The 72,089-nt window shown below is 41.9% G+C and overlaps 2 protein-coding genes across 2 annotated transcripts; one reads left to right on the forward strand and one right to left on the reverse strand.

Annotated features, from left to right (window-relative positions):
* The first annotated feature begins 28,844 nt into the window (after positions 1 to 28,844).
* LOC124731431 (keratin, type I cytoskeletal 9-like) lies at positions 28,845 to 34,471 on the forward strand. Its single transcript, XM_047248516.1, has 2 exons — positions 28,845 to 28,856; positions 34,046 to 34,471. Exons 1-2 carry the CDS (start codon positions 28,845 to 28,847, stop codon positions 34,469 to 34,471), a joined length of 438 nt encoding a protein of 145 aa, XP_047104472.1.
* A 136-nt stretch (positions 34,472 to 34,607) lies between these two features.
* Positions 34,608 to 37,666, reverse strand: LOC124731595 (piggyBac transposable element-derived protein 4-like). Its single transcript, XM_047248517.1, has 2 exons — positions 36,485 to 37,666; positions 34,608 to 34,733 (listed from the first exon to the last, which is right to left on the reverse strand). Exons 1-2 carry the CDS (start codon positions 37,664 to 37,666, stop codon positions 34,608 to 34,610), a joined length of 1,308 nt encoding a protein of 435 aa, XP_047104473.1.
* Between the last annotated feature and the right edge of the window lie 34,423 nt (positions 37,667 to 72,089).

Raw genomic sequence — 72,089 nt, forward strand, 5'->3', positions numbered from 1 at the left:
GAGAGAGAGAGAGAGATGATAGGTATAGCACCAACGAGACAGAATTTCAGACGCTTGTGTATTTCGAACGTTACTGTTACTGTTGGGTTACTAGATTGTTAGAGAGAATACTTCTGGACATTGTGCAAAATTCAGATGTGCATGTACATGTGTGTGTGTGTGTGTGTGTGTGTGTGTGTGTGTGTGTGAGTGTGGTTTTCTGTGCCTGTGTGAAACTACTTATTTTAGGAAGTATTGTAGTACCGACAATACTTTTTCTTGACTTGGCACCACTTTTATGCAATTCAGATGAAGCTAACGTATATTTTCAAAATAATAATTAGTCTTTCATAACGAATATTGCAGATTCATACTGACTGCCTGTGTGGCCAGTGCACAAGACTCTCATTTATCGAGGCTAGGTGGTATAAGATGTTACCCAAGTTACCGAAAAATCAAGATAATCTCGAAATATTCTACTTAAAGCAAGATGTCTGATATGTGCTATAATATACAAATCTTTTGGCTCTAACAAGAAACATTTTTCTGGCACTTAAACACTGTATTTACTGTAGTCTATTGAAGTTTATTTACTGAAATAGTGTGTCTCTTCTACTTCAAACTTCTGAGATGTTGGAAAGCGGCACACTCTTGTAGACGGCTCACTACCATCAGCTTGGCTGCAGTTATTTTCTGGCAGACGTTCGACATAAACCATTAGTTTTTGCAGCTGAGCCGTTGCCTCCACATGAGGCATTATTTCTTCACTGCAGACACCACTTTCGTTGTCCACTGAACGTCACTGTCGTGCTCTGGAGTGCAAAGACGGCAATACAAATTTCATCGTTGGTCATCTTTCCGTAACTATCATCAGTGTCATTCTGCAACCAGGCATCTGCGTCACCATTGTCAACATGCAAACAACCAGGAATGTTTGACAATATTTCAAGGTATTCAGGAGTGTTGACAACTGTACGAACGTCAGCGATGGAATCGCAGCTAGCATGCCACACGTTCTTTTATTACTTCAGAATCGACAGTTCAGTAACTTGATCCCAAGAAGATACAAACATAAAAATCACACCTTTATTATTTACTAATTTCAGTACAGAAATCACGCCAACTTCTCTCTCTTCTTCAGTTAATTTATCCAGTAGCTGTCTTCTGTATGAGCACTTCATGTTCTTCAGTACACGTTGGTCAATCGGTTGTAGAAGAGTCGTTACGTTAGGAGGGAAGAAATTCGCTCTCATTTCATCACTGATCAGCTGTTACACTCCCAGAAGTAACGGTGCATTACCAATTAAAAAAATATGACCTTCGCCAAATACGTTCTCCATCTTGGTACAAAATCATCATGAAACCAGCTTTTAAAAGTGCCACTATTCAACCGTGCACTTTTAGTGATTCGTAGACAACTGGCAATGAGGACCATTTAACATGTTTCAAGGCACTTGAACATTCTGAATTTCATATCTACAGGAGGAGGAGTTTGTGCCTTCCGGGAGGACTACTACAAGCCATAATTGTAACTCGATCTTCACACCTCTTAAAACTCCTTGCCGATACAGCTAATTTGTAAGTTAGTGTTTTGCTTGTTAGCATGCGATAAGAAAATTCAGATTCATTTTTATTACGATCACTTGTGGGATTAAGTCTTGCGAGGCAATTACTTCTTGAAATTATTTTTTGAACTTACCTGAAGCCACTTTATCCTCCGAAATACTTTCACCCTTCACTGAAAGCTGGCGTATCACATGACGAGCTTTCCATCCTTCCAGTCATCTTTGGCTGGCTGTGAACTTAGGATCGCCGTCGGGTAACTTGGTGTTTCAGTTTGGTGCCTTTTCCTGGATGACTGGACCGGATATCGGAACACCATGCTCTCTTTGCTCACTGAACCAAAAGAATAACTCTAGTGCTTCACTTCTTGCTTTCTTTATTGTACAGCGATTCTGCAAACCGTCTTCAGTCATCATCTTGAAGCAGAAGGCTTCACTTTCTTCTCGGTTCATCTTCTTGTTTAACACAGTTCCCTACACGAAGCTATGTTTTTCAGCAGTTCTTCTTTATCTACTCTGCTTCGTGCTTCCAACATTTTGTCCATCAAAACAACCGCTTTGAAACGATTTCTATCACGCACATTCAAAACACGGGAGCAAAAGAACAGTACCGTTACAGCTTCGTAACTCCGTAAGGAACAGATCCACAGTGACTGCAATGACAACGACTGGAAGCCGGAGACTGGCTACATCCATGCTACTTGCGGAGCCAACGTAACAACTGCACATATTGACAGGGGGTGATGACGTCACTGGTAAGAGGGGCAAGGCTTGTAACCTCACTAGTATCACACTGTTGAACAGCGCATTTGTATGTTAATTGGCCACGATCTTGGATTGGTACACTAGTGGGGTCACCTGATTCAAGACCGCATTTAGTGGAAAGTGTGCCAGGTGCCCCACAGCTCTACTACTCAGCTCCTAGCACAGTTTCGTAATGCAATACTATTTTCAAAATGCGTAAAGGTACGATGGAACCATAACAAGTAAATTAAGTTTCATCCACATACGAGAATTCATAAAAAATATTATGATTTTACATGTTTTTCACATTCCACTACATTGAGTCAAACGGATTTGTATGAGACACTGTGAAGAGGAACTGTAACTTGTGTGATAATACATGCTTTGTTGTTTTGGCCACCTGTGTGTGACCAATAAAGTGCCAGACATCTTCAAAGAATGACAAGTTGGTTCAATGGTCATGAATATTCTCTGCACCGTAAGGATAAGGACCGCCATTTTTCGATATGTCAAGGGACCATGGAACGAAGAGTACCACTTAACGTTCTACAGTTTTTTTCGCACACGTAACATCGAATGATTTCCTTACGTTCCGTTATTGGATCAGACATTTGTGAGATTGGCGGTAGTTATAAGATAGCTAACTGGTATGAAATAAAAAAAGAAATGTCAGGAACCCATTGCATCTATTTGTGCACGTGGATTACCAGAGACATTTGCGGGATAACATTAAATATTCCATTTCAGATCGGAACTGACACATTTAAGTTGAAGAGACGTTTGTAGCAGGCGTTGACGCTCCTCTTGTGGTCCCAAATTTTGTATTAATGGGACCAGTGCAGCACTTACGCTGTTGTTTAAATAGCATACTGAGCAGATTACATGTATTTTTTCTAAATGTAAAATGGATGCTAACACAGTTACACAATGATTCCGCTGGTAAAATGATAAGAAAACAACAAAGGCTTCAGTAAATTTACAGCATGAAGTTGGTACATCATGGTACAAAGTAGTAAAAGGAATACACGTCAAATGTGTTACGAAATGTCTGCCGTGTGATTTCATTTCTATCTATAAATGGGGCGTTTATTAAGTCGTCTGTTTGAACGCGAAAACGAACTCTGACGTAGCGTTTAATTTTTATTGTTAATGCCTCATTATAAAAAGTAGAAGTGAGTATCTCTTTCGTTAAGGAATATCATCATACTTCTTTTCTTCTACTGTAATGCAACTGGTATACCATCGTCCACGCATAAGTTTTAATATAGTGAGAAACAGTTCCGAACTGAACGGGGGATTATCTGTATCTTTTTTTACTGGCAAGAACGCGAAACGTGAGTCCACTCCAGTGTTAATCTCAAGCCGTCTTCCTGTTTGATACTCACAAGCGAGGCACAGATATCTCCAAAAACCAGCGGACTGCTATAAAGCCTTGCAGATTTTTCGGAGAGTTTGTATTTCCATTATTTGATGTCTTGTAGTATTTAACATCAACATTTTTTCTTCAATCATTTGCAACTGTTTTGTCAAATTTCCTGGTCACATTGAAGATCACCTGAGCCAGTGAACGATCTCCACTAAGAGCTTCTTAACAACAGACCATACAGATGCCAAAGATGGAAATCCACCACTTTCTACAATAGCTTTTATAAATTAGTCAAGCAGCAGAATACAACTATAACATAGCAAAACGTAGGGCACTTGACTCTATAACGAGCCTACACACATCTGATTCTGGAACAGAGTGGACGTGGTAAGACTGTAAGTAATTGTAAAATACGATACACCTTTTTGACTTTATAATATTTTGTAACGCTGGTAAAGCATATTTTCTCAGTGTGAGTTTATTGGTTTATTCCGATGTTTGTAGATCGACATTTCTTATGTCATGTTATTTATCGTCTTTTATTCTGAAAACCTATGTCTTTGTATTTTAGAGTTTCTATTGAAAACATTGATTAACATATGTAGCTAATTCTACTTCTGCTTATCAGTCATCAAAAGAGAATTTTGATCTTAACAACACATAAAACTTTAAAAACCCATTATAATCTATTCTTTCCAAACCAAACAGATTACCAAATCCAACAAAAAGGCCACCCTTATTCGATGTAAGCTATCCAACATATATGTCACCTGCGAACAAATTTTCTATGAGTTATCGATGTAAAACTTTTGAATCTTTGGTTTATGTTACTCTTTTCTGTAGACAGTTGGTAGTGACCGGTTAAGGAGAGGAATCGAAATATAACTAGTTTCTGTTGCACCCGTGAGGACTATATTGTCGATATATCAAGTAATGTGGAAACATCTCTTCTGTAGGTATTTAAAAATGAAGAATACATTCTCTATTGATTTCAACTGGTGTTCAGTGTATACCTGAATACATAATTTTGATAGCACAACTGATCTGTATTACTGGTGATTGTGCTGGGTGAAGGAATTAGCCACAATACTGAGGGCAACAGGATGAATAACTTGTTGCTGCTAAGCACAATCAAAAGACAGACACCCTGTCGGCGAGGTCATACCCCGTTTATTTTCAGGTAGCGAGCAGCAAATACAACTACTACAGCCAGAATCAAAACATGAATTTTATTTTCAAAGAGGGACTTTTCAAAATAGTGTTAAACGAAATAGTTCTTGTACCTTGCCATGCAATTTATCTTAATCAGTTGTATGTCTGGTGTCCACCGACAGGACTGTGACTGTTCTTTTATTACGCCAGTTATTCAACAAAATTTCAATAACAGGCAGCACAGGGTAGCATTAGAACGCGAACGTTGACTTTGCTGTTGCCACAGTAAGGCTAACAAGGAGTGCTGCAATTCGCTTGCGTCATCTGTGCTTAGCAGGTAACAGCGTGTTTGGGAGTAGGGCGGCAGGCTGACCTAGAGGACATGACTAGCAAAAAAACCATAATCGAATAGACTTTGTACTTCAATTACTGCACGACCTGGGATAAAAGGAAATTTTTTTCGAAATTTGTGGTAAGGTCTTATGGAACCAAACTGCTGAGGTAATCGTTCCCTCAGCTTACACACTGCTTACTCTAACTTAAAATAACTTACGCTAAGGACGACACACACACCCATGCCTGAGGGAGGACTCGAACCTCGGACGAGGGGGAGCCGCACGGACCGTGCAAGACGCCCTAGACCGCGCAGCTACCCCGCATGGCGAAAGGGAACTGACAGACGGCTGACAGAGCATTATCAGCCAGATGTGACCAAGCGGTTAAATGTTATGTTAGAGTCCGCTAATAATTTGTAGCCACAAGTGTGGCATCGACAAAATTGCAAGTACGGACAAGGGCTACGGTGAGCGCCGGGAGGCAGTATTTTCTGTTATGCGCTTGAAGAAAATGATGCTACCAAATACGGCCTGTCCTGCTAACTCTACAAGTGATCATTTGCAACCAGCACGCCAATATACACCGAAGCGACAAAGAAACTGGTAGAGGCATCCGTATTCAGATGGTTCAAATGGCTCTGAGCACAATGGGACTTAACTTCTGAGGTCATCAGTCCCCTAGAACTTAGAACTACTTAAAGCTAACTAACCTAAGGACATCACACACATCCATGCCCGAGGCAGGATTCGAACCTGCGACCGTAGCGGTCTTGCCGTTTTGTTTCCGGTTCGGAGTGTTGACACCATATTTCATCGCCAGTGGCGATGTTCGACAAAAAATTGTCACGATCAGCCGCGTAATGTGCAAGCAATTCCTCACAGATGATCATTCGTTCTTCTTACGTTCTCCTGTTACAAAGCAAGGAACTCAGCGGGCACACAACTTTCCAATACCCCAATTGGTAGACGGGTGTGTCAGCACTATTAACAGAGACGTTCAGTTGTGTAGCGAGGTGCTATGCTTTTGTTGACTGACAGCTCTCCGTAGACATTCTGCAAGCGCCTATGAATATCTGCGGTGCTCTGGTTTCCCGCCAAAAGAACTCAAAGACAGCTCTCTGTCCCATTACAAATTCCATTTTTTTTTAACCGGAACTGGTGGGGGAAAGAAAGAGTTGTATTACTTATTGAGCGCCCCGCAAACATGACGTAAATATGAAAAGGTAAGGAAACGTGTGTCTCATCTACAAAATTGCATTTAAATGTTGTCTGTCTGTGAGAAGATCGTGTTACGTGTAGTGTTAGAAGGAGAAACGTTTAGCAGCACGTCTGGGAAGTAGACAACGACCGCATCGTGGACTATCCAAATTGCGGCTTCTCGTTACGTAATATTGCTGGTAACTTTGATCAGGTCCCCACTACTGTCATGCGATGGGACGAGGGTGCGACGCTCAAAGCCTCGCAGCGTCACAGTGGCGTAGTGCTAAAAGCGCCTTAGAGGACAGACATACTGTTCGCTCACGTCACGTCACGTACCTCAGTACAGGAGGTGGGCTCGTTTACCGTGAGACAAGTATTCAAAAAGGCAGTGCGGCAACGTCTGGACGACCACGGGCTATCATCAGCACGGCGGCCGTTCTTGCGACTTCCGTTGACAAGGCAGCAGAATGGCGCACCGACAGCGGTACGCCAAACACTAATACTGGACACAGCAGTAGCACCACGACGTTTTTCCAGACGAGTCCCTGTTCAGTGTACTGCATCATGATGCTCGTACTCGTATGAGGAGCCTTCGAGGAGAACGAACGTCGACAGATTGTATTTTTCACCTCATGTGGGCTCTGCACCGGGTATGACTGTATGGAATCCATTGAGTGTACACTGCGGTCGCGTCAGGTTCACATAATCTGTAATTTGGATAGCAACTGTTGCATTTCTGATGTGTTAAGGTTCGTGGCTGAGTCCTGATTTTTAGATCTCCGTGACGCTACCCTTCCTCAAGATACCACAGGAATGCATGTTCACAGTGGTGTCCTGACCTGTTTTTGATACAGTGGATATTGGACTGTTGTTCTGGACAAGACGTTCTCCAGATCTCTCACCCACTGAAAGCATCTGATCGTGGGTTGCGGAATACTGGCAGACCTCTTCTCGCCAGCCACTACACTTGATGATCTCTGGCACAAAGATGAAGCAGCAAAGAATGGCATTGGCACTGGACCATCAGACAGGTTAGAGCTGTTGTTGGTGCCAGAGGTGGCAACTCTGTGCGTTATATCTCGCATCCTGCAAAACCACGGATTACGTGCAAATTTAATCATGTATTATTTATGTGACATCGGTGTGCAAAACTTAAGGACGAAAGTAAACTTCGCACGATGTTTCACTAGCAACTAACATTTCTCGATGAAACTTAGACGATACAGTGCATAGGATAAAGTGCTGTAGCATAGTAAAGAAATGGCGCAGTTAGTACAGAAATGACACTTTTCCTCAAAGACGATAATTTCGCTATAACTACTGCGATTTATCATGGTCTCCTGGAAATTACAAAAGGTGCGACGTGGTTCTTAATAGGGTGTGCGATCACCAAGGACAGCAGTGCGTGCCGTGCAACGTGCTCTCATGCTGGCCACGAGGTTCTTATGGTAGGGTGATCCATTCTTCCACTAGCGATATTGACAACTGCTACCTCTGCAATGCTCGGCGGCCCTGTCCGTCATTACACGAGGCCTCTCTGATACTGATTCAGCTGTGCTCAGTAAAGTTTCGTGGGTGGCATCGAGATTACTGTCGAACAATAGGGTAGGGGGAGGGGGGGACAGAACGGCGGAAACAGGAGGATTGGAAAAGCATAAGTACCCTTCACTACTTCCGATTACGTTCCAATTTCTTCGAACGGTTTTGAATGTGCCTTAGTGGTTCCAACCAGTACACGAGAGCAAAAATTCCGGTCGTGCTGCACTCAAAACAGATGTGCTCACGTTCAAACGGGCTGCAGCCCCACAGTATCCTTAGTGAAGGGTCTGGAACGTCCGAGGGTGTCAGCAGTGTCAAAGGTTGTCAAGAACATCTTCCTGCCGGTCATCGCACTGCGAACTGCTATTTTCGATCTCGAAATGTGCGGGAATCAGCGCCCCAGGGAAAGGGATGATTTCACTGACGCCCTTTATGCCACCCCCTGCGGGCTTTTCGTGTCGATTGGGAGCGGCGGTTTGTCTTAAATATTTCCCTCGGCCACCCGTAAGAAAACCGCATGCTTTCATGGCTGGGTGTCGCGGTTCTCGCCTCAGTCGCAGAGACGTCAAATAAAAAGGGTTAAAATGTGGTTTAGAGGAGCAGTGACGACCTTCTCATCGTGCGACACGTCCGCGGTGGCGTTGGTCAGAATTTTTGTGAAATTTGATGCCAATGTCACATCATTAAGCCGTCTCACATGAACATCTGAGCTCTGACCTTTTTTTCGCATCTGTCGACACCTTTCTGTTTGAAATGTCGTCCAGCCGCCGTCCGTTGTGGCCGAGCGGTTCTAGGCGCTACAGTCTGGAACCGCGCGACCGCTACGACCACAGGTTCGAATCCTGCCTCTGGCATGGATATGTGTAATGTCCTTAGGTTGGTTAGGATTAAATAGTTCTAAGTTCTAGGGGACTGATGACCTCAGATGTTAAGTCCCATAGTGCTCAGAGCCATTTTTTTTGTCGTCCAGCCTTAGCGTGAGGTCGCAGAGCGGCACGCTCTTGCGCCATTACAGAGGAAGGTTGTAGGCACCTTAAACCAAATTTCAAACGTATGCATCGCAAGACGAGGCAATTACGGTGTTTCGAAAAAGTAATCTTTCAGTTCTTTTGAATCGGTACAGTAGTTTCCGCTCTATAAGCAGCAGGTTTCGCTGGAAATACAGAGGCGGCTCTGCCGCCAATTTTATTGCACGACGCGGCCGGCCGCGGGTGCAACAGAACCCATGTGGACGGGTGGAAAGAAATGTGTCAGTCTTCATAATACGTATTTATATGTGGCGTGTATTATGCATTTCTTGTACGTGAATGTGAATCTGCACATGAACTTTCCTAATCTTCCTCACACCTTTCTGTAAAGCGTGGCCAATTCTTAGTTGGGATGTAGTTCTGTAGAATAGTAGTGCCAACCTCACTCCTGGATAGAGGATCAGAGAGACACCACAGGCAGGTAATAGTTAAAGACGTTCCAGTGACACAAGATTTGGGGTGGAGAGGTTGGTCACGGTCAAGTGTTTCGACCATCCCCTCCACCGAGGCCCAGCAAGACTTCCGGAGGCCCGCCATATTCGCGGGGGTGTTACAGAAGACGGGTAAGTCAGCAGACGTGCCCTCAGTGCGTCTGTCTCAATGTTCACGCAAGGAAGAGAGGTATTTGAATATTTGTACACATTCTTTTATTTCCAGCATCAGATTGTGTAAGGAAATGAATGCTCTCGTTTAATGTCGGAAATTTGACCCCCTGTGTTAATGTATCTGGTCCCCAGTTTGCCCGTTATCCTCCTCACATAGTGGTTGCCCCATGTAAAATATTGCGAGACTTTGGTGGTATACATTTGGCCAACGCAATTCCGTCTTGCCCGTAGATATGTGCGTGCAGATTATTATATAATATACCCGAGCTATAAATTGTAAAATTGTAATAGCTGTAAACTGGAACAATGGCTGCAATCGCTGTAAAGTCGAGTGATAATGTTTAAATTAAATAGGTAACCAATTGTCATCAATCTTTAACATACCTTAAAAATCAAAAAGAAGTTAAGTTAAATGAATTCATTTAAAATAAATTATATAGAATGCAGGGACCCACACATCAGCGTGTGAGCCCTCCAGCTCCTTGCCTTGTATCGTACAGAAAGGGCACGCTCTCTAGGTAGCGCTCTCAAGCTCCCCTCCCCAGTTATCCATTGCGCAATTTTCATTCATGGCTTGACGACATCAACTTTCATCTGGCGTCCCTAGGCAAGGAGGTTAGACGGGAATCTTTCACTTTTCAATAGAATAACTAGGTCAAAGTTGGAAACATGTCCAGTACATGAAAAAGAAGTAGATGTTGGACCGAATAGACTGGAGGTAACAACCTTTAATACGATCAAAAACGATTTAATAAAATTAAAAGAGACCTATTCTTAAAGCAAATACATTTGTTTCGATTGCATGAAAGATCTGTTAGGAGTGCAAAAATTTGCGTTTAGTGTAAGTGGAGATATTCAGATGAAATTGTTGACGTATTTTAATGTCGCGGCACAGACGTTAGCTCTCTCATTCCATTCGGTGAAGTCCCGACCGCTCAATCGCTACTGTGAACACACCGAAAGGACACTTATTATTTACTCTGGTATTAACACACTCCTTAGCAGTCTCGGACACGGCTGACGCAAACATGTTGGCAACAGAATGAGGTTTTTACGTCGTTAGGAGACAGACATGAGACGAATTTCTTTTTATTTTTTTTAGACGTGATTGCATTTCTAGCAACGGTCTCTCACAAAAAAATTTTCAGGAGTTGGACTGAGCGGCTGAAGTGTTTGAAAGAAAGCACGGTTTCTGCCATGTTAATGTTGAGGAATATGCGTAAAGATTTTTCATTGTCTTGAAATGTGCTTGAAAGTCACCAGTGGCATCATGATTTCGTAAAAGAGTGAGGAAACGCGACCATCGACGTCGGATGTGTCCATAACTGAGTTTCTGTACGTCAAAACTATAAGAGAGCCGAGAAGTGACGATTGTGCCAGATCCTCGAAAGAAACGACACTTACATCAATTAACATTTTGTTCAATTCTCTTCTTTCTAGTCGTGACTCAACGAAAATCAGAAAACTTCAGGTTGCTTGGTTTTACTGTCTGTTCATTTACAGCCTTACCCATCAAGCAATAGCAGTAGCAATGTAGTAGGCGTTGTTGAAGGCCGTATTTCATTTTTCCGTACTCTTTTCGGACTGTTTGTGCTGGAATGAGTGATGAAACAATCCCTTGCCCGCCGAAGGCGATTATACAAAAGTACTGTACCGAAAGGCCACTCCTTGAGCACTGTTGTAATCAAAGGCGAAATGAACATCAGTATATCTTCTCCAGTGGTATTAAACTCCTGTAATGAGTGCACAGTTGTAGGAGTCAGAAGTACTGTACAAGACTGTGCAGCACACCAAACATTAACCATGTACTCAGAAGAAGTGGTGGTCAAATTCCTATTACAAACTGCGATTATTCATTATCTTTCACATATCAGTCTGAAATCAGCAGTTTGTGTGCCTTGTACAGTGAGGTTTATATACGACAAGTTGCTTTTGTTTCTGAAATGAGAACTGTACATCAGTTTATGGCTATATTTCGTCTTCTCGTGTATTTCAGTGACTGTTTAACGAATTCCTGCATTAGACTGCGGTTACAGTGGAGCGGCGCGGCACGTTCAGAGCAGCGCGGCGAGCAGAGCAACGCAGCGCTGGCGAAACAAACCAGTACTGCTGAATGTGCTTGGGTGTAGTGGCGCTGCAAGCAGGACAGCGAGTAGGGCGGCACAGAGCGGCGCTGAGCGAATGGGTTGGGTGGTTTTGGGGAAGAGACCAAACTACGAGGTCATCGGTCTCATCGGATTAGGGAAGGACGGGGAAGAAAGTCGGCCGTGCCCTTTCAAAGGAACCATCCCGGCATTTTCCTGGAGCGGTTTAGGGAAATCACGGAAAACCTAAATCAGGATGGCCGGACGCGGGATTGAACCGTCGTCCTCCCGAATGCGAGTCCAGTGTGCTAACCACTGCGCCACCTCGCTCGGTGAGCGAATGAAATACGTTTGTTTTCTGAGCACAGCGACCAGAGCGTTCCAGTGACTCTGGCAGCGTTCGGGCAACCCCGGCAGAATTCGTCTGTTGCTGCGGGTACCAGAGTGAGTATTGTTGCTGGCGCTTATATGGGGTGATTACAATTAAACTTTCGAAACGCTGTAGAAATAACACCACTGGTCAGAATGGCGTCAAACTGCAACGGAATATTATCGGAGATGGGGGAAAACGTATGGCGGAAGGAAAAAAATAGTGTGAAAATTGATTAATAGATGGCACTGTATTATCAGAATACGTAACTGAAAAATACCTATCAGGCGCACGATCCATTGAAGTTGGTATAAACACGTCGGGTACACGGCTTTTCCACATTTCGCGTCGGCGACATTCGCCATGTCTGCCTCAATACAGGATAGCGCTCTGCTTGTAAAGCTGTACTACAAGATTGATGACTGTTGCATAGGTACAAGATGAAGGACCCCAGAACATCGTTGAGTTAATATTCATTTTAAAAAAATTGAAACACCGATCGATCATAAACATTGGCAAAGATATTAATTGTGAATGCGCAGTGGGAAGCAAACAACTGAAGGGTCTTTCATTCAATTATTTGTATATAAAAAACAACTCCTCCCGAAATGGCCATGAAAGCCCACCGGTACCGACCGGCCGCCGTGTCAACATCAGAGCACAGCCATCACTGTATGCGGATATGGAGGGGCATGTGGTCAGCACACCGCTCTCCCTGCCATATGTCAGTTTCCGAGACCGGAGCCGCTACTTCTCAATCAAGTAGCTCCTCAGTTTGCCTCACAAGGGCTGAGGGCACCCTGCTTGCCAACAGCCCTCGGCAGACCGGATGGTCACCCATCCAAGTGCTAGCCCAGCCCGATAGCGCTTAACTTAGGTGATTTGACGGGAACCAGTTTTACCACTGCGGCAAGGCCGTTGGCAATTATTTTTATATAATTTTTTTAGTCAATCTCAGTCAGATTCTCTCGTATGTAGAAGTTTTGTTACTCTGTACCGCTCGGAGTATGACAGGCTACGAGTCTCTTGTATTATATGTGTTTTCCGAATAAGAGAAGACTTAATAACAATGTTAAGCATTTTCATTAAAGTGAAAAAGAACCAAGTCAAGAAAAATGCCTTCATATTTTGCATCATCTTGGGAGTCACTGGTGTTCCCTGGAGTCGGCTGCCTGCATCAACAATTGAAATGGAGGAAAAGAAGTCCAGGGTCATATTTTCGTAAAATTAACAGAAGGGGAATCTTTCAGACGACGAGAAATATAATTAATGTACACTACCGGCCTTTAAAATTGCTACACCAGAAGAAATGCAGATGATAAACGGGTAATCATTGGACAAATATATTATACTAGAACTGACATGCAATTTGGGTGCATAGATCCTGAGAAATCAGTACCCAGAACAACCACCTCTGGCCGTAATAACGGCCTTGATACGCCTGGGCATTGAGTCAAACAGAGCTTGGATGGCGTGTACAGGTACAGCTGCCCATGCAGCTTCAACACGATACCACAGTTCATCAATAGTAGTGACTGGCATCTTGTGAGGAGCCAGTTGCTCGGCCGCCATTGACCAGACGTTTTCACTTGGTGAGAGATATGGGGAATGTGCTGGCCAGGGCAACAGTCGAACATTTTCTGTATCTAGAAAGGCCCAGGGATCGAATGAAGGGTAGAGCCACGGGTCGTAACACATCTGAAATGTAACATCCACTGTTCAAAGTGCCGTCAGTACGAACAAGAGGAGACGTGTAACCAATGGCACCCCATACCATCACGCCGGGTGATACGCAGAATGGAGATGACGAATACACGCTTCCAATTTGCGTTCACCGCGATGTCGCCAAACACGGATGCTACCATCATGATGCTGTAAACAGAACCTGGATTCATCCGCAAAAATGACGTTTTCCCATTCGTGCACCCAGGTTCGTCGTTGAGTACGCCATCGCAGGCGCTCCTGTCTGCGATGCAGCATCAAGGGTAACCGCAGCCATGGTCTCCGAGCTGATAGTCCATGCTGCTGCAAACGTCTTCTAACTGTTCGTGCAGATGGTTGTTGTCTTGCAAACATCCCCATCTGTTGACTCAGGGATCGAGACGTGGATGCACGATCCGTTACAGCCATGCGGATAAGATGCTTGTCATCTCGACTGCTAGTGATACGAGGTCGTTGGGATCCAGCACGGCGTTCCGTATTACGCTCCTGAACCCACCGATTTTATATTCTGCTAACAGTCATCGGATCTCGACCAACGCGATAGGCTACAATCCGACATTTATCAAAGTCGGAAACGTGATGGTATGCATTTCTCCTCCTTACACGAGGCATCACAACAACGTTTCACCAGGCAACGCCGGTCAACTGCTGTTTGTGTATGAGTAATCGGTTGAAAACTTTCCTCATGTCAACACGTTGTAGGTGTCGCCACCGGCGCCAACCTTGTGTGAATGCTCTGAAAAGCTAATCATTTGCATATCACAGCATCTTCTTCCTGTCGTGTGTAGCACGTCATCTTAGTAGTGTAGCAATTTTAATGGCCAGTAGTGTAGATTATATGATGGTAAGACAGAGATTTAGGAAACAGATTTAAAAGTGTAAGACATTTCGAGGGGCAGATGTGGACTCTGACCACAATTTATTGGTTATGAACTGTAGATTAAAACTGAAGAAACTGCAAACAGGTGGGTATTTAAGGATATGGGACCTGGATAAACTGAAAGAATCAGAGGTTATAGAGAGCTTCAGAGAATTAGAGAACGCTTGACAAGGACAGGGGAAAGAAGTACATTAGAAGAAGAATGGGTAGTTTTGAGACATGAAATAGTGAAGGCAGCAGAGGATCAAGTAGGTAAAAAGAAGAGGGCTACTAGAAATCCTGGCGTAACAGAAGTGACAATTTAATTGATGAAAGGAGAAAATATAAAAATGGAATAAATGAAGCAGGCGAAAAGGAATACAAATGTCTCAAAAATGAGATCGACAAGCAGTGCAAAATGGCTAAGCAGGGAAGGGTAGAGAAAAATGAAAAGAAGTTGAAGCATTTATCACAAGGGGAAAGATAGATACTGTCTACAGGAAAATTAAAATTAAAGAGACATTTGGAGAAAAAAGAACCATCTGTATGAATATCAGATGGAAAACCATCCTAAGCAAAGAGGGGAAAACAGAAATGTGGAAAGAGTATATGGGCGGGGCGGGGGGGGGGGGAATCTATGCAAGGGCGATGTACTTGAGGGCAGTGCTATGGAAATGGAAGAGGACGTAAATGAAGATGAAATGAGAGACACGATACTGCGTGAAGAAAGACCTAAGTCGAAACAAGACCCCGGGAGTAGACAACACTCCATTAGAACTACTGATAGCCTTGGGAGAGCGTCATGACAAAACTCTTCCATCTGATGAGAAAGAAATATGAGACAGACGAAGTACCCTCAGACTTCAGAGAGAGTATAATAATTCCAATCCCAAAGAAAGCAGGTGTTGACAGGTGTTAAAATTACCGAACTATCAGTTTAATAAATCACGGTTGAAAAATATTAACACGAATTCTTTACAGATGAATGGAAAAACTGGACTCGAGGAGGATCAGTTTAGATTTCGTAGAAATGTAGGAATACGCAAGGAAATACTGACCCTACGACTTATCTTAGAAGCTAGGTTACGGAAAGGCAAACCTACGTTTCTAGGTTTTGTGAATATAGAGAAAACAATGTTGACTGGAATACTCTCTTTCGGATTCTGAAAGTGGCAGGCGTAATATACAGGGAGCGAAAGGCTATTTACAATTTGTACAGAAACCAGATGGCAGTCATAAGAATCGAGGGGAATGAAAGCGAAGCAGTGATTGAGAACGTAGTGAGACAGGGGCTTAGCCTATCACCTATGTTATTCAATCTGTGTATTGAGTAAGCAGTAAAGGAAACGGCCGGTGTGGCCGTGCGGTTCTGGGCGCTTCAGTATGGAACCGCGTGAACGCTATGGTCGCACGTTCGAATCCTGCCTTGGGCATGGATGTGTGTGATGTCCTTAGGTTAGTTAGGTTTAAGTAGTTCTAAGTTCTAGGGGACTGATGACCACAGATGTTAAGTCCCATAGTGCTCAGAGCCAAAGGAAACAAAACAAAAATTTCGAGTAGAAATTAAACTCCATGAAGAAGAAATAAAAACTTTGAGGTTTGCTGACGACATTGTAATTCTGTCAGGGACAGCAAAGGACCTGGAAGAGCAGCTTAACGGAATGGACAGTGTCTTGAAAGGTGGATATAAGATGAACATCAACAATGGCAATACGAGGATAACGGGATGTAGTCCATTTAAATCAGATGATTCTGAGGGTATTAGATTAGGAAATGAGACACTTACAGCAGCAAATGAATTTTGTTATTTGGGGATCAAAATAAGTGATGATGGTCGGAGTAAAGAGGATATAAAATGTAGACAGGCTATGGCAAGGAAAGCGTTTCTGAAGAAGAGAAATTTGTTAACATCGAGAATAGATTTAAGTGGCAGTAAGTCTTTTCCGAAAGTATTTGTTTGAAGTGTAGCCACGAATGGAAATGAAATATGGACAATAAACAATTTAGGCAAGAAGAGAATATAAGCTTTCAAAATGTGGTGCTACAAAAGAATGTTGCAGATTAGGTGGGTAGATCACGTAACTAATGAGGAGGTACTGAATAGAATTGGAGAGAAGAGGAATTTGTGGCACAACTTGACAAGACGAAGGGATCGGATGGTAGGACACCATCTGAGGCATCAAAGGATCTCCAATTTAGTATTTAAGCGGGCAATACTTCCGCGAGAGCCGCCTGCGATTTCGAGTTAAGTGCAAAACACGGGTAATGGTGGCAGCACTGATGCGAGCAGTCGACGCTGCCTTTCCCTCACCGCTCCTCATCCCTCGAAACCCCAGTCCTGTGGCACGGCCGTTCCCCACAGCCACCGCGCCAGTCGTTAATTTATTGTGGACAAACAGTACAAGTACAGAAAGCATTTACTTAATCTCTTATTTCTTTCTTTGATTTAAAACGATAGGTGATAATAAAATTATAGTAGCATAGCTAACACAAAAAATAGAGTTCCATTACGCAAGAAAAAGTTTTCAAGAAGTCTCATTTGGATAACTTCATTTAAAGCTCTGCTACAATTTCGTTCTGTCTAATAAATTCCTTGTAATAGAACGCGCAGTTTCTACCATACATTTCTCAGCGACACTAGCGGATCCTTCTAGATCAATTGCAGTGTTGTGGAGAACATTTACATTTTACAATATTGGCAACAAATTGTAGTGAGGTTTGTCTTGGCTTCCAAACTATGCTACACTTAGCGCCCATTATTTCAAAAACACATTGAAATAATCGTCGTGATCGCGTCTATCGAAATATTCTTTCTCTGGATCTAAAGCACATCAACTGTAGGAGTTGCTAAAACGTCTCAGCTAGTGGGTATGCCTCACCTTCAATGAACACAAAAGGCGGCATACCTGACTTTTTGGTTGTGGAGAGTCTGGCGGTATACTAAGCTCCCCTTCTTGTATCAAGAGAAATACACTAGGGAGAATGAACTCAACAATTTTCTCTTTTCTTCCCATATTACCCAGTATCGATTATAATGACTTTCCTGTGAGCATCTCCAACTGTTTCTAGGATGATTGAATGGAAATGTTTCATTTCTAAGCATTGCACCAGAATTTTCTGAGCATCTTAGCCGCGCGGAGTAGCCGCGCGGTTTGGGGCGCCATGTCATGGACTGCTCGGCCGCTCCCTCCGGTGGTTCGAGTCCTCCCTCGGTCATGGGTGTGTGTGCTGTCCTTAGCGTAAGTTAGTTTAAGTTAGTTTAGGTAGTGTGTAAGTCTAGGGACAGATGACCTCAGCAGTTTGGTCCTTCAGGAATTCACACACATATGAGCATTTTAGACGAATGTGTTTTCTGTGAACATTACCAAATGCATTTGGAATGTTCTGTCTGTTGTAGAGATCAGCTACAATATTTAGAAAACCATGTTCAAAAGGCCCTCGTATGTTGGGGCTGGAGGCAACCCCACAACACTTTGGCCGCTGCCTCCACTGTTCTCGCGGGGTTAGGGACCTGCAATGATTCTCATTTCACCACTTAAAAATTACATTATAAATTCCCTTTACTTTACGTCTGTAGTCACAAATATTTTTGTCATCAGACTACCGGTTTCGGTCTATAATGACCGTCTTCAGATCTGTTCTACAAAAACATGTCCTAATAAACTGCAGCCATAGTGGCATAGTCAAATGTTAAAAGCTTTAGGACAGGCTTTTGTAGAACAGATCCGAGAATGGCCATTACAGACGGAAACCGGTAGTCTGTTGCCAAAAGCATTTGTGTCCACAGACGCAAAGCAAAGGAAATTTTTTCTGTATTCGGGTCATTATTCCATTGAAAAAAAAATCGGAATTTCTTGCATATACCGCTAAATACGGAGGTTATGCATGGTAACCCTGTGGCAACATACTCTCCTCTTTGCGAGCTATCACTTTCCAAAATTTAGTTTTAAAATCTCCAACCATTTATTTATGAGATACAAGGATGTTATGAATATTTCATCCTCTCTTTATTCTCTGGAAACGCGAGCGGAATGGGGTGTGCTATATATGACCCATTTTCTCGGCAATGGAAGGAGTTGTAGATCCCATCCCAAGTTTAAACAGTACTTCAATGTTAACTGCATTTGGTACGCAGCAACATATGACCTAAGGTGCACCAAACGCAAATTCGTAGCGCTCTCTATTTTTGATTGCAAACTATTCGGTTTCCTTGCAGTACCTTGCTTCATTTTGAAACATCACGATAGCTGTGACCATTAACGAAATGATTAGCAGTTCGCTATGAAGCTGACGAATAAAGCTGTGAGATGCACGAGAACGATATTTTTTATGGAGTAGTCTCTTTAAAATGGTTGCGCTATTGACTTCCACATACAGAAACGGGCCTGCTGGTTGCCGCGCCGCTTCCTGCCCCACTAGACCTGGACGCGAAGCAGCGCTGTTCCAGCTGCCAGACAGGTAGCTTAGTTCTCTGTTGCGCCGCTGGATGTAATCCAGGATTTAATTACAGTTGCTGTGTGATTAACATCTATAGTTCTCGCCTGGAAGCAAAACAGCTTACATCACTATTATGAGGCAGAAGGTAGAAATGGTTGTATTTTACGAGTTAATAAAACCTATTTGCCACAAATAATATAGTCCCCAGCTACAATTACGACTTAAAACTAGTTGTCTGCGCAATAAAAATAAAGACTTTTCAAAAGAAATGAGGCAAAAATACCTGTTTAAACTACAGCGAGGGTTTAGTTACTAATATGTGGCTTTTATTCCTGTATCTACAAGAAGAGTTGGATCTATTCTCGAGTAGAACTTTCGGAAAGCAAACTATTTGTCACTGAGCCTGGTGAATACAGCATTTCCAACTCTAATTAAGACGACAAATTGATTGTCACACACGGAGTCCCTATTCAGTTGTTCTAGGGATGAAAATTATGACGAGGATAGAAGTGCAAGCTCGTAGGCTGAAATCAAAACAGCGTCATGCTTTTATAGTAATAACAAGAAGTCGCCTCTTCTGACAACGTAAAGAGAGGGAAAAAATGAGGGAAGTAGACTGGCGTACATCTACAGGCATACTTTGCAAGTCATCATGCGATGAGTGGAGGAGGATATCCTGTACCATTACTAGTCATTCCTTTCCTGTTCCACTCGCAAGCAGAGCGAGGCAAAAACGACTATCTATATTCCTACGTATGAACCCCGATTTCTCATATCTTTGTGGTCCTTACGCGAAATGGACGTTGGCGGCATTAGAATCGTTCTGCAGTCAGCTTCAAATGCCTGTTCTCTAAATTTTATCAGCTGTGCTCGTCGAAAAGAACGCCGCCTCCCCTCCAGCGGTTCCTGTTTGAGTTCCTGAAGCATCTCCGTCATAACTGAGTGTTACTCGAACCCATCGCTAACAAATCTAGCAGCCCGCCTCTGAATTGCTTCGAAGTCTTACATTAATCCGACCTAATACAGATCCCAAACGCTCAAATAGTACTCAGGAATAGGTCGCATTTGCGCCTTATATGCGGTCTCCTTTTCAGATGAACCAAACTCTCACAAAATTCTCCCAACGAACCGAAGTCAACCATTCTCCTACCGTTCCACAGTTCTCATATGCTTTCATATAGCTTTACAGTGTTACGCCCAGATATTTAAATGATGTGACTGAGTCAAGGAGGACATAATTGAAACTCCCTGGCAGATTAAAACTGTGTGCCGGACCGCCCCTCGAACTTGGGACCTTTCCCTTCTGCGGGGAAGTGCTCTACCATCTTTTTTTCCCATTTTGTTCGGTGTTGTTCGTTGCGTTTGGTCTGGGCGGACGTCACAAGACATCCGTTCAAGATGATCGTTGATTCCTTTACTCAGTTATTTAATTACAGAGGGTGAGCAGCTCTCCGACCGAACACGCTGAGCTACCGTTGCCGGCACCTCCTGAGCAACCCAATCACGGCTCACACGACCTCTCCTCACAGCTCTACTTTCGCCGTACCTCGTTCCCCGCCTTTCAAACTTCTGGTGGAAGTAAAGCTGTGAGGACGGGTTGTTAGCCGTGGTTGTGTAGCTTAGATGGATAGACGGCATGGTAGATCAACGTGTTCGGTCAGAAGGTTAGCTACCCTCTGAAATAAAGAAAAGAAACTAAGTGAACGGATCAACTAAGAACCTGAAGGCGTGTCATCGGACGTCCACCCGAACGGATGCAACGAGCAATAAAAAGCCGGCACGGTAGCGCAACGTGTTCGGTCAGAGAGCTGGTTGGTCTCTGTAATAATAATAATAGACTGAGTGAGGGGATCAACAACGAACTTCAACGAATGTCATGCGACGTCCGTTACGAACAATAACGAACAAAATGCAAAGAAAAACCAAAAACAAAAAGATGGTAGAAGAATTACCTGCTAAAGGCAAAGGTCCCGAGTTCGAGTCTTGGTCCGGAACTTAGTTGTAATTTGCCAGGAAGTTTCATATCAGCGCACTCTCCGCTGCAGAGTGAAAATTTCATTCAGGACATTACTGATGCTGTATCGGAACATTACGGGTTTGTTTTCCCTATTCATTCGCATTAGCTTACATTTTTCTATGCTGGCCGCTGTGGCCGAGCGTTCTAGGCGCTTCAGTCCGGAACCGCGCTGCTGCTACGATCGCAGGTTCGAACCCTGTCTTGGGCATGGATGTGTGTGATGTCCTTAGGTTAGTTAGGTTTAAGTAGTTTTAAGTTTAGGGGACTGATGATCTCAGATTTTAAGTCCCATAGTGCTGCGAGCCATCTGAACGATTTTTCTACGTTTAGAGTTAGCTGCCAATCATCACACCAAGTAGAAATTTTGTCTGAGTCATCTTGTACCTCCTACAGTTCCTCAACTGCGACACCTCTCAGGACAGCACAGGATAATCAGCTAACAACTGTGGGTTGCTGCCAGTCCTGCGCGCCAAATCATTTGTGTATACAGAAAATACTACCGGTCCTATCACACTTTCCTGGGGCACTCCTGATGACACTGTATATCCAATAGTCGCTCTTTTCACCTTGCAGCTAGCGATGTGTCTGAAACGAGGTAAAATGAAGCCTCCGTTCATAAAAGTTAAACTTCCATTTAGTGTCTCTTACGCAGCTAATGGTATGGGTCAGCGGGAGAAATCATCATGTCTTGTCGACACTAACAAACACAGCATACGGTAGCATGTTTTGAGGATGAGCGTGGTATATAAAAGATGCAACCTGAACATTACATATATTACAGTAATGATAAGTGTTTGAAAACTGTAGGATGGATGGAACTGAACAGAGGGCCAAGGACATCATTCCGAGTGTTGGTACAATTTTGTAGCTCATGCTGGGACGGTGTCGTCACCTGTTCTCGCAGTTTCTCTCCGCCTGCAACATGGTAGACTGCATGCCTGTGTTACTTTGTGCGAGATGCTCTTAACGTTAAGTTAAAGATGTCTCTGACTGCCGAAGGAACTTCGTATAACGGTCCACCTGTTACCTAAATGGCTTGGAACTGAAGACAACAAACATTTCACGTTAGATAAGTAGGCTATTAGGAAAGGACAGATGTCAGCAGATGTTTGTAATGGCTTTAAGCGACTACGGTTATCAGCCAAATAATTAAGATATAGAGTAGCTGCACTGACGGATCTAACTGCTATCATAATGACTAACCTGTTGAAATATTTCCATCAGAGAAGTAATACCCGGTCAGTTTATCGACTAATTTCAGTCAAATGGGTACATATTCCAAGAATTTTAATGCTATTAAAGCTGTGTCATGCTTCAGTTACAGCACTCGAACTAATTGAGCAAATCTATGCCCGACGTGCTCAACATGTTTCATGCGAATTAAATCCATTGAATGTACGCGTAGATGGTTTTCCATGGTTTGCCTAAGTCGCGTAAGGCGATAGAACACAGCTGATTTCCATCTCCACCCTTTCCCAGTTGGAAGTTGTGCTCCGTCGCTAAAGACTCCATCATCGATATGCCGTTGAGCGCTGCTCTTCCATGATTGGAGCTCACTGAAGTGTGGTTCCAAATACGATGAGTGGTATCCTCAACTTGCTATGATTACGGCATTACATGAGCCACATTAGTACTAGAAACCAAATGAATACAACTATAGGTTTGTGTTTATATCGGTTACGAACCACAATATTTGACTTCACACTATTAATTTCGGTTTATTATGACGAAATTCAGACACAAGTACGAATAAGTTTTCGATCGTTATCGATGTGATCAGAAAATAATTCGAAATCAGGTCTGATGATGGTCATCAGGTCATTAATTTCGGTCATAACGTAGTGGTCCTTTCCCTTCAGTCCTCAGTTATCTGATTTCTTTGATGCGGTCCGCCACGAATCTTCTCCTGTGCCAATCTTTTCATATTTGCTGGATGTATTCCAATCTCTGTCTTTTCCTATAGTTTTTACCTTCAACAGCTTCTTCTGGTACCATAAGAGTTATTACCTGAAGTCTTAACAGATGTCCTATCACCCTGTCCTTCCTTTTGTCAGTGTTTTCCACATATTCCTTTCCTATCCGATTCTGCGCAGAATCTCCTCGTTCCTTACCTTATCAGGAAACCTAATCTTCAACATTCTTCTATAGCATCATATCTTAAATGCTTCCACTCTCTTCTGTTCCGTCTTCCCACACACCATGTTTCACCCCCATACAATTCTATGCTTCAAACGCACTTGGGGCCGGCCGGTGTGGCCGTGCGGTTCTAGGCGCTTCAGTCTGGAACCGTGTTACCGCTGCGGTCGCAGGTTCGAATCCTGCCTCGGGCATGGATGTGTGTGATGTGCTTAGGTTAGTTAGGTTTACTTAGTTCTAAGTTCTAGGCGACTGATGACCTCAGAAGTTAAGTCGCATAGTGCTCAGAGCCATTTGAACCCAACGAAACGCACTTTCTCAGATATGTCTTCCTCAAATTAAGGCCTGCGTATGGTACTAGTAGACTTCTTTTGGTCAGGAATGTCATTTTTGCGTGTGCTAATCTGCTTTTTATGTCCTCCTTGCTATTATTTTGCTGCATAGGCAGCAGAATTCCTTAACTTCATTTACTTTATGATCACGAATTCTGATGTTAAGTTTCTCGGTATTCTCATTTCTGCTACTTATTATTTTGTTCTTTCCTTGATTTACTCTCAATCCATGTCCTGTACTCATTACACTGCACATTCCATTCAGCAGATCCTGTAATTCTTTTTAACTTTCACTGAGAATAAAAACATCACCCAACGAATCTTTTCACTGGTATCCTTTCACCCTGAATTTTAATCCCAATCTTGAATATTTCTTTTATTTATGTCACTGACCATGCATAAAGCCGGGAGCTTCATGGTTTAAGCTTTGTACGCCAACGTGTCTTTCTAAAAATCAAGTAATTATATCTGTTGTACACTTCGCACTTGCCATTTCTGGACACTATATTGTTGATTCATATATGAGGACATCGAAAGCAAGCCGGCCGCTGTGGCCGAGCGGTTCTAGGTGTTTCAGTCTGTAACCGCGCAGATGATACGGTCGCAGGTTCGAATCCTGCCTCGGGCATGGATGTGTCTCATTTCCTTAGGTTTAAGTAGTTCTAAGTCAAGGGGACTGATGACCTCCGATATTAAGTCCCATAGTGCCTAGAGCCATTTGAACATCGAAAGCAAAGTGAGTTCATTGAAATCACTGAGTGAGCACATAAATAATCGTTCTTTTTAAGTGATCAGAATTAGATGTATAAGTTACTACAGTCTAACACCAAAGTATTCTGGAATACATAATGTGCTGGAAAACAACTCCCTCATTTAAGGGCGATCTACTCTTTTTCAGGATACAAGGTAAGCGCATATGACGGAAGACCATAGGTAGACGCTTAGCTGGTTAGAAGGTTTTCAGAAATACATAAACTTATTCGTCAATTTTCCCATTATCGAGCAACGAAAATACCTGTGAATGTCTTTAATGTATGTTTGTTGTATATCTGAACGATTGCGGAAGCAACACAAGTTTAAGGCTCAATTTGTCATTTTCCAATATAAAATTTTCGAAATTGAGTTGAAAGTCTGAAGGTAAAAAAGCAGAAAGTAAATTTAGTCAGTGTCAAGGTCCTTAAAGACAGATCTGTAGCTCAGTGGTTAAAATAATAAGAGAACCGACGTCGCCTTGTTACAGGAACTATTTCGGCCTTCGACACATGAAATTCGGGAAAACTACCGAATAACTTAACTCAGGATGGCGTGACAGCGATTTGAACCACGCTGCGCCCGAATACAAGACTAGTGAATTAACCATTGCACCGGTGCGGTCTGCATATACTCCTACAGAAAGATTTCCGCTGTTACATGGTAATTTTTGTAGTTATTGTGAAGATGGAGAGGCGCATTTTAATACCTCTTCTTTCTACTGCGAAGAAGGACAATAATTTTTAAGTCTAGCTATCGGTGTCTTAACCATATCCTTGTCTACTTGCCACTTTCGAGTTAATCGAAGACTCAAGGGAAAAAATGTTTATGATGTAAAACAACAAAATGTTTGCAAATTATTCCAACGTGAAAAGACGATAAATTGATCTCAATAAGAACCTCGGAGAAAGTAGAAAAAAATTCATATGATGACGTCTGAGGGCACCGTGACCACTTTTAATATGATGAATAAAGACAAATACCACATGGGTCAAATTTTTACATTGCTCGGATTATGGGTTTCGACTTATGTCAGAGATGACCTTCACATCCAAATCCAATTACTGAAAATCGCGGTTCGGCATCAGGTCGGAACTCCAACTGAAACTCAAACTGAAGTTTCACCGTGATGACGAACTGCGGGTCCCAGTAATTAGATTTGATCTGAAGATGATCTCTGCAGAGTCGGAAACAGTAATTCGAAGAAACATGAAAAAGTGGCTCAGATGGTGTTTGTCTTTCTTAAAACATCTATTTAAAATATGTGTATATACCCTCAACATCTTTTATTTTGACAACTCGTTACGTTAATAACCGGTTAAAGTCAGAATAGCATGAAATGTTGCATTAACTTCGCGCTAACAACACTCAAAATGCGAGTGTGGTCGTTCAGTAACGTTTGCAGGGTTTCTGTGTATAATGCTGTAACGGATGAGCATGAACCTTAGGAGGAAACGACAAAAATTACTTAGGAGATGGCAACCTATGTAACAATAGAAAACGATTCTAAGAAGTAGCTGTTATCGGTTTATCCGTTTTAAGCTAATCGCAGTTAAATAATTTTTTCATCATAAACGTTCCTTTTATTAATAAAACATCTTTTGTGGCCCCTGGTGTTTTATGCCTGTTGTTTACGTATTCTGAAGTCCATTGCCTTTTGTCTTGTTAGCAGCGGCTGATATCAAAAACTTTGCCGCGTATTCACTTATCGCATTGCAATGCGACAGAATTTTCAACCTCAATATCCACTCACAACGAAGAAAATTTATAGATAAAACTTACAATATTAGAAGCCAAGATCGCTTGCAGTTAAATATTTTATTTCACGACCGGTTTTGACAGTAATTAGCTGTCTTCCTCAGATTCCGAGATCTCGTTCAGGAATATCAGGATGGCAGCTAGTTATTGAAGAAACAGATCATGAAATAAACAATTTATCAGCAAGCGATCCTGCCTTCCAGTATTATATATTACAACATTAGATCGCCCCAACAACATGTGTAAATTATATTATAAATAAAAGTGAAATGCATCTGGTCAAAAGTACTCTTTAAGTGCGGCTAGCTTAAGCAGTACCAACTAATTTATGATAGTTATTGCGTATGATAGCCGTGCAAAAAACCAAACTAAGGTCCTAAGAACCAAAGAGTCTGAAGAATGAGAACCGAATAAAAGCATCCACTAAGCATATCACAGATGTGTTGAAAAATGTTTGGGCTTAAAAATGAACAATTGTTTGCGTAATAGGTGGACCTGAATTCTCATAATTTAAACTGCAAACTCGGGTGCTGTTAGAGTTTTAACACCAAACGCTGACGACTTCTGAAATATTTAACAAACTTACACTCGACGGTAATAATGAGGAATCTTAGCACTGTTCTTTGTAGTCGTACATAAATTACTAAGTATCCTTATGAAACAGGGCCACTTTCCCCTATCACTAGCAGAAAGTAATAATGAACCTGATCGCGATTCGATGACAGAAGTACGAACACGTGGATCCAAGTGCAGGGCGGCGATCAGCGCGGCTGAGTGGCTACTTGGGGGAACTACGGGCCCGGGGCAACCAACGATCACCAACAATGGCGGCGGGCGTGGTGGGGCAGACCGCGGAGTATATTAAAGCGGGCGCGGCGCTGGCCAGGCACAGGCGCCGCAATGCACATCGCCGTGGTCGCTCTGCTGCTGGTAGCAGCTGCTGCCTGCATCAATGCAGCCGCTCTGCAAGGTTAGTCAACTGCCGGCTGCACAAATTTTTGCATTCGCTTCGTATACCGCGCTTTACAAAAGTTCCTTTCTTAATCGACCATCGAAGTCTCCAAGTCAGGGGAGTGTTTCCATTTCGAGTTGTGTACGCTTCATTTCGGGCTTTGATATTGCTATAGAAATGGTTTGAACTTTCTTATGGACATATTTCGACATACAGACGGAATTACGTTTCGGCTTATTCCAGTTTCTGATACGTTATGTGGGTGATCCGTCATAATGCTTCCATGTGATTTCCTGAAGTACTGGCTACTACAACGACGAGAAATGGAGATGTTATTAATAAAATTTTGTGGTGTTGTTTTGACTGTGTAGCTCTCTCGCGCAGTAATTATTGTTAATGTTGAGACAGACGCATCCTGATCTTTACTGCAGTTTGCCTCGCTGCAAATATTCAGTTTCAATTTGTTGTACTCTGCCGTTGAAAGTGATAACAGTAATGGCTAGACTACTGGTGAGACTAGACACGAATTAATAACGAATTGTCTGATATGAAGAATTTAGCAACTGTGGATATTTTTAGTATTACTTAACAAGAGCCTTAGATTTACTTGGATTTCTGTCACATGCTGTCAGTTCTGAGAAACAAGACTTTCTCCTTAGGTATTAATTCATCTATTAACAAAAATATGTCACTTTATTGTGTTATTTCTGTAATTTCACTCAAAATACGATTCGCGACTGATTTCAGATTCCCTTGTTTGAACACTAGTAATCCGTTTTTGTGTTCACTCAATTCTCAGATTACATATCAACACCTCAGAAGTAATGTAATTGAATTTTGGGTTGCAGTACATGAACCGTGGAAAAAAATCGGTAAAATCGAAATTCTGTCAAAGCCTGAAGTATGTTAGAACGAGATATAATTAGGTGAGAAGCATGGTCAATTCACGCTGCTTATATTCATTTCAATATCTCAACTTTTCCGGCATTTCAGTAGCGAAATTCCAACTAGTAACAGGTACTACAGGTGTTCTGACCTGTTATTGGCAGAATATATTTTTTTTCAAAGTTCAAGAAGCATATCGATATTATTCCAATGAGAACTACCTGTACAGAAACAATAAGACATCCTACAAAATTACTGTTTTACGTCCCGTCAATAACGAGTTCAATACAGACGAAAATACGTTTGTAGTTTCACTCTTTAAAGCAAGTGTTTAATAAATTATGAAAAGTGAATTTTAGTTACTCCGTAGTCCCGAGAATTGCAAATTACAGGCATTAGACTCGCATTTATCATAGGCGGACAGTAGAGCAAAGGCTGGGGGCCGAACTGCACAATAACCCTGACATCCTCTTGTTTCTTCTTCACTGAACATGTAATCGCGCTTCTCTGTGTTCTATTTTTAGTTTCTATGTATCCTGACAGTCTTGATTCATGGATCGATAAGCGTCTGATGTGAGCACTTTGTCGTCTAAAGAAGTTGCAACCAGACGCGCAGAGTGGGCGTGGCGGCTCTCTGACAGCGAACGTGTGTTGCAGCTGCTGAGTCGCTGAGGGAGCGGCGCGAAGCGGACTCGGACGCACATCACGGCCACCACGGCCACTGGCACGGGCACGGCCACGGACACTGGCATGGACACGGACACGGCCACGGCCACGGACATGGCGGTCACGGAGGAGGCCACGGCGGTCATGAGGGTGGACATGGAGGAGGAGGTCACGGAGGGGGAGGGGGAGGAGAAGGAGGAGGTCACGGCGGTCATGAGGGTGGACATGGAGGAGGAGGTCACGGAGGGGGAGGGGGAGGAGAAGGAGGAGGTCACGGCGGTCATGAGGGTGGACATGGAGGAGGAGGTCACGGAGGGGGAGGAGGAGGAGCAGGAGGAGGAGGAGGAGGAGGTCAAGGAGGAGGACATGGCAAACCAGGTGAGTGTCTGCACAGCCCTAGCATAGCAGCAGCGAAGTTCACATTTGACACCCAGCCCAGAGGTAGCTGGTTTGAGTTCTTTAGTGCTTTTACCCAAAGAAGATACACGATAGCTGAAATGGACTCTGCTCAGTTTCTCCTTGCGTCTTGCACGACAAGTCGTTGCAGGTGTCTCTACAGTAACGTCTCAATGTAGACTCAGTTCTAAGAGATTATGATCTTCAGTCTGTACTCAGGGCAGCATTTTTCATTCTGCGGTTGGAAACTGGCATCAATGCTCTCAAGTGCTAGGAGTCTTCTCTAGCCAAATGTAGAAGCAAAACAGATGTTCTATCATCAGAATTTGATCGGCCAGGTAGTGTCACAAATAGCCATCGTGTGGTGTGTGGCAGAGGATACCATGTACAATTGGTAGTGATTTTCTTTCCTGTTACACTCAAAAATAGAGCGAGAGAAAAACGAGTTTCTATACATATGTTTCTGGATGGGGTGCGCCTTTAGCAAAACACAATTTTGTTTTTTATGCCAAACATGTTTCACTGCAGTTGCAGCATCATCAGTAGGCTTTTTTATGGCTGTTAAGCATAAAGAATGTTCTTTACTGTTTGTACACTTGTAAATATTAGTTTTTAAAATAGTAATCACAATTTTTTCGCCGGCCAGTGTGGCCGAACGGTTCTAGGAGCTTCAGTCTTGAACCACGCAACCGCTACTGTGGCAGGTTCGAATCCTGCCTCGGGCATGGATGTGTGTGATGTCCTTAGGTTAGTTAGGTTTAAGTAGTTCTAAGTTGTAGGGGACCGACGACCTCAGCTGTTAAGTCCCATGGTGCTCGGAGCCATTTGATCAATGTTTCCAAGAACACATAAAATTATGTATTCATACCTTTTTACCACATAGTGTGGTTTTCCTGAGGTATATGTGGTAAAATTATATGAGATCTTGAAAAATTTGTAATTACGATTTTAGAAATTAATATTAACATGTGTACAAACAGTAAAGAACATTCTTTATGTGTAACAGGCATAAAATAAACTCCCACTGATAACCCTGCAGCTGCAGGGAAACGGGTAGCATGTTTGGGATAGAAAACAAAATTTTGTTTTGCTAAAGGCGGACTCCATCCAAAAGCATATGTATTCTTAAAGCAAAGACGGACAAAGGAGCTTCAACCTCTAGATAAGTCTCTATACGCCTACATCCGAACCCTAATTTCTCTACTCTTTTCTTCGCGATCCCTGAGCTACATATGCATTTACAGCAGTAGAAACGTTCTGCAATCAGCTGCAAATACCCGTTCTCTAAATTTTCTCAGTAGTGTTTCGCCAGGAGAGCGTCATCATCCTTCCAGGGATTCTCATTAAAGTTTACGAAGCATCTCCGTAACTCTTGTGTGTTCATCGAACCTGTTGCTATCAATGATGAGTTCTTCTCGGTTTATCAGCCAAGTGGTGGCGTCGTCTTGTCACAACGTTTAAATGTGTTTCGCACCCATCATCTTCACCATCAGTGGAATAAGCCGAGAAAAACTGTAATCGCATATATTGCTAGCAAATCTACCAGCACGCCTCTAAATGACATTGATGTCTTCCTGTATTCCGCCCCTGTGGAGATCTCGGAAATTCGAACTGTAGCACTTAGGAACGTGTCACCTAAGTGCCCTGTATGCAGTCTGATTAACAGATGAGCTACACTCTCCTAAAATTCTATCAGTAAACGGATGTGGATCGCTCGCCTTCCCTATAACCGTCCTTACGTGTCCGTTGCAATTCATATCGGTTTGCAACATTACGTCTAGATAATTAATCGACGTGACTGCATCAAGCAGCACACCACTAATAATGTATTTGAAAATTACAGGGTTGTTTTTGATTCTCGTCTGCGCTAACTTACATTTTTATAAATTTAGCGCAAGCTGCCATTCGTCACTCCAAACTGAAATTCTGTTTAAGTCATCCCCTATCTTACTAGAGTCACTCAAGGACCATACCTTCCCGTATACTACAATGTCATCAGCAAACAGTCGGAGATGTAACTGAAGTTGAAGCTAGGTCAACTACCTCATCCAGGCATAGCATTTAAAAATTTATTGGAATATTAACATTGTTTACGAATGTACACAAACACATTTTGTTCAGTTATTATCACACCCCCTGGAGGCGCCGCACCGCCATGCTGTTCCCTGCTGTCTGTTGTGGAGTGACGCTCACAGCTACGTGCACACTCAGCAAGTCATTAACCTGTGCAGTGCAGTGGGTACATCGCATCAGTATTTGGCAATCCCTTTCCTTTTCCACGCACATACAGAAGTACGGAAATATGACAGACTAAATACATGCTGTAATCTCTAATTTAATTATTATGATTCTTCCGAGAGGTTTACCATTGAAGCATTAGAACAGTAGAGTGGTCCACCACGTATGTTGGTATTTAAATTTATGCAGCAGGGGAGAAAAACATTGCCTTTCTTCCAAAAGTTTCTTTAGCATCTATCTCACATTTTAGTAAGGGCTATATCAAACGGTTGCGCTCCAAGAAAGGCAACTGTGAATGGGTAAATGTCTCCTGTCAGAAATTCATTATAATTGATTAACTCATTGGCAGTGGTTGAGCACTTTAGTACTAACGTCTGTTTCGTTCCCACGGGAAATATTACGAGATCTGACGTAATTCAAATGGAAAAGTTGCTCCAAATTTTTGTACTTGCCGTATATATATATATATATATATATATATATATATATATATATATATATATATATATATATATCTCCACCTACAAGGTAACATCCGTTTGCATTCGTTCCTTCCACAGCTTAACATATTACTTCGTGTCCTTTCCAGTGAGGCTACGCAGGAGTCCGCTGATTTTGCCTTCCAGAGGGCGGAAGGAGCAAGTCTGTAGTAAAGTGTTCACCCACTGCCAGTGAGTTGAGTCATGTTGAAGTGGGCTGGCACAATAACTGGTGGTATCTCGAGGTCTAAGAATATCGCTCGCAGCTGCACAACGACTTATGTAATGTTAGTATTGCGAAAGGACAGGATTCTTTTTTATGTAGCTAGTGTACGTTGATAATCCGCTCTGTGCCAACAATATGTTGACCTGCGGAAAATATTACTTTAATGTTTGCCGTTTCTAAGTAAACAACCACCAGCGCGCTCACGCATGAGCTATAGACTTATCAGAAGACTGTACAGGGTGTTCCAGGAGGATTGGCCAGTATTCAGGGATATGATAGGAATGATCACGGGCTCTAAAATGCATAACGTAAGAGCTAAGAGCACTTATTCTCCTTCGATATTGTGAAATCTCTTCTACTGCAGTCTATTTGCATTCCATATTTTTGGAGGAGTTAGCATAAACCTAAACAACAACAAAATTTCTAGTAAACATGGGCTCTAAAATGCATTCTCTAAGAAATGTGAGGGCTTTTCAGTAGAAAAGATGTATTTCACCGTACTGAAACTGAACAAGTACTCACAGCTCATAAGATATGCACTTCAGAGCCCACGTTACCAGACATTTTTCGTCTTTTGGACCATACTACCACTCCGTCGTCAGGCCACGAGTGGCCTACCGGGTCCATCCGACCGCCGTGTCATCCTCGGTGGAGGATGCGGATAGGAGGGGTGTGGGGTCAGCACACCGCTCTCCCGGTCGTAAGATGGTATTCTTGACCGAAGTCGCTACCATTCGGTTGAGTAGCTCCTCAATTGGCATCACGAGGCTGAGTGTACTCCGAAGAATGGAAACAGTGCATGGCGGCCTGGATGGTCACCCATCCAAGTGCCGACCACACCCGACAGCGCTTAACGTCGGTGATCTCACGGGAACCGGTGTATCCACTGCAGCAAGGTCGTGGACCGTACTACCCCCTGTCAAAATATGTAAAGCAAGACATTGCAGTAGAAAAGATTTGCTTCGCAATATCGAAGATGAAGAGGTGCTCATAGCTCTTGAGGTATATATTTTAGAGCTCATGTTTACTTGACTTTTGCATCGGATGACCGCTCCTGTCACATCCCTGAATATTGACTATTCCTTGTGGGACACCCTGTTAGTCTTTGGAATAGTTCAGTTACTTACCTTGTGTGTAGATATTTTGGTAAATAAGGAGACCATCATGATCATCTCTCACAGTTTCTCTCACTGGTCTCCTTGGAACAGAAGCCTCTCCACTTACTTCCGTCTTCCTCTCCACTTACTTCCGTCTTCCCTCCATATTTCTGTCGCTGCTGCGGCTCAGTATTTTTCGCTTTGTTACATTTTCAACTTATCCGTTGACCATCTGCTGAATCACCTGTCCTTGTACATTCTTACCTTTATGATGGATTTATTTGTTCCATATCATTCTCCTTTACTTATCTCTTGTGCATTTCCTCTATTTTCATGCATTATGCTTCACTAGTGCTTGAAACTTTTGGCTGTTTTCAGTGACATGTTTACTATAGGTCTCTCCTCTTTTCTTGTCGGGACTAGCAGCTCACACTTCTTTGCATTATTAAGTCCAGGCCAAATTCTTGCACAGATTATTCCCAGACGTCTAACTGCTTTTGTTGTTCTGTGAAATACAATATGAAATTTGATGCAGGAGGCGGTGGCAGTGGCAGTATCAGCGGCAGTGGATCCTCCAGCAGCTCCCAGAGTGGGGCCGTTGGCGGCGGCGGCGGCAGCGGCAGTGCCAGTGGTAGCCAGTCTTCCAGTAGTTCTCAGAGTGGCGCTGTAGGAGGAGGGAAAGGCAGCGGAAGCATCAGTGGTAGCCAGTCTTCCAGCAGTTCCCAGAGTGGCGCTGTAGGAGGAGGGAAAGGCAGCGGGAGCGCTAGTGGTAGCCAGTCTTCCAGCAGTTCTCAGAGTGGCGCTGTAGGAGGAGGGAAAGGCAGCGGAAGCATCAGTGGTAGCCAATCTTCCAGCAGTTCCCAGAGTGGCGCTGTAGGAGGAGGGAAAGGCAGCGGGAGCGCTAGTGGTAGCCAGTCTTCCAGCAGTTCTCAGAGTGGCGCTGTAGGAGGAGGGAAAGGCAGCGGAAGCATCAGTGGTAGCGAGTCATCCAGCAGTTCCCAGAGTGGCGCAGTAGGAGGAGGGAAAGGCAGCGGGAGCATCAGTGGTAGCCAATCTTCCAGTAGCTCCCAGAGTGGTGCTGTAGGAGGGAGTGGGAGCGGAAGTGGTAGCCAATCTTCCAGTAGCTCCCAGAGCGGCGCCGTAGGAGGAGGGAAGGGCAGCGGAAGCTTCAGTGGTAGCCAATCTTCCAGCAGCTCCCAGAGCGGTGCCTTCGGAGGTGGCTACGGCGGTCTCAGTGGCAGTGGGAGCAAGTCTTCCAGCAGTTCACAGAGCGGCGCCTTTGGAGGTGGCTATGGCGGCCTCAGTGGCAGTGGGAGCAAGTCTTCCAGCAGCTCCCAGAGTGGGGCCTTCGGAGGTGGCTACGGTGGCATGAGTGGCAGCGGCAGCATGTCTTCGAGCAGCTCCCAGAGTGGTGCCTTTGGAGGAGGCTATGGCAGCCTTAGTGGCAGCAAGAGTTCGAGTCAGTCAGCGTCCGAGAGCGTCGGCTACGGCCACGGTGGCTCCGTGTCGGGCAGCAAGAGCTCCAGCGCAAGCGAAGCTGTCGGCTATGGACGCTGATCCTGACCCACGCTTTGTTCCCGGTTACCTCAGCACTTACGTTAATCCGGCTGATATCTTGGTGTAGTTTAAAGCCCGTGCTTGCACTCAGATGTCTTACTTGTCCTCCATTCACACTTACTGATACGTCGATCGGTTAAGTGGTGGTGAAGCTTGCAAAAGCTCTCTTTTCTATGTAATGTGGTTTGTGAACATTATTTTCTTGTATGTTTTCAAACATGTCCTTTCCAATCTCAGGTAAATGTACGAGCATGTGGCTGACCTAGAACTGATTTGAAACTATTTTTTGATAATTATAATGTTAATTTGCAATCTGCAAACCCGATTTTTGTTACTAGTATATTTTCGATATTCCACAGACAAATATATAAAGGAAGAATCGAATGTTGTTGAAAATAAAGTTATGTTGACGCAATTGCCATACTTGAGCTCTAACTTTTTATTATTTAGTTTTTTTAGACAAAGAACGTTTCACTATTTCTCCATCTGAAATTGTATGTCGCAAGTTGCTATAAGGTGAATGACGGATCATTTGTGTGTATCAGTACTCGTATAGCCCCTCCCCTTCCTGCTCCACTGTTTAATTAAATTATGCGAAGTATTTTTTTTTGTCTAGAATCGTCTGTCGTCGCATTTGAAGTGGTGGACTATCTATGATGTCAATGTCAAATGAAATTTGCTGAGAATTTCTGTGAGTTCTCACAGAGAGAAGCAAACCTGGATATGAATCTCAGTCTCTCGTTTGACTTCACCACAACCAAATGTATGTGGCTGTTCTAGCTGTGGTCGTGCGGTAGCGTTCTCGCTTCACACGCCCAGGTTCCCGGGTTCGATTCCGGGCGAGGTTAGGGATTTTCTCTGCCTCGTGATGACTGGGTGTTGTGTGATGTCCTTAGGTTAGTTAGGTATAAGTAGTTCTAAGTTCTAGGGGACTGATGACCATAGATGTTAAGTCCCATAGTGCTCAGAGCCATTTGAACCATTTTTTTGTTCTAGCTTAACCCCTAGGATGCATGGTGCCAAAAAATACACATGAATGCATATGCAGGGTCTCCAAGGCCCTGCCCTAATTTAAAATTTTCCTCTTTTCATATAATCATTCTTTGGAGTTAAATTTATTCCTATCAAATTTATTGTCATTTTGAAAGCTTCCTAAGATACAGTAACAGGATCTGGTGGGCCTGATTGACATTTTATTAATTTTTAAAAAAACGCTAAGAGTGAATTTTTATTAGTTACATCCATTTACATACAACATATACAAATAACTTTATTAATTCACTTATAAGTTGCAGTTTACATTTTATAATATTTATTACAACCATTTCTTCAATTAAAACATACTCATTATTCACAATATTACGTATATAGGCAATATTTTGACAAGAAGTTATTATTCATTGTTCACATAAAATTGCATTTTTCTTAGTTTTCATGTGACAAACAAGAAGCACAAAGAACGCCACTATGTTCCTTACAAATGTTGGTTTTACAATTAATGCATGTCATAGCAGTTTTACTGTGTTTATTATATGGACAATAATTGCATCTTCTTCTTTTTCCTGAAACAGATAGTTGGTTCGGCAATATGACATCTATTTGAACACCACATCTTTGCGTGGCATCAACGATTTTCTTTGGAAGATTAGGGATCTGAATACGAAGTTCCATTAGTGGACTTACCATTTCCTCTTCTAAATCTCTTAGGAAAAAACGCCTTTTATCACTTCTTCCGCTATGGTATATCAGATGTTGGGCGGAAAATAAAATTTCACTGTTTATTGCTGCGACGTCCATCATATTCATCCATAATGCAAATGGCCATCTTCTTGTTTGTCTCTTGCAAGTGTAATAACGAATTTTCTGGTCCATTTGATCTACTCCACCCTTCGTAGAGTTATAGAACTTTATTATATCTGGTTTCTTTTTTGCATGAGTTTCATCAATGTTTTTGTCATGATGCATTGTGCTAATGAGAACTACAGACTTTTTCTTTTTGGGAACATAACTCACCATTGTAATGTCACCTCTAAAGGCAAACAAAGAGGAATGAATCGCTCTTGAGGCAGGTGGTTTCATCTCATTAGGAAATTCTGGTTTATTTTGTTTGATTGTTCCCACCACTGTAATTTGCTTCTGAAGCATCTCTTCTGCCAGCTGCACACTAGTAAAGAAGTTGTCAACAGTAATATTTTTTGATGATCCTTCAATGTTTTTAACAAGATCTTTCACCACATTCAATCCAAGTTTTTTCTGAGTAGGTTCATGCGGCTTCCTTCCCGCGTAAACAATTCCGTCTGAAGCATATGCAGATGCAGCATCACATAACCAAAATATTTTTATGCCATACTTGGCTGGTTTAGAGGGCATATACTGGGTGAAGCTGCATCTACCACATAATGGGACTAGCTGTTCTTCAACTGTGAGCGAATCATTGGGAATCATTCTATTTTTACACTTGTCAAGAAATAGTTCCCATACATAGCGAACAGCTGCAGGTTTGTCGTCTGCAGATAGAGCTTCACGGGTACGCCTGTCATCAAATCTTATCATTCTCCTTATATCCTCGAATCTATTTACTGACACGGTGGCCTTATATGTAGGATTTGCCTTTTCATCCAAGAATAATTCTCTAATAGGGACATCCCAACTCTTCTCAACACCAGAAAGCTGTAAAAGACCAAGAAAACCCTCCATTTCAGCAAGCGAAACGTTTTTCCACGTTTTACCACGTAAAGCAGCCACTCTTCTGCTTTCAATATTTGTGCAGTTGATGATTTCCTCTAGTATTTCCTTGGAGATGAAATAGTCCCATTCGTCCTTAGGTTTACAGGTTTTCAAACCACGGGCTGGGCCAGGTGTCTTCTTTACGATATTATGGACAGGCGAACGAAAAGTTGCTGGGGGATCTAATTTCCAAGTCGTTCCATTCCGACTAATGTATGTGTGGTCTTCTATACCTTTTTCTGCTGGTTCTTCATTTCCAGACTCTGATGAAGTAATATTATCGGAAGAACTGTCATCTGCCTCAATATTCACATGTGCAGGTTCATTGGCTGACTCTTCACTACTTGAATCTTCAAAAATATTTCCTTCCTCGCAAGAATCATCTTCTTCAAACCACTGAGCCACAACACTTTCAAAATTAGCTGCACTTGCACGTACTGACTCTCTTGCTTTGCGTGTCGAGGCCATAGCGAAAGGCGCGTCTCTCGAACAGCACCTTGTGCAGCACTAAACGAGTCATACTCGTAACAATATGGGCCTTGCAGCAAAAAACAAACTACAGTAACAATGAGGCTGACAAGAGAAGCACAGGATAATAATACTATGCAATAATAAAACATTTGAAAGCAAAAAGATCAATAATACACCGACATCGCCAATATGTGAAAGTAGTGTGTATTATTTTTTAGTTATACTATTACTACTACAGCTACTGCTGCTGTTGGCACTCCTGTTGCTCGAAATACCACCACAGTTATTGTTGGATTAATAACTGCTCCCAAACAAATGTTGAAGACAATATAGGCTAAAGAACATTTATAAATGTGTGGAGGCTTTTGAAGCCCTGCTTATGCATGTGTAAACGTATTAAATTATACAAAAACTTAAAAAGGTATTTCATTCAGACTTGATAGGAGGAATGTCACAGTGTTAGTGAAAGAGTGCTGGAAAGCAGTTTGAAATCAAACAAAAAATTACAGAATTTTTTTTTAAAATAAAGACATACAAGGATCTCGGAGTCCCTGTATATGCATCCTAAGGTTAAACAGCTACGTAGGTATTTAACATTTGTGAGTGATAGCAGTGATTTCTCAGTGACTGTATAATACCCGACCTTCCTGCCCATCTATGAACATTAACACTGATAATGTTGACGACAAGCTGCTAGTAGTTGATAAATACAGCAATCTTGCGAACTCTCAGTGTACGTAGGTACCGTTTGCGAACTGTCGCACGCAGTTACCGTCTTATCTGTCGCTGGCAGAGGGTTGCAGACTTCACACTTTGACAGTATGATCGGAAGTTCGGAAACAATGAAATTGTTCAGAGAAAAGAGAAATACTGCTTTATGTCGCAAACAAGCTCAATGTGTGTCTGGTGATGAAGGCAGTACTGAGATGCTTGTTCAGGAGGAAACTGAATTATTATCTTGTATCGGCAACTGAATAACGGAACTTTGAAAGTAGCTATCTTCAGTTTGATTTTTCTTTATTTTCGAAGAAGGATTACAAAGGTGTAAGGAAGAGACACTCTTAGGAACATTGCCTCTCAAATAGCGGAATAAATCACCTATGGCAGTCGCATATTCAGTTTGTGTGACTGATCTTCACGAGATAGTTCAATGAATTTCGAACAAAGAAGAAATTTACTCAATATGGTAGACAAGTCGTGCCCATTGGTCGAAGAAGTGTCGTTACATGTCACAGCAGATGAAAGACGTGCATGTATTTAATGATTAACGTGGCAGGATGTAATGTCAGGAAGATCAAAAGAGTGGGACAAAATTTTTATTTAGTCCTTTTCTCAATTCTGGCTGCTAGCTACCATTCGCTAAAAGAGTCGTAAACGCAGATAAACGTATTCTGAACTCATCTACGCTTATTATCTATCAAACGCGTTGCAGAGAAAGACTGAAATCAATATTCACACTAAATTTTCGGAGTCGAAATTACGGACTTTACGACTGTGAGGACAGCACCGAATTACGTCGTTCACAATTGACACTTAGTTATGCGAACTTACAAATGTGGTATCAATGAAGTTCAGTGTGGTGTTCCACCATTAAAGACTGTAAAGTCAGAGTATTTCCAGAGCAAATGAAACAGAATGTATAAGTAAGTATGAGAAGATTATGACAGTGAATTTTAATTTAAATATAAAATGCGCTAACAGGAATGAAATTCATAGAGGATGAGCCCGAACTTTATAAACATACAGATTTTGATTAAGATTGTTTGCTGGATCCTGCCCAGGTATCCACTGTTCATTACACGGTAAGTAGTTCGACATATTATGGCTACTATCTTTGCGCCAATTGCACTGAGAATACCTGCACAGCAGTACAGACACATATGCGAGAAATACGTATGCACACAGTGCCTCTAGCCACTCGTTGCCTACATTAGACTTCCCTCGCTTGTGATTACGACAGTAGCGAAAACGTAAGCGACACGTTGAACTTTAAAGAGTGCGAATTCCAAAGTGAGATAAACAAGTCCTCCAAGAAGGCTGGATGGAATACTGGAGAAGAAGCAGTTGTGTCTGCAACGTCGGAAGAGCACCCGCCCATACGAGCATTTAACAGGCAGCTCTCTGCGGGCTGATCCACGTGTTTACTCCGCGCGAGTTCAGTTACGCAAGGCGTCGCTCCCGTCTGGTGGCTGACAGCAGCCGATCACAAACGTCTGGAGGCCACAGACTGCAGGAAACACCTCTCATCAGGTAAACCGCTTACGAAACGGAGGCTGCTGTCCAAGAAATGGCCTCCAGCAATCGATTTTCTCTGCTTTCCTGTGGACGGGCATCGATGATATTGAAATGTTGTGTACTATGAATATTTGCTGTCCAATATGAAGGGTATAGCCAGTGTAGCGCAGCTTTTTCATAATAATAATAATAATAATAATAATAATAATAATAATAATGATCGTCTAGAATTTCCTGATATCCACGAAAATACCGAAGCAGATCCACCACCTACAACTGAAGAAATTAAAAAAGCAATAAATACCCTAAAAAACAACAGACCCAGTGGAGAAGACTCAATTACAGCTGAACTTATTAAATGGTCTCAACCAAAAATTATAACTAACTTTCAGCTCATGTTTGAAGAAATATGGGAAACTGAAAAGATACCAGAAGACTGGAAAGTGGCTCTCATTCATCCCTTGCACAAGAAAGGTGATAAGCAAAATGTAAATAACTACAGAGGTATATATTTGTTGCCAATGGGTTATAAAATATTTTCAACAATACTGCTAAACAAGGTAGAATCAACATTTGATAGCCAATTGGGAGAGTATCAGAGTGGATTTAGAAAGGGCAGATCTTGCTCAGAACAGATTTTCAACCTCAAGTCCATAATTCGTCACAGACTTACAAACTACAAAGATATAGTTGTAACATTTATAGATTTTAAAGAGACATTTGACTCAGTTGATAGGGAAACACTAGATAAAGTGATCAGAAAATTTGGCATCGAATCTAAATTAGCAAACCTTATTCGTGAAACGCTCACAGACACCAAATCAAAAGTAAAGTTTCAGAGTGAAATATTGAAGGCATTCAACATAAAAACAGGTGTAAGGCAAGGTGATGGTCTGTCTCCACTCCTCTTTAACTGCGTAGTAGAGAAAATAGTAAGAGAATGGAAACAAGAACTACAAGAAGAGAAGCTATCACCAATCAGACTGGGAACTGAAGACAAAGGTATTTAAATTCACTGTTTAGCATTTGCGTATGATTTTGCCATTCTTTCTGAAAACCTAACAAATGCTGGAATACAAACCAATACCCAATAAAGCACGTTTAAGAATATCTGTAGAAAAAACCAAATTTATGACAAATATAAAAAATGCTCCAGAATCTCTAGCAACAGATATTGGCCAGATAAAGAGGGTAAATAAATTTAAATATTTAGGAGAAATTATCCAAGAAAATGGCTTAGAAAAATTCGCTATACTAGAAAGAGTACATAAGATGGAGAGAGCTTATGGAATAACTAGGAATGTCTACAACAAAAGGTTTCTGTCTAAAAATTTGAAGATACAGCACTACAACACAGTAGTAAAACCAGAATGTCTTTATGCAAGTGAATGTTTAGTAGTGAACTACAAGTTACACAAATTTGAAGTTATAGAAAGGAAAATCAGTCGAAAAATACTTGGACCAACAAGAATACAGAGGTACGGAAATTAAGAAGCAATGAAGAAGTTTATCGCAACATAGAAAACATAAATGAAACATACGTAAAAGGCGACTGTTATTTCCTGGACACTTATACAGAATGAATAGCAACAGGTTAACCAAACAGATTAGTAAATATCTTTGGGACAAGAAGTCAACAATAGCCTGGATTCAAGAAGTTAGGAAAGATTTGGAAAGAAACAACATAAGTGAAAAAGATGCAATAGAAAGAGAGAGTTTCAAGAGGGAAGTGTTAAAAATGGCAGAATTCCAAGGCAGGAGGGAGAAGAAGACAGGGTCAAAATGGTCCGAGGAGAGAAAAAGGATACATAGTAAAAAGATGAAAGAATACTGGAGGAAAAAGAAAGAACAACAAAGAAGGAAGCATTGAAATGGGTGCGTGGTCCTTAGATGACCCAAACGAAGAAAGAAGAAGAAGAATGACTGTCTAAAATCTAGGTTCTGGACAACATACACTGAGGTGACAGAAGTCATGGGATAGTGATATGTTAATAAAATTGCATTGGTGGGGCTCTCATTTGTACACATGCGATTTATGTGAAAAGGTTCCCGACTTCATTATGGCCGCAGGATGGGAATCGGCGTGCTTTGTGCTTGTCAACAAGGCACTCTACAAACTTCAGGTGGCTCTGCAATGGAGTTGGCTGTGTTTACATGGAACTTTCTGGGTCCACTGGTTCAACTGAACCGGTCATTGACTAGAAATGGTTATGTTCGGCTACTTGGAGACCATTAGCAGTCATTCATTAACTTCACGTCCCCAAAACAACGATGGCTTTCTTATAGACGACAGTGTGCCAGACCGCCAGGTCACAGTTGTTCGCCATTGATCTTAAGAATATTCTGGGCAATTGGAGTGAATGATTTGGCCACCTAGATCGCTCACCCAGATCGCCCGACATGGCTCCCGTCGATCTTTTTTGGGACATAATCGAGAGGCTAATTTGTGCACATCTTGTAGCGGCAACACTTCGCAGTTATGGACGACTATAGAAGCAGAATGGCTCAGTACCTCTGTAGGGACTTTCCAAGACTTGTTGAGTCCAAATCGCGTCGCGTTGCTGCACTGTGACGGGAAAAAGGAGATATGACCGATATCAGCAGGTATCCCATGACTTTTACAATCTGTGTAATGTTTGTAGGGCATTGTTCCGCTTCAGATCGGATACTAATCTAAAAGCACTGGATTTGATTTCATTTATTTATTTTATACTTCTAGTTCCGTAGGACCAAATTGAGGAGCAAATCTGCAAGGTCATGGAACGTGTCGGTATATGAAATTACAACATGAAAGTAATAACAGATAAAATAAGATGTTTATGAACCCAAAAAAGACAAGTTATAAGTTTAAGTAAACGCAATCAACAATATAACATAGGAATCAGCTTAATTTTTGAAGTAACTCCTCGACAGAATAGAAGGAGTGACCCATGAGAAAACTCTTCAGTTTCGATTTGAAAGCGCGTGGGTTACTGCTAAGATTTTTGAATTCTTGTGGTAGCTTCTTGAAAATGGATGCAGCAGTATACTGCACATCTTTCTAAACAAGTGTCAGGGAAGTTTAATAAATAAAACTGCTGTTTGGATTTCTGCCTAGTATTATCTGAGTGAAAGTTGCTGATTCTTAGGAATAAGCTGATATTGTCAACAAGAAACGACAGTCAGAATACCCAACTAGTGAACAGAGTTCGACAAGAGGTTTGCGAACTTACACGACTTGTTGCCCGAACTGCCCAATTATGAGCCAAAATATCCTTTGGGAATTGGAAGAGTTGCCCCAGAATATAATACTACACGATATAAGCTAATGAAAATAAGCAAAATAGACTAATTTTTGTGTCGAATGATCACTTACTTCAGATATCGCTCGAATAGTAAAAAAGGCAGCATTAAGTCTTTGAACAAGATCCTGAACATGGGTTTTCTATGACAGTTTACTGTCTAACTGAACACCTATAAACTTAAACTGTTCAGTTCCACTAATGACATGCCCATTCTGTGAAATTAAAACATCCAGTTTGGTTGAATTCTGTGTTAGAAACTAAAAACTGAGTCTTACACTGATTTAGCTTCAGTTTATTTTCTACAAGCCATGAACTAAATTGTCTGAAACGGAGCCAATGTTGCACACAACATCCTTTACTACCATGGTAGTGTCATCAGCAAATAGAAATATTTTAGAATTATTTTTAATACCGGAAGGCATATCATTTGTATAAATAATGAACAGGAGTGGTCCAACACTGATCCCTGGGGGACTCCCCTCCCCCTCCCCCCCCATTTGACCATGCACTACTCAGACCCCATATCACAGCCATTCTCAGTACTGTGAATAATGGCCTTTTACTGACTATTGTTAAAGTAAGAGGGGAATCAATTGTCAGCTGCTCCCTGTATTCCATAATGGTCCAACTTCTGAAGCAATATTTTGTGATCAACATTATCAAACGCCTTAGTTAAATAAAAAAAAATATGCCTAGCATTCGAAACCTTTTGTTTAATCCATCCAGTACCTCAGAGAAAACATAATATAGCAGTTTAAGTTGTTAAACCACTTCTAAAGCCGAAATCTACATTTGATAGCAATGTATGTGGTATAAAATGGTCAATTATCCTTACAAACATAGCCTTTTAATAACTTTAGCAGATGCTGATGGCACATTGGATTCAGCAAGGATAAAGTAATGATTACTCAGTTTACTGAATGGTTTGATGTTAAACATATCCTTCCAAGAGGCAACTACAAGATATGACTTCTTCCATTTCAATGGTGTTTGATGCATGATAGCGGGTTAGATGGTCGTGCCATGTTAAAACACATCTGCTGCCACTTTGTGAGCTGAAACTGGATTCACGCGTGAATATACAGGTTTCCCATTAAACTGCAGCCATATGTTTATGTTGACTGAACCCACGCTCAAGGTCTACCATCTTGTGAGCGTTACATTTGAATGGTCGCCTTGTATACATGTTAAGTGCATGAAGTCTTATATATAGAACAAATAATGATATCAACAAATAATGGTATCACCTTTCCTGTCTGTGTGTATGTAATAGTTCCGGTGAGGGCAGCTCATAGTTAAGGTGGAGTGGAGGCCCTGTGGCCTATGCCATCGAATAAATAAGGGAAAATGCGTCATGACTGTGAATATTTCAGATGGTCGTCCTTGGTTGAAATTTTGTTTGCAGGACGTATGGCTTTGTTGTCACAAAAACATCGGGAAGAATTTTGAAAAATACAGCTATCTGTGCCACTATATTATCTCCTTCCAAATTAGTCAATTAATTATATGTTCTATAGATTATTTGAACAGTTTTTCCAGTGGAAGTGATGTGGAACTAGTCAGTCTATAGGCTATACATATATGATCAATTCCCACAAGTTACTAATTGGCACACTGCCCTAAATTTAGCGTTAATGAACACATTCTTTTTCAGTCTTACCCACACTATACTTAAAACTTTTTTTTTTTTTTAGGCAGTCAGTTTGTAAGTAAACATTCTTGTATAAAATGAAAACAGTTGAACGGAAGAAATGATTTTCGGTTAGTTTTAAAACTTGTTTTACTACCTGTCAGACGTTTTATGCTATTGTGCAAACGACCATATTGAACTCCTTTCTTTAGTAACTGACACCTTTAATAGTGAGTAATAAAGCTCACTCTTTCTTTTAGTGTCATAGATATGGACACTGATATTCTTTTCAAATCGTGATACATTATTTATAAAGAATTTCGTTAGATTATAAGGAGATAGGCATTACATCGGATAATGGCGAGGCTCGCTACAGACTCATTATGACTACAAAGTATGCTAGATGAATTTGGGATATGGTCCATGTATTTTACTTGTCGTAAACTATACCAACTACACCGAAAATTACTCTGAATCGTTCGATACCAGTTGTCAAACCATTTTCCTAAGTGTCTTTCATGCCAAACTTTGCTCCTCATCCATGAACGAGCCTCCTTCTTACCTCCTGGAGTCCCTCCTTTGGGCTTCCCCTGTATGCTCCACTTCCCCTCCTCACAGCCTCCTTCCCTTCCATCTCCTCCCCTACACTATATCCCCACCTGTATGCTGCTCCTGCTCCACCTCCTTCTCCTGCACCTCCTTCTGCTCCCACTCCCACTCATGCTCCTGCCCTCACTCATACTGCGGCATCCCATCAGGTCGACTTTCCCCCACACCCCACTCGCCCTGTTACAACTGCCACTGCCTCCCTCCATCCGTGTCTTTGCCAATCAGATCACAGTCGCCAGTATGGAGCACCCACCATCACTTCCAAGTGCCCTGACCTCACACAAGGGGTCTGACTCCCATCACTTCGCACTCCAAACAGTCTTTCACCCCTTCTCCCAGGCCACCTCTGCCAAAAAACCCCAAACGCCTAAGTGCCAACCTCGTCTCCACTCCCTCCCCAAGAAACCACCATCCACAGCTCTTCCTTCCAAGCCCCCCCCCCCCCCCCCATGGACACCACCGCTCCTCTCACATTCCCAGCCCCTGCCCTGCATACATTCATCCTGTCCAATCCCAATCCCAAATTCCTCGATGTCTGGACCCTCACACTAGAAATATGCCAGTACGTTCCCCATAGCCCCACTGTCCAGCTTATCCCTGCAGCGAGTCCATGCTTATCAAGTCCCCCGCTCCCTCATTCCACACTGACCTATTCCAGAAACTTGCCCGAAATGTTGGCCCCATGTGTCTCTCACGTCTTTCCTTACCTCCTCTATTAATCAACCCCAAACCCCTTGTTATCCTCCAACCGTCACCACTGTGATCATAAAGCACAGGCCTAAGGTCATGGAGGCGGAGGTGTTGGCACAACTGAACGCCCACCCCACACTGGAAATCCACCCAGCCCAACGAATCTACATACTCCATCCCTACCTTCCCGATGCGCCTGTTTACCAGGTCTGTTTCCTCTACTGATCACCTCCACGCTCAGCGAACCCCGATTTTTAACTGTCACCACCCCATTCACCCCTTCTGTTCTCCTTGTCAGTTCTACTGCTGTCAATGAAGCCTTCTCTATAATGATCATGTCAACTAAAACTGCAAAATTACTCCACCTGCCCTCGCCCCCCCTCACTGAAAAACCTCCCACTTCCTAAAACAGAGTCGCAACGTCTTCTCTCTTCCTTCTTGCAACACCTGAAATGAATACAATTCCACCTAGTTCCACAAATGCAAGGCCAAACTCCTCCCACCAACTCCAAGCTTACCATCTCTATTTGCCCCACTGATTAGCCCATCCACCCAAACAGTTCACTGCACCCACCCAATATGAGCAAAGCCATCATCCATTTCCTCACTATTGTCCTTCAGAACATTCACCTCTTCCAACACCCTTTAGCAGATCTGCCTCTCCTCCTGCTCCATCTTCGATTTGAATACCTAAGCTACCTACTCCCACAATCAGGCCCTCTTCATCTTTTTCCACCTTGACACCCTTCCTAAGCCTCTCTCCTCCTCCCTGATGTGCCAACAATATCATCTCCTCTAGGAAAACATCTGCTCCTTCTGTGCCAACAAATACCTCTTCATACATACCCTGTCCCAGCACCAGGTCGACTCCTTCATTTTTAAATAAACCTTTTTACATCCTCACCATGTTGTCTGCACCTCTCCCTATCTCCTTCACTGCACCAACAATCCCATTCCCCCAGTGCCAGGTGGAGCCGCTACTGGTCACCTGAAGCATATCCCTGTCTGGCTGCAACCCCTACTCAGTGACCCAGCCGAACACCTCATCCTCAGCATCTTTTTTCCCTCCCTCATTGTCACATGTGCAACAATTTATGTCTGTCCAGCAGCTAATTTCCCCTACAAGTTCATCTTCCATGTTGACTTGTACCTTCTCCACCCATGTGATTGCTGCAGACAACATCCACAGCCGCGACCCTGCCACCCTTCAGCTGTGGCATCAATTCCTTGCGATCCTCGATGGTGACCTTGTTCCCTTCCCACAGCATACCTACTTTGAAAGTGACTCCACCCCTGATGTGTCCTCACTTCCCCCAACCTGCTTGGTCATATCACCATGTAAGTCCTTGACCCTATTGATAGTGAGCACCTTCCAGTCCTTCTCACCATCTCCTCAGCCCACCGCCCACTTCCTGTCCCCTGCCCTCCAAAAATTGTCCATGATTAATGCCAAGTCGACTTGGATGCCTACTGGGAATCTATTGCCGTCCAGGTCAAAAGTCACCTGCTTACCTTTCAACATCCAGTTGGTTACCCCCTTGCCTCACCTTCCTCTAGAAGACCATCACTTACGTTGTGAAGGCCTATGTTCAAACCAAAATTATCCAACCTCACCACTCTACTCTTCCTCCGTGGGCCATCTTTCTTCTCCACAAAACCTGCAGGCTGTACCACTCCTTCCTCTGCACCTGTGACTGAGATACACTCTTCCGCCACCAGCAATTATGACGATACATATGCAACCTCTTAACATCAAAGAAACACCAGGACTGGCGCCAAGCACATACACAACTCAACGCCACCCTCCCTGTCAACTTCTCCAAGTACTTGTCAGCCTGCCACTGCCTTACTGGTAGCCATTCTGTCCTGCATTATCCCTTTCTCCGTGAGAACTGCCCCTTCCCTGACAACCTCAGTAAGGCTAACCGTTTTGCTTCTCACCTCTCTGAGGTCTTCTCCATTCCCAGAAATCCCCATTTTGATAACTCCCTCTTCACCACCATCCCTGAACACACCAATATCTCTTACCTGCAACTCACCCCCAGTTTCCAGTACTTGGATGAGTTACCCCCCTCAGATTTAAACATTCCCATTACAGCACACAACATACAACTTACACTCTGCTCAAAATGCAACACCATCCCTGGTCATGACTGCATCACCTACCGACACCTCAAGGAATCCTTCTCCTCCTTCCTGGCTGTCCTTACTATCCTCTCCACCGACTTTTTGCCTGACCTGTAGAAGACTTCCTGCATTCTCTTGTTCCTTAAATCCAAAAAACCCTCTTCTGATACCTCTTTTATCATCCTATCTGCCTCACCTTCATGTTCAGTAAGATCTTTGAGTCCATTGTCTCCTGCCACCTCAACCAACACCACTTCCTTCCCCTTACCCAGTATGGCTTCCAGTCCTCCTTCTCCACCAATGATCAGCTCCTTAACTTTACCAATCTTCTTTCTTTCCAACTTAACTCTCATCTTTCTGCTATTTTTGTTTCCCTCAACCTCCAGAACGTCTATGACAGAAAATGGCATCCTGGGCTCCTCTTTAAATTCCAGGCCTACGCCCTTCCTATAAATTTCCTGTATCATCGCTTCCTTCCTCTCTTACATAACTATTGACAATACCTACTCCAAGGTGTGCTGGAAGGCTGCATCCTTTCCCCTCTCCTTTATCTCCTGTATACTGTAGATGTGCCCAAACCTCTGCTGCCTGTTCACCTCCTCCAATTTGCTGAGGACGCTACCTTCCTTGCCTTCTATCCTAACCTTGATCAGTCGCAACATACCCTACAAACCCACATCGACCAGTTCAGCAATTGGTGCAACCAGTGGCGCCTTCTCATTGACCCTTCCAAGACATGGATAATCATCATGGGAAGTACCACCTCTTTATAGCTGTCCTATCTAACTCATTCCTGTCTTGAAATGCCTTGACCTCACCTTCAACTGTCACCTCACCTAGACTCTCCATCTCCTTATGATCCCACTCAAAGCTCACAACACACTCTGCCTCCTGAAACTCCTGCCTGGTTGGACATGGGGACTGCATCCTTCCACCATCCTTTATACATACAAATCCTTGATCTGTCCATCCTTTGCTATGCCAGCATTGCCTGGACTTCAGCCCCACCCAGATTCTATAAAGCCCTCCAAATCCTCGAAAGCCATGCACTCGACCTCAGTTTCCATATCCGCTTCCTGTCCCCCACAAGAATCCTATATGATCTCATCCCACCGTCGAACACATTCTGAACCCAGTGCATCGTCTGCAGACTCCATGGTGTCTCCTACATCTCAACCCCCCACCTGTTACCATGTCTTTACCATTGTGTCCCACTCTCTCCAATCTTTACCAACGCAACTTTCGGTCCCTACCCTTCCTGGATGATGAGCTTTGCCTTGAAATATACCCCTCCTACCAACTTTCCCCCTCCCCCCAGGACTCCCTCTCCCCTCCTTTCCCTTCCCCTGAGCAGTTTTTTGTCGCTTTCAAGTCTCTGTGCTCTGTCCTGGCTTGCCCTCCCTCTCCCACCTCACCCATCTCCTGCCCATTGGTGTGCCACCCGACCCCATTTTTCATCCTACTCTCTCCAGCTCCCCCACTTTCCCCTACTCTCCCTTCCCTCTTCCCTCCTCTCAGGTCTTCCCCCTAGAGCAGGCCCCTCCCTCCCTCCCTCAGCAGTTTGAATCTTTGTCATGTGTGCTACGTCTCGTGCAGTGCATTTGAAGTACCGTCGCTCCAGTGTGGACTTTTAATGCTATGGCCTACTTTTATACAGTGCTTGTACTCCGATGTCTTTTACGTGCTACGCAAATTGTAAAATGTTTTTTATTTTTATGTGGTCCTTTTTTAACTGTGTCCTTATTATGTTCTTATATTCCTTTTTTTCGCCTTATTATATGTTTTGTGCCATCTCTTTTAATAACTGTAATGTCTATTGGCTGAAGAGCGGTGGATTGTGCCAGTGACAGCTCTCCCCTGCCTATGTGGGGCACGGAAATGAAATACCAATAAAGGAAAAACAGAGCTGCCTACTAATTATTTTCCACATCTAGGATTTTACAAATACTAAAATGTCTGCAAAATACGTCAGCAGCGCGAAAAATGTGAAATTTACGTAGCTTGTTGAAGGGAATTTCGATTTTTATACCGTTATGTTATACTGTCGCCAATATGTTGCTACATGGTTAAAAACGTAGCAGAGTTGAAAGTTAATTATTTTCCACGTCTAAGATGTTGAAAAAATTCTAAAATGACTGACTGCCTCATATTGCTATAAATTCTAAATATATGTCACAACACATATTAAAGTGATGCTATTTTCTATAACGTATAAATAAGTAGACTGGAATGTGGAAGTCGTAGTGTTCTAAAAAAATTAGCGGATGACAACTGGAAAAGTCGTTAGAGATTCAGGCAGCCCGTGGTACTGACCCTGTTGGAATATACGCTTGATATCAAGCCCTCAACCACACGAACCATATTGAGATCTCCAAAAAGTAAAGCTCAAAGAAAATGGTTGCAAATATTACGAGGTATGGTACAGTGTAGCGGCATAGCAGTGCCGGTTTGCAGACATGACGATATCAACGCCATAATACGCAGAAAATAATGTGATTACAGCAGGAATAGCGGTGCAGTATTACCAACAGTTTCCGATATGATGTAATTATATTCCATAATATAGTAATTAAAAATAAACATACAAATTATCAAGTACAAACCTAAACAGTCTTGTGTAGGGATCAAACACACGATCCATTCTTTAGTGATCTCCAGTTTCATGATAAAATGTTCCTTAGCCAAGGAAGATGTAAAAGGTTTCCTGTAGTGATATGACTGAATACTTCATAAAAAGCAACTGGCACAGAGTAGAGTGGGACACATTGAAAATACTGTTAGATTGTGCTTAATACACTGACGGAGTCTTGCACAGGGTCAAAGCACATGATCCATTCTTTTCTGAGACATAAGATTCAATTGTACCCTACAGTTGAATTCTGAAGGCAGTAATATTCTGACTCAATACATACGAACTGCAAGTAAACTTTCGGCGATAATAACATAACAACCATTTGCGGAGTTTAAAACTGATGGAATAGCAGCTCGTAACAGCAATTCAGAAGTGTTGCGTAGCAGCCTACTGTTGTATTCCAACGGTGGGACTCTCTGCATATAGAAAAAAAAGTCCATGTATGTGTGGTGTTCCTCGGCCATTAAATGTTGTTATTCCATTAGTTTTAAGCTCTTAACGATTGTTCTGTTGCTAGATGCATAACATTCACACCAGCGCATTTAGATGCAGTATACCCATTCTTTGCAAGCAAACCACTTGGGAATGGAGTTCTATAACCAGATTTTTCGTGTGTACTTTAATGTACTAAATGTGCTCCAATCCATCATTTTCGACTAGGACTCCAACATATGATCACTTACCACCGCTGTTTAATGCAGATATTTTATATTCTCCAGTCATAGCCATATTTCGTCCTACACAATATTTAAAGAAATGTGCAAGCCTTGTTTGCAACATCTGCAATAGCTTTTTCTTTTCACAATTGCAGTTTATATTCTTGTTTTATAGTCGTCTTCGCCATATATTCCAGTTTTCGTTTTCTTGGCTTCGATCTATTCCGTTTCCAGTTTTCTTTTTCGTACACCCAACACAATGACCGCATTTAAAGGCGTCATTTCTACAATGGGGAATGGTTTAAGTCTGTGCGGTACTTTCCTTCTCTTTCCTAGGACTTATGAGATAACATTTTTTGTGGCCACCAGTCCCACTAGGCGATATCTACTCGTGTATAGGCGGTATTGTGGAGAACAGTATCCTGGATTGAGAGAAATATGTTTCCTCTGCTTTAAAATAACACGTTTGTGTAATAATTATGTTGTCTGTGTTGGAGTCAGTGTTAGGAATCTCCAAGTTGTCTACAGGTAGATAATTGAACCTGTATGCCGAAAGAACATAATTTATAAGCTGTTCTCTGTCTTGAGTGTGAGGAAGAGTCATCTGTTCACCAGTAAATTTTCGTATTTTCTTATTACCCCAGTTGACAAACAGCAGAACGTTATTAGACACCGCAAAGCAGCTGTTCTGTACATTATTAGTTAGCTGACACAACATACACATCATAAGCACGAAGTACTGTGGAGTTCATTGTAAATGCTGTTTGTTAGAGTCTCATACACTTAAACCGTCTTGCGCAGGGCCAAACAAAAGATTCATTCTGTAGCTGTATATTGTAGCTTACAGCCTGATAATACCATGCTCCTTAGCCAAAGAAGACATAAACGTTTCTCACAGTCGTGTGCCCAGACATGTTATAAAATCCTTAATGTGGTTACCAACGATTTTGTTTACTCCAAATTTGTGATTTGATATATAAATTTAGTATATATCTTTACAATTGGAGGTCATTTACGTTAAGCAGTCCATTCCAACTGTCTTATCGTTGTCCACAATCACATTGATGTTTCCCTGGCAGTCTCCTTCCATGCAGAAGGCGTAGTTTCATGTTACGTAGTAGCACATGTCCACATTGTTAAAAATCCCTGCTAAATCTTGCGTTATGTCCAAAACCTAATAGCAATAGTCGTCTACAGTAAGCTGCTGCAATATTCCAGGCAGCTCTTCCATTAGAACGCCTAGAGCAGCTAATTCCACTTCATATGGTACAGCCACAGGATGTTTATATTTCCTCGAAATGGTTTACAATGCTACCTTGCCGATTTTTTACTGTATGCCTCTTGTTATCACACTTTTTTCCTGTGGAGAAGAAAAGGTATCTTCGCATTGACACTATGTCTCAAAGTGAGTCCTTATGTGTTTTAAACAGAATCTAATAGTATGAGGCGTCTTTTTCAAGTAAGTACCGCTTTGAAATTAAAATAAAGACGTGCTAAGATATCTCAATACTTTCATTTTTACATGAAAGCCTGTACTTTAATCTACTTTTATACATAATTTCCGTCAATATTGAGGCACTTGTCATAACGTTGTACCTGTTTTTGAATACCCTCCTCATAGAAATCTGCCGCCTGACTTGTTAACCACTGCATCACCACTGTTTTGACATCGTCATCGTCTTGAGGACGCTGACCGCCCAGGTGTTTCTTCAAGTGCAGGAACAGATGGTAGTCGCTGGGTGCAAGATCGGGGCTGCACGGAGGATGATCTATAGTTTCCCATCGAAAAGATATGATGAGATCTTTGGTATGACTCGCCACATGCGGATGGGCATTGTCTTGCAGCAAAACGATGCCCTTGCTCAACTTCCACGGACTGTTGCATTGATTCTGCTGTGACGTAGTCCACCCATGTTTCATCGCCCGTAAACAATTTGGCTTAAGAAATCATCACCGTCGTCGTGGTACCGCTAAAGGAAAGTCAATGCACTGTCTAAACGTTTGGTTTTGTGCACATCCGTCAACATTTTCGGTACCCAACGTACTCACAATTTTCGGTAATTCACGTGCTCGGTCACAATGCCATACAAAACACTACGAGAAACATAAGGAAAGTCATCCCGCAAGGTGGAAATCGTAAATCGTCTCTTTTCTGTCACCTTATTGTCCACTTCCTGCACCAAACTTTCTTTAACGACCGAAGGACGCCCACTCCGTTGTTCATCATGCGCATTTGTGCGGCATCTTTAAACGCTCTCACTCACTTTCTTACCATTCCATCACTCATAATGTTTTCTCCGTAAACTGCACAGATCTCACGATGAATATCGATCGCTTTTAGGCCTTTAGCACCAAAAAATCTTATAACAGCCCATACTTCACAGTCGGCGGGACTCACGATTATCGGAGGCATCTTAAACACTCAGTACACAACGTAAAGAAGAAAGATTCATACTGTAATGGCGTCAGAACGTAGATTAAGGTACAGGCTTTCATCTAAAAACATTTATTGAGATACCTTAGCATGTCTTTTTTTAATTTCAAAACGGCACTTACTTAAAAAACACGCCTCGTATTTACAATGTGCCCCACTCTGCTCTGTGACAATTGCTGTTTATCAAGTATCAAGAAATGTGACTGCAGGAAACTTTTTACGTCTTCCTTGACTAAGAAACGTGGTATTACCACGCTGGAGACCACTATCGAATGGATCGTGTATTTGATACTTGTGCAGTACTGTTTAGGTATGTAGTTAATGACTTGTATTTTTCTTTTCAGCTACTCTGTTATAGAATGTAATTATGCCACTTCGGCCATTATTGGCAATTCCGCGCTACTATTGCTGATGTAATCGCATTGTTTTGTTTATTACAGCGTCGGTGTCTTCGACGCTTCAAATTGGCACTGTCATGCTGTTACACTCAATGTTTATGTACCAAATCTCATAATATTTGCAGCCATTTTGTTTGAACTTTGCTTTTTGGAAATCCTAACGCGAACGATGTGGTTGAGGCTTGATATTAAGCATATATTCTATCTGGTGCAGCACCATGGGCTGGTAAAATCTCGAATGACATTTCTGGTTGTGATCTACAAATTTTGTAGTACTCGATGACTTTCACATCTATATCTACATATCTACACGTTATAAAGAACAGCATCACTTTAATACATGTCACGACCTTTCAAAAAATGGTTCAAATGGGTCTGAGCACTATGGGACTCAACATCTTAGGTCATAAGTCCCCTAGAACTTAGAACTACTTAAACCTTACTAACCTAAGGACATCACACACACCCATGCCCGAGGCAGGATTCGAACCTGCGACCGTAGCAGTCCCGCGGTTCCGGACTGCAGCGCCAGAACCGCACGGCCACCGCCGCCGGCTGTCACGACCTTTGTTTAGCATTTATACCAATGGGGTGTAGTCATACAAAATCTTGCGTTAGGCATTAGGTGTATTATGGGTGCTCTTTATGTGTGCAAGGCATACGAAATCGAATTTTCGTAGTGATTTAGCTTACATTACATTAAACATGTATTTTAATGAGTTGAACAGACAATTTACATGCGGCAATATTTAATTCGCGCATGCGAAGTCTACGGCATTTCACAATACAAGTTAAGTCGGTTTTCCGAGATACCAACTCTGACATTGTCTTTGGAAATGTCACATCTCTCGCTGTTACCGTCTTTGGTCGTGTGTTTTCAGGCTGTACATGCGCTTACATTGTCTAAGTAATATTTTGGTAATAAAGAACAACTTCATCCTTCATTTCTTTCCTAATAAGACAGTTGCGTTGAGCATGTGTTTGTGGTGTTGTAGCTTCTCATTGGTTTTATTTTCACGAGTCATAGTTTCCGGGAATCCAAATTCACGAATTCCATACTCACTTTACGAATTTATATACGTCTAAATCGCTCCTTTCCCACTGCTGACGTATTTTTTATAATATTGCGAGCAATAATATCGTACAAATACAGTCTAGAAAGATTTTAGGGAGCCTTCTGACTGTAATCTGGTGCCATTTACATGGTATTCAGTAGGTCTGTGTCATTTGAACTAATAGCAATATCTAGTGAATAACATGAGGCATAAACTTTGTTGCACCTAAAAAATGAGGCACGAGAAATTTTTTAAATGCCAGAATGTTTACTTTGAGGGTGTGTTGCTGGTAGGCCTGGCCCCTTACGGGGCAGGTCCGGCCGCCTTGGAGCAGGCCTTCTTACATTCGATGCCACATTGGGCGGCCTGCACCCCGGATGGGGATGAAATGATGATGAAGACAACGCAACACCCAGTCCCTAAGCGGAGAATATCCCCGACCCACCCGGGAATCGAACCCGCGCCCGTAGGACGGCAATCCGTCACGCTGACCACTGTTTTCTATTTAATCTCATTTCGTTCGCTTTCGTTCATTGCATCTGCTCGGGGCGGACGTCGTAAGACATCCGTTTAAGTTCGTTGTTGATCGATTAACTCAGTTTTTTATTATTACAGAGGGCTGCTAATCCTCTGACCGAACACGCTGAGCTACCGTGCCGTCTTACCACTCAGTTATCAGGGCGGACGGTAGGCCTAATAAATTACATTCAGTCCATCTATTTGCCTGTTTCGCTAATAGGTATTCTTCTTCTACAGTTTTAGTCCTCGCCTACCTTCTAAAATGTAAAGTGTTATTAGGTGTTGAAATCTACCACTTCCGCACATACCTTAGAATTTTATCGGGCACTAATTTGCTGAATATGTGTAATATGTGGAAATTAATTCATGATTTCTTTTACACTGCACTCATTTTTTTGTAATATTGTAACATCAAACAGCGTTTTTTCATGTATTAACCTCTACTAGCAATGTAAAAATCGCACATTTTCGCAATGCTGACGTATTTTGCAGACATTCGAAATTTTTTTAAAGATCTTATATGTGGAAAAATAATTAATTTACAACTCTATTGCGTTTTTAACCGAACAGCAATATATTGACGGCAGTTCTAAGTAGTGGTCTAAAAAAACAGAAATTCTCTTCAACAACCTACGTAAGCATCGCATTTTTCGCAGTGCTGACGTATTTTGGAGAAATTTTAGAATTTTTCTGACGTATTATATATGGAAAATAATTAATTTACAATTCTGTTTCGTTTTGTAATTCCAATATTGTAACACCTCATTAATTGATTTGGGTCTTACAGCGATTTTTCATTTATTAATCTGTACTAAGCCCTGGATACTCAGTGTAAACACAGCACTTTTTACGTTGCCGAAGTATTTTACAGATATTTCAAAATACTGCAACATATTAGCTGCGGAAAAACATTATTTTACGACTCAGTTGTGTTTCTTACTGTAGAGCCTTCTGTTGATAAAAGTGAGAACTATTTACTCGTGGTACAGCCAACGACCTAAGCACCATTTTTAACAGTAGAGCCTTCTATTGGTGTGGTACAAAGATCGAAGTAAGGACTGTTTTTCAGTGCAGCCCTCTATTGGTGACAGGAGGAACCGTGATGTGAAACAGGACTGGCTGTTATTTCGCGTTTTCTGGGTCTGTGAGATTGTATTTAAGGTAAAAACCCATTTTCAAGAAATACGAATTTCTAATTCATTAGTTACATTTTACGAGGAAATCTTGGGTTTTAATTATTTACAGACAAATATGGATTTTTCACTGGATACATCTGCTGGTGACGGGAGCAAGTAGCACGTTAAAGTGGACTTGCCTTTATTTACGTTTTTAGAGCTTGTAGGACGGTATTTAAGATAAAAAACTGATCTTAAACATGGAAGAATTCCTATTTTATTATTTACATTTTATAAGAAAATGCTGATTTTTAATTATTTATAGAGAAATTTGCTAGCTACTCGTTCACGTATTCCGTGGAAAATGATACTTCAAATCAAAGTTACAAATGTCCAATGTGCGGATTGTGAGCCAGTCGTTAACCATTTTTGGGATGTTAGTTACGCAACTATAGTTGTAGAGCGGTGGGGTCAGACACGTAGGGCAGGGCATGGGGTGGGGAGGATACCTCATGTAAAATTAGAACATGTGTTGGGAGCAGGGAGACGGGGATGCTGATGTCAACAAAATACGGCATGCGCAATTGTCTTAGCAGTCATATGAAACCAGATCTTAATCAGATCCTGGAATTTAGATCGTTATCTTTCACAGAATCTGCAGTGTTCTACTAGTTGCAGAATAAAAAGTGTAGAGGTAGACGAAACTTGTGTACAAGAACCATGTTGAGAAGTAAGTAAGTACGTTGCAGTAATTTCGCAGAGATGAAGAAGCTTGCTCAGGGTAGGTTAGCGTGGAGAAGTGCATCAGACCCGATTTTTGACCTGAAGATTACAACGCATCTTTCACTTATCAAGTTTACCTGACTATCTGAGGTCTGTTAGTTACACTGGAGCTAAGCATCAATACAGACGCGTATAATAAACTGCACAAGAAGTATGATTCATCTCCATACTCAAAGTTTAGTTTGATTCAAGGGGTATCTTATGGTTACAAACTAAAAGCAACGGGGAGAAGACATATAATACGAATATCATACAACAAATTTCTTTTTTTGGTTTTTAATCAGCATGGAATTAATAGTTTTGTAGTAACTCGTGTCCAAAGGTAAGAAATAAAATAGATTAGAAAAAGCATCTGGTGCACCTCTTTGCTGTAGTCTGTACCATTTCGAACATCATTCAAACGCACATCAAATGTTTATCTTATTTTTTTATTTCTCACTTTTAGACAAATAATTTCACAAAACATTTGACTGATTTTCAGATTTTTATTTTAAAATGTTGTTCAGAAGGCATTGACATCATATTTGCTTTCCTAAGTTCTTTTGTTCTCCAAACGTCCTAAGTTTAGTGCTTGATTCGAAGGACGCCATTTCAAAAATGAAATATAATATCAATGTAACTGTCTACACTCAGAATAGCTAGGCCTTTAAGAGATAAATTTTTTGACACTGTGTTTACATAGCTAGTTGGAGCTGTTCGTGTTGTATATCAATTTTTCCTCAGATCATTAACTAGGCTTTCCTTTATTACCCTAATTACTTTCAAGAAATTAAATATTTTTTTCGCAAACCAAGACCTGACGCTACTCAGTTTGATACCTCATTTGTCCATTTCCTACCCTTCATCTGGCTATGAAAATTCTATCAAATATTTAATTATTTTTTCGTAATTACCTTGATCATTCTAAAGCAGATAAATCCTTTTCTGCAAAACTAGAACTCACGCTGGTGAATTTGATACCCCATTATCGGTTTCCCACACTTCGTTTGGCTATGAAAATTCGGACAAACACCGATTGTATAAATTAAAGGGAGTATTGTTTTCGCTCCGTTCCAATTTTTGAGCAAAAATAATATTGTGCTTTATAGTTCGATCTCCACGGTTCCTAAGGTGAAAGTATACCTTTTTATTGGGTTTCTTGAGGTTATGGAAAACAATAGTTAGTGTCTGCTTGGAGCGTTACAGCAGCACACAATAAAGGCAAGTTCCTTGCTACTTTACTCTTTGTAGTGGGAAATAAATTTCATTTTTCTATTGCACTCACTTGTAACTGATGGAACGGAAAAAGCAGACATTGCAGCTTTTGCTGGTTGTTACTTATCTTGTAGTGTTCCCGGATGACACGACACTGCTACAACCTTTATAGTGGAGAACGGCTATCATACTTCTCTCCATACATCTCCAATGAATATTTTAGGTTTCTATGGTTCAACTACAGCAATGATTAAATGTCCATCTGACAATTTTATGTGAACTGTATGGAGAAATTTACCACCCTCATGTAAAGGTGTTTTCTCCTCTTTACTTAGTTCATTAGGGTTTGAGTACAACATTGTTTCTTCCCTTTAAGTTCTATCATTCACTGGCAGACAAAGCGGAATTAAAGTTTGTTACCTGCCAAGCGTAGTTCACGACAAACAGTAATACAGAAGAATCCGTTGCATGCGTTTGTGTGTGTGTGTGTGTGTGTGTGTGTGTGTGTGTGTGCGTGTTTTGAGAGGATGGGGAGGGGAGGGAGAGGTGAAGAAGGGGAGCCGGACGCGAATACTGTTCTTGAAACTATTATTAGGTTAAAATAATTACAGAGTATCACAATTTTACGCATGTTAGGGCGTCCTTTGGACGTCAATTTGATTATTAGCGTCTTATTATTGTAAAAGTTTCGTCTCTGGCGCACAAATGACTGTTTGTTTGCAAAATTTGTTTCGCTTCCCTTATTACCGAGGTATCTTCAGAAAGCAAAAATATTTTGCTTCTTACTATACGCATAAGTATATTACACCTGCAATGAAATGAAATACACACACAAATCATTACAGAGCACATCAAATATATTGAAAAATAAGGCTTGCACTTAGGGTATGAAACAAGAATTATTAGTTTACCTTGGAAAGAATACCGTCATGGTAATCACTGTACTTTTTATTTACCGACTTTCGTTTTCAATTAACGTGATACTGAGGTTATGAGTACGTTATACATAGAAACCAGTAATTTTTATTTGTAATGCCTATTTACAAACGTGTACCTCTTATGACTTCGTGACCAGTGCTGCTTTATCTACACGTGTTCACTAATTCCACGCTATGCCTGTGCATTGAGAAATTTTCTACATGTTGTATAGCTGGATAAAAGTTAAATATTAGTGGTAGAAGGTGGAAGTCCATGCCGTTTAAAGATATTCTGTTACATTTCATAGCGTTAGTAATGGAATGAACACAAAAACAAAGGAAGCAGAAGATTGTCACTCATTATCGAAGACTGTCTCTCATTTTTAATAATGGAGAAGTAGACTATAGAAATGGATATGCAAAAGAAATGTTCTATTCGCTTTGTGGGTCTGAATGACGAGGGGCATTAAGATCCTGAAGCAGTGCATCTCGATTCACGAGAAATATGATCAGTCACTGGAATATAGGCTGTTACCTTAGTGTGAAACTACCGTTCTAAAACAATAACAGGTGGATCAACAGCAGATATGGGAGAGGGGTGGTTGGTTGAGAAACACGTGAGGCTATGTTGCCCCCATGGTGGCCATTTAAAAAGCTGTCATCCTGGATTCAACTCTGCAAATTCAAATGGAAAGGCACCCATGTGATATTACAAAGTATTGCACCGGAAAAACATTGGTGTCTTTCATTTGAGCACAGCTTTATTAATTCTTGAGTTGGTTCCCATTGTGCACAGAACAGCGCAAATACTGGCTACAAAACATAAAGGCTTCAGGACGTACTCGACGTGTTGTCCAGTACGCTGTAAGGTTGTCCTTATTCGTTCCACTATGTAGTAAGGTTGTTCTTGTCCGTTTCACTCCCACGTTAAACAAGATATATACCGGAATGCGAGCAAAAGCAGCAACAATCCGCTCCATGAGGTGTGCGATATTTCTGATCTCCACCGCATACACAAATGCCTTCACACGCCTCCAAAGATATAAATCTAATCCATTTTAGTATGGAGAACGTATGTGGTCATTCCCCCGGATTTCTACGACCTATCAGTTTCCAGGAAAATTGGATAGCCCTCCACGTATGCCCGGACAGCGAGTTTGTAATGAGATGGCGCACCATCTTGTTGAAAGGAAGCTGAAAGTGTCTCATCTATAGACACCAGCAGACGGTAGCACATCTTCGTCTAACAATTGTAGATAATGGGGTGCTGAATGAAGAAGAACATGGTAATACGTGAATCCCATATTTCACACCAAACCATCACTTTTGATGCACCAGCTACCTTCGATGGATCCATGGAGTGAGGGTTGGCATGTGACCAGAGTTTCTCCGCTCAAGAAAGATTGGCTTCATCCGTAAACAGCATGACACAGGGAAAACTACGGTTTTCGTCCAGCATACGTGTCACCAATTTTGTAAACCGAATCCAACAACTGCGTCGTCCTCTCCGAGATGTAAAATTTTCATTTCGTAAGGGTGCCATTTATGTGTTGCCGAAATTGTCATTATTGATGTATGGATGACATTACTTTTTTGCGAGATGCAGCGAACATTGCGCTCTGAACTCTTACTATACTATGGAAGAACAAAGGTTGATCATGGTTATTCCGTAGATGTTTCAGATCGCCCAGGTTCCGATCTGCCTATGACACAACTAGTTTCGTGAATTTCCTGAAACGTTTCACCACCCTACTGCGGGTTTTGGGTTGTGTGTCTAGGTGGCGCTTTTTTTAATTCTCTGCTATAGCACGGGTGTTCCTTTCCCCTGATACCAGAACGATCGCAGTGCGTTCATCTTGTGTTACCTGTAAGGAAGCAATATCAGTCAAGACTTGAGAATGACAAATCTATGCCCAAATAAAAGCTACTATTGTATTCTCATGTAATTCTCTATCTGTTTGATATCATATGAATAATTCTCCATCTGTCTGATGTTTATATGAGCCGCTTCTCATCTGAAAATTACCGGTAGCATTCAATATGATGTCTTCCAAAATTATAGCCTTCTTGGTGAAATTGTCTCACACGTTTTCCCCCTCTCTCATCTAATACTAATTGAATTTAAATTTATGTTTATCCTCCTGTTTTGTTTGAAAAGGTTGGTCGCACATTTTTTTTACATATTCTTACAAAGGGGGAGCAGGTGGAGCTTAACTAGCAATTCTTTGCAGTGAATGAAGAATGACATATTCCTTCAATTGACTTACTGCGAAAATAGGGGATTTAGTGGCGATACACAAGGCTCAAAGGGAATATTTTTCTTTGATTTGCTAATGGTATTTTCAAAGTCTCAGAAAACGCTCTGCGTCGGTTTGTTGGTACAAATGAAAGAGTTAAATATTTTAGAACACTATTGATACAGTTTGAATCCTACAGCGCCGCTTAATATTTACGTGAAATATTTTACTAAGGTGAACAGCTCTAATGTTTTCAGTTATAATGGCTTCATCCAGCGGATATTTGTAAGTGTGTTAAACTCGACAGGAGCTCTGATCTCTTTAATCTACGTAGAATTACCGTTATCGTCCTCTAGGAAGAATTGCGTCTACCGCCTGTTGACTATGCTACCTGCTCTACGGGAATGTGTCTTGGGCAACACGTCGTACAGGGGTAAAACCTCACCGACATATCAACCGCATCGGTTACCTTTACGACATCACGTGAGGCAGCCTATTATGTTCTGTTCATATAATTACTTGTCTCTATATTTATATGTTATGTTCGTTTAAGGGAGGTATGTGTATTTCAGACGTGACCAAGCTGATCCACGGATAGGCTGCGTGTTACTAACGTTTTGCCCTCTCTCCTAAGAAATATGCTTATAGTTGTTCTGTGGGTGGAATAGGTCTCGTGTTGAAAACGGATGAATTATAAGATATAAATACTTTAATTTCCCTGAAACTACTAATCGGATTTGAAGAACGAAACCCGTTGAATTCGTCTCTTTAAAACTACGACACTGTCAACATAAATTATCGAAGTACTATTTGAAAAAGCGAAATTGATACCAATATCTCCGTTAATTAACGTACCAATGAGAAGAGGATATTCACAGTTCATTTTTATGAAAACAGAATTACGATAGCGTAAACAGTTCCGTAAATATTTGAGGTGATCAACTTAGCTAAATCACCCTGTATAGTCGGTGGAGCCGACCGGAGTTGCGGAGCGGTTCTAGGCGCTATAGTCTCGGTCGCAGGTTCGAACCCTGCCTCGGGCATGGATGTGTATGGTGTCCTTAGGTTAGTTAGGTTTCAGTAGCTCTAAGTTCTAGGGGACTGATGACATCAGAAGTTAAATCCCTTAGTGCTCAGAGCCATTTGAACCATTTTTTAGTCAGTGGATGAGGTCATTTCGATTCATATTCATTTCGCAAGTTGGATTGATCAGGATAATGATCTTACGTCATCGCTCTAATTACTCTGTTTTCTCCTAGTGGTCTTCACCCAGAATTTCATTTTCCAGTGCTTTTCATTAAAATTTGATACTTTCATAAGGAGTAAATCGACCAGATGTTTTCGAATACAGTTTATCGTTCATGTCTCCTTTCGTGTTATGCTCAGAAAAATCGTTACGTGGTTACGGTTTATGAAATTTCGGTGGTAGTTCTTTAGCATTTGCTGTCACACAACGTACAACGAGACCTACAGTAAGTAAAAGTGGGTGATGTACCGATTGGCAGTTCTTTGAAGCTTCACAAACGCTAAACAAATGTGTGATGTGGAGAGTTTTTAGCCTACTCTACGTGAGTAATGTGCAATTCGCGTTTTGTGAGACTAAACGTGCGCAGTAGATTCGAGCGTTGACATCCTGAAATAATTAGAGGTTTGGGGGAGGTTGATCTTGTAGAACTTTCTCAGACGTTCAAATTTCTACGGGCACTAGATGTTCACTTATTCTTGAGGTAAGCATTCCTGTACAATCATCATTACCATCCTCCTCTGTATGAACACTTTGCCTTAGCAGATCTTTAAACACACAAACGTCCTTGTATAGAATGTACTAAAGACCTTAACTCAGCAGCCGACGGGCCGTTTACCTAGTAGTCTGTAGCGAGTGTCTTGTCCCATCAGTACACTCTACGACGTTACGAGAAGATTTTTCGCATAAGTGTAGCTGACTAGAGAATTCACAGCAGCACGACGAGATTAGAAGTCTGTGTTCACGTAATCAAATGTTCTAATGTACTGAACGCTCACAGTTTCTTACGATGTGATATCAAATTGTGTTAATTAGCATCAGATTTAAATCTTTATCCTCTATGTATAATTTGAATTTATTATGCAGTAGGCACTAATGGACACAAGTGCTATAGTGCTTGATCTGGGTATAAAGCCTAGTGGTAGATGAGTTTTCATTTCCGTTCTTTGGCACTAAATGGAGAGGAAACTGGTTGTACTGCTAAGTTATCGAACCACATATTGTGGCCCACCGCCTCGCGTCGAGCTCTAAACCTATTCACAAAGTCTCACAGAGAGGGTGTATGACGCACTTGATGGTGATACGAAAGACGGATGTGGATGTTGAGCTCTGCTGATCGTTGGTGTTATTCGAGAGATGTATGGTATGTTCTGTAGCTAGATTTCTCCTTCTCCCTTTTTTCCAGTTAACAATCTCCCTTAGCAACAGAAGTACAGTAGGCGAGAGTACCTAGTGTTTTCTGTTCGGCACTTCGTTCACAAGGAGAAATGTTCCCTACAGACCACCATAAGAAAATATCGCAATTTCCTACAACATTTTTTGTTGTTAGACTTGGGATTGTGTTTTGTGGAGCATTTGTAGATATTTCGCGTTCTAACGTTTAAGTGCTGTATAGTACACTAAAAATACAAAGAGTGCATTGTTAAACCTCCAGGTATAGAATTTTATGATGAGTAAAATTCTATCTATTTTTAGAACTATTTATATAATATGTGGACAGTTAGGGCCTACTTCGTCGATCGTGCACCATCTTGTACCTTGAAGCGGAACAAGGTCTTTTACCATACCTGACTTGAAAACGGAAATTTATGTTAATTTCCAATAGCTTCTATATTAAAATGTATTTAACATATAACTAGTTTGGATAATACACTGATGTGACAAATATACAAATGACAGTAGTATCAGGTACACAAGGTATAAAAGGGCAGTGCATTGGCGGAGCTCTCAATTGTTCCTCAGGTGATTCATGTGAAAAGATTTCCAACGTGATTATGGCTGCACGACGGGATTTAACAGATTTTGAAAGGGGAATGGTAATTGGAGCAAGACGCACGGGACATTCCACTTCGGAAATCGTTAGGGAATTCAATATTCCGAGATCCACAGAGTCAGGAATGTGCCGATAATACCAGATTTCAGGCATTACGTCTCACGGTGGGCAGCGCTGTGGCTGACGGCCTTCACTTGCCGACTGAGAGCAGCGGCATTTACGTAGTTGTTAGTGCTAACAGACAAGCAACACTGCTTGAAATCAATGTGGGACGCTCGAAGAACATTATCATTAGGACAGTGGGGCGAAATTTGGCGTTAATGGGCTAGGACAGCAGGCAACCAACGCAATTGCCTTTGCTAACTGCACAACATGGTCTGCAGTGCCTCGTCTGGCCTCGTGACCATATCGGGTGGACCCTTGACTACTGGAAAACGGTGGGCTTGTCAGATGAGTTCCAGTTTCAGTTCGTAAGAGATGATGGTATGGTCCGCGTGTCACGCAGACCTCACGACGCTATGAAACTAAGTTGTCAACAAGACTCTGTGCCAGCTGATGTGACTCCATAATGGTGTTGGCTGTGTTTAAATGGAATAAACTGGATCCTCTGATCCAACTGAACCGATAGTTGACTGGGAATGCTTATGTTCGGTTACTTGGAGACCATCTGCAGCCATTCATGGACTTCATATTCCCAAAAAACGATGGAATTTCAATGAATGACAATGCATTATGTCACCTGCTCACAATTGTTGACGACTGGTTTGAAAAAAATTCTCGAAAATTCGAGCGAATGATTTGTCACCCAGATCGCCCGACGTGGATCCCATCGAACATTTATGGGACATAATCGACAGGTCGGTACGTGCAAAAAGTCCTGCACAAGCAACATTTTCGCACTTACGGATGGCTGTAGAGGCATACACTGCCTCAATATTTCATCACGGGATTTCCAACGATTTGTTGAGTCAATGCCACGTCGAGTTGCTGCAAAAGGAGGTCCGACACGATATTAGGGGGCATCCTATGACTTTTGTCACCTCAGTGTACTTCTGCTTGATCTGATTTCAGTTATTGATTATTGGTGTGTAGTAGAATAATAACGTTACAGATAGACGATTAAATACAGGCTGACAACATTTTGTCAATTTCATCGCTCTTAAATTTCAAAAGAATATTTTTTCCTAGGTACATGACCAAATTTTACCTTTAAATAGTTTAAAAATGGAATATTTAACTTCTTTTTCAGGACTACATAGAGGCGAAAGTCTAAAAAGTGGCCAAGGTACTAGTCTCTTCCCTACTACAATGCTCGTTATTCCAAAGCATACGCGTGCGCTACACACATATTGCATAATACTTCAAACTGTGGCAACTGAAAAGCACCTTCACCGCAACGCTTCCCAGGAAAGCAAGTCGGTATTATCGTATTATTCTTCAAGCTCGGTGGTTCAGTATGGGACTGACTTTGAGTTTTACAGTTAAGTTGTTATTAGTCAGACATTTTTTGTCTAGGTAGAGGATTCAAAGGGGGAGACCGTTAGATGGTTGTCCTTTGATTGTCCATCTACTCTCGATAATCTATAATTAATTATTATGGAAAACCTCAAAAACGTTTCACAGCGGATATTGTGGACGTGTGCAAAACATTCTGTCATTCCACTCAGAGGCGTAAAGGCGAAAAGGAGCACTTCTGTATCGACACAAACGTTTTGCAAGCAACTGTGAAGTGCGTGGTATTACGTGTTAGGGTTTCTTACCTCACGAATCACGTATGATGCGCGAGAAGAGAGGTTGCTTAAATGTCTCTGTACTTGCTGGAATTGTTCTAATGCTATCTTCACGATCCCTTTACTTAACTTATTCTTAAATTATTTAAGAAGACTGTCGTGGGATAATTTGCGACTATCTTCAAGAGTCTGTGACTTCATATTTCTCAACTTGTCCAGGAGAACCAAATAAACCTACGGTCATTTGTGTCAGCCTTTCTTATGTACATCCAAGATCCCCTATTAATCCTAATTGGCATGGGTTCCACTCGAACAATATTGCAAGATGGAATGCGCAAATGGATTCTGAGAAGTCTCCTTTGTAGACTGAACTACGTTTTCCCAGTATTCCGCCGATGAATGTAGGTTTACCACCTGCCTTACCAACAATTAAACCTATATGGTCATTCCTTTTCGTATCACTGCAGATGCTTACCCTCAGGCCCTCAGGTATTGCAGCTATTTCGCATATCCCTTTTCAGTTAATATGAGAATTACACTCTACTAAGAGGATAGTGACGAGATGGAATGTCACAACGATGGCTTGTAATAGGGAACTGGGCTGCAGTGACTATACGTGTTGATATCGAGCTAACTAGCGTAGCTTAACCACAGTTTACAATTAATTAACTCACTTACCTTAACTATAGTTAACACGGTGTGGGTCTCCTTTTTCTTTGCTTTCTAAGAGTGTGTGTGAACAGGGCACACGCTGGATTTGGGACAGTCTAGAGAGTATCCAACGTAACGAAAAGTGGGCCCGAGTATACAGCAGGAAATCTAGCATTCCCACAGGGCAGCAGTGTAAGGTGATGACTCCATGAAAGTTGCATCACTGGGCGAGCCCCGGGGCACAACTGCTATTGCTCGTTTACGACTCGTCTCCAGCCTAGCAGCCGAGCAGTGCTAAGATGGTTAAAATGGCTCTGAGCACTATGGGACTTAACATCTGAGGTCATCAGTCCCCTAGAATTAGAACAATTTAAGCCTAACTAACTTAAGGACAACACACACATCCATGCCCGAGGCAGGATTCGAACCTGCTGTAGCAGCAGCGCGGTTCATGACTGAAACGCATTGAACCGCTCGGCCACAGCGGCCGGATCAGTGCTAAGAGGAGCAACTTTTATCAGTGGGAGACCAGCACTCTGTCATGTTCTGAAGAGTGGCTTCAGCCAATACAATCTATTGCTTTTCCTAAGGAAACACGACACGCTGCGAAATAAGAGAGTAGCGTCGAGCACAGGTTTTTACTTTCTGAGAACCTCTGATGCAAGGCTAGCTGCTGGGCATGAAAAAACACCACTGATAAAAATGATTGTAACGTCAGGAAGATGGATCAAAGGCAGAACTTTTTTGGAAAAGTCATTGGAGTTTTCTTGGCGGATTTTTTGCGGAAGACGCAATCATGCCATTGGTGGGCTGATTGTTGTTCAGCGGTTGACGGTCACGTCTAGCGGAAGCACAACGCTTTCCCTGAACTTCAGAGAGACTAGTGACGGCAGCACTCTTCATGCCTTGCGTTAAAAATTTACGGTGAGCATTATTAGCAGCACCGGCACCTTAGGACAAAACTCGATCAGAATTTATTCACATCATTCAGTTATCTGTCTCAAATCCAACACCCTACTGGTAGATACATGCATTCCTCAGTTACTGCGTTTGTTTAGTTAGAAGCTTGTGGATCATTTTTAGAACGTCAGAGCACCATCTCAAGACTTCCAAGTAACTTGAGAACCAGCAGGTTCACTTGGTGCGATCCATGCTGTGTGACTTTATAGTATTAACTGAGGTTGTTAGTCAGATGTATTTCATGGTTGTGTTTTAATTGCACAAATTAATGTGTTCATTTTAACTTGTTTCTGTTAACACCTCCAATTAATCTCATTTTTAATATTATGCAATTTTATACTTTACGACACATAACTAGGACGTAAATTCTTCACTTCAGTTAATCCGTTTGTGCACAGCAATTCAGCGTAGGTCTTAAAGATGTGTGCAGTTCTTGTTTGATTTTCTGTATCTGGGTAACCATTTGAAACACACACGGGGGTTTGCATAAACTGGCGGCCTCTGCTAGGATCTCCCCAACACAGGAGGTTCTGAGAAGTAGTCAGGTATCATCTTTCGTCTTTATTGAAAATGACTGGTTCAAATGGCTCTGAGCACTATGGGACTTAACTTCTGAGGTCATCAGTCCCTAGAACGTAGAACTAATTAAACCTAACTAACCTATGGACATCACACACATCCATGCCCGAGGCAGGATTCGAACCTGTAAATGACTTGGCAAGGGTAAATACATATAACCACCATAGTTTATAGTAGTTTACCGGTGCAAATAAATAACATATGTAATTTTGTAATCAAGTTTATGGTTAAGTGCAGTGTGCTCCAAGTCTGATTGCTTATTGGGGTCGTAATTCAGCTGAGTAAAATTTTGAATGGGTTATACATTACACCGACGGGATTTGTGGCTGATGATGACGAGTATAGATATTAGCGATAAAGAGGTTCTATTAGCCGGGTTTCAGATTGTAGTCGGTATTCAATTTTGACTGTGAACAGGAAGGAAAACCCGGAATGAACTATGCCGGTGTAAAAGTAAACCAGATGCCAATATAGGACAGGATAAAATCACAGTTAATTTTGATTCAGAAAATGAACAGATAATTTATTCTAGGGGACAGTTAGGTCCGATCAGTATTGATAACGAAGGTAGTGTGACAGATAGCACACCGGCAGTACGTGAGGACGATATAATGAACTGTAGTACCAATGATGAGGAAGACATGGCCACGGCGCTACATGTAGAAGTTGTAGGAATGATTCGCAGTTCCGAAGAAGAAGACAGTTACAAGTTGATCATACCAGCGAGAACAGATCCTGCGTTGGTTCGCACGCAACTTCACCAGATATATGTACTGAGGCTGGAGGTGATAGCTTCAGCATAATAGAATTTTAGAAAAAAATGAGGAATGAAAGCAAGAAGTGAAGGAAGAATGGATAAGGGGGAAAAGATAAAAAACGAAATTAAGGAAATAAAGGGAGAGACGAAGGAAATTCGGAAAGTGGCAGAAGCAATCAAGCAAATTGTTCAGGAGGAAAAACACTAAGCACAAGAACCAGAAAGTAGCGAAGGAAACGAGAGAAGACTGTAATAAAGCAGCTAAGGGAAGCCATGAGATGATAACAAAAGTATGCAGTAGACTCGGAACATGGAGCACATGGACTGGAGCAACTTTCAGGTGTGCGGAAGAATCAATCATACTTGGGGAAACGGAGAAACGATAGAGAAATAGGTTTACAAAGTAAAGGGGTGTATAGAAAATAGGGTAGAAAAAGCAACAAATCAGTCAGCAGGTCAGAGTAACAAGGAAATAGAAAATGGAGTTCACAAACTACGTGTAGGATCTGAAACGCTTTGAGGAACCTAAGGAAGTACAGACGCCTCTCATCTTCAAGAACCAGCAAAAAAAAGTATCAATGCACAGCAGCAGAAAAGAATCGAAGAGGCAGATAAAAATTGCAATGTACTGCAATGGAAAGTCAGAGCCACATTAGGTGAGGAATCAGGTTCAAATGAAACACAGAGTAGTGTGACACTAAGTAGCAGTCATGGTCACAGTGGAAGTGAATGAAGCTATAGCTCTCATGGTGAGTCGTGACAGGAAGAAATAAGGAGAAAAGAAGCAACAATCAGGGCGAGCATAAGTGGCGAGGTACCGTTTGATTTCAAGCATTTCATCCAAGTACGGATGTTAAAAATTATAAAGATGAGGGGAACACGCTTCACCCCAAACCTTGAATTTCCCAATTTGAGTCATCAACAGTAACAGAAAAGATTAGAGGAATAGTTGCTATGTGTGAATCTTACAAGTAATTTAGAGGTGCATTCCTTTTGATTTACTGGTCATGAGAGACACAAGAGAGGATAAAGCATGAGATGAGAATAGCTGAAGATTACGCTGGTTCAGATTTCAAAAGCCCGGAGAAATTCCTGAATGCAATGGTGAAGATAAATCAACCCTTAGATATTACGTGCACTCCTGACGAGATCGTTCGATTCTGTTACATAAAGTTGCCATCAGATTATCAACGGCTGCCAGTGGATCGATGCGACGAAGACATAGAAACGTTCACAAAATGCTGTGTGAATTGGAATTCGTGTTCGATGAATACAATAGCAGCGTAGAAGGCGAGATCATGAGAGGTACTTCAACGAATGCTCACTATGTCATAACAAAAACTGTTACAAGAGCAGGAACGGACCTTCTGGTGGTGGTAATCATTTCTATGCTGCATCGAGAGGAGGAAATTATGCATGGAATAACAGACCACAGTGTGGGGGCTGGAACAACCATGGGAGCAACAATAATGGACAGCAGCTTACTCAAAATGATGTGGCACGCGACAGGAATAGAGAACAGATAGAAATTATAAAAATGCTCTCAATGACTGGCATCAGAATAGCCCATTACAGCACTGACTAAGAGAAGATGCAGATTAGTAACTGTTTTATCAGGAGAATTAATGTTACATTGTGAGTATTTTAGTGTAATCGGGAACACACATTTCTCTGTAATCACGATTACAGGTAATAGAGAAGAGTAATGAGATTCATGTTTAATTCCTGTACTACTTACGTAATGCTAAACAAGCAATTGGGTAACACTTGTGCATATCCAAATTGGACAGGGGATCGTTCGTTTTCCTTTCGTAATTTCTACGGGCAGATTGTGTACGGTGCTTTTGACCGTGCTATTCCCGCACTTAAACGTAACTGTAGCTGTATTAGATTACAATGCTGTGGCAACTTACGTAAAAGTGATATGACTCTTCTATTTCGAGCGTAACTAAATACAAGACAGAGTCCATGTGTGAAAACGTAGGTATTTCATTGTCATGTACAAGAGTACTAATATGAGGCAGAGAGGCACACGTACTCTAACAGTAAGATTAAATAAGAGAGCACGTACCCCGAAGAAAGTATCCGAATGGGATGGAAACTTGTAGATGTGATGTACATCTACAGACATACGAATGATTACAGTTTCAAGTAAACTGGATCATTTATTCAAGTGAAAGAGCTTACAAACTGGGAAACTCAATAACGTGT

Source organism: Schistocerca piceifrons, chromosome 1, assembly GCF_021461385.2.
Source record: "Schistocerca piceifrons isolate TAMUIC-IGC-003096 chromosome 1, iqSchPice1.1, whole genome shotgun sequence".
NCBI classification, from domain to species: Eukaryota; Metazoa; Arthropoda; class Insecta; order Orthoptera; family Acrididae; genus Schistocerca; species Schistocerca piceifrons.

Coding starts and splice junctions, on each gene's coding strand:
- LOC124731595 (XM_047248517.1), bottom strand. CDS start 37,666: ATGGCCTCGACACGCAAAGCAAGAGAGTCAGTACGTGCAAGTGCAGCT. Junction 34,734..36,484: donor TTAGAGGTGACATTACAATG/GTGAGTTATGTT, acceptor AATCAGTTCTAG/GTCAGCCACATGCTCGTACA.